The 72,089-nt window shown below is 35.1% G+C and overlaps 2 protein-coding genes across 2 annotated transcripts in view; one reads left to right on the forward strand and one right to left on the reverse strand.

The window, feature by feature from the left end:
- The first annotated feature begins 9,295 nt into the window (after positions 1–9,295).
- Positions 9,296–46,822, forward strand: LOC128986087 (uncharacterized). Its single transcript, XM_054406207.1, has 7 exons — positions 9,296–9,398; positions 41,779–42,068; positions 42,524–42,776; positions 43,130–43,494; positions 45,337–45,414; positions 45,788–45,839; positions 46,040–46,822. The coding sequence occupies exons 2-7, from the start codon at positions 41,844–41,846 to the stop codon at positions 46,744–46,746; spliced, it is 1,680 nt and encodes a 559-aa protein (XP_054262182.1). The 5' UTR covers positions 9,296–9,398; positions 41,779–41,843; the 3' UTR covers positions 46,747–46,822.
- Positions 46,823–57,475: 10,653 nt separating this feature from the next.
- LOC128986641 (sterol regulatory element-binding protein 1) overlaps positions 57,476–72,089 on the reverse strand; it is a 26,032-nt gene continuing 11,418 nt past the window's right edge. The window contains exons 9-15 of the mRNA XM_054407110.1: positions 71,402–71,641; positions 70,662–70,842; positions 69,878–70,031; positions 68,426–68,703; positions 66,063–66,230; positions 59,775–59,910; positions 57,476–59,337 (exon numbers count right to left, since the gene is read on the reverse strand). Coding sequence (XP_054263085.1) covers positions 59,120–59,337; positions 59,775–59,910; positions 66,063–66,230; positions 68,426–68,703; positions 69,878–70,031; positions 70,662–70,842; positions 71,402–71,641 — 1,375 coding nt within the window. The 3' untranslated portion in view covers positions 57,476–59,119. The remainder of the gene's footprint in view (positions 59,338–59,774; positions 59,911–66,062; positions 66,231–68,425; positions 68,704–69,877; positions 70,032–70,661; positions 70,843–71,401; positions 71,642–72,089) is intronic.

Consider the following 72,089-nt stretch of genomic DNA (forward strand, 5'->3'; position numbering starts at 1 on the left):
TAGTGTCTAATATTCTATTTACACCTTAGGTTGATGGGTTACCAGTTGCTCACCATAAGTGATTCCATAAGTTTGACTTGGTAAAAATGTTTGTGACAGTCAGTGCAATCTGTTGGGGGCTCACATCAACTACGATTTTGATAAAAATCTGGGTACAAATTTAACGTGGGGATGGAATGTACACTACTTCATTACAGAATGCGAACCCTCCACCGCGAAATTACAAAAACAAATCAATCTTCAACACATTCCCACCGTACAAACAAACCGTTTACCGACCGCCTGCAACCAAAAATGTTTTGTCTATTACCGATCAGCTGTTCGCACAGTTTGCTCAAAGATACTGCAAACATTTCCATCATTATCGTCTATGATCTCGGGGTGTACGTGCGGTATGCGAAGTGACTGTACCCTCTCCTTCTCTTCCTTTCAACTATTTCTCTCTCTCTCACTCTCTAGCGAAGGGTTGTTCATTCAGGGTCGTGTCGGTCCTTAGGTCATGGGTACATTGCATAACCAGCCGACCAGTACTTCTGAGCCGGGTGAGTAAGATAAAAGATAAGGGTGGCCTTGGGGTAGTAATAAGTAAAATGTTGTGTAATAATTTGGCAGGGCATTTTTTTATGAGTGTTTCTATTCTTGACCAGATTTCCCGTATAGGGATTAAGATATTGCCTATGGTACGATCATGGAAACATAAATGGTAAGAAGACCCGGGACCGATTTACTGTTTCATTTTGATGTCACTAAGGGCCAATTTATGTTATCCGATTGCTAAGGGCATTTTATAATTCTAAACGACTTCCTAAACGTAATTCACTAAGACTTAGACCGTACATTTTGCGAGTCTTTGCCTATAGATGTAGTTTAACGAACCATTGACACCAGATCGAGTAGCTTCTGTAAACTGCTTTAAGTAAAGTACGAATCTTCTTTTTATTTAGATTTAGCACTCAATAAGTTTGCTGATATTGAATGAATATTTGATCTCATTGGATTTTGCAATTTGCACTTAATCGGTGTCTATAATACTAAAGGGCAAATTCGTTCACAACTAACGTTTTAATGCTCAAAATAGTTTAGTGGGTTGACAAGAAACTAAACATATGGAACAGCTTATAAAACCAGACAGTGTAAAAAAATTGCTTTCTGCTAGTCAAAAAGGATTATATAAATGAGTAACAATTTGGCTTACTTAACACATAAACACCATTCACTTTTAGGACCACCTAATGTCCACTAAACTATGACGATATAACCTCAAGTATTATAGCGGTGCAAACACGAACTTACTGGCGAGACACAAGTAGTGATATTATTCCTACATTGTTACATTGCTCATGATGAGCCAACAAAATGTTTTATTAACAGCCAAATGTTCGCGTGAAAGACCTCCAGCTGTGCTTCGAGGTGGTCGAAGTGGCAATGACATCATTATTTCATTTCATTACAGTATTGGCACGTGCCTACCATTGACTTTAGATGCAAATAGACGTGTTGTACTAAAGATGGGTAACTGGTTTGATTGAAGTGTGTGACTATTAGGTTAGCGATTTGATTTTTAAAAGTCAGTAGGCTTTGCAAACCGTAATCAGCTGTTTTAACTCCATTATACTCTCTTCTTCCACACATGTTCAGGTTAAAACATGCAGTTTGTCTGCCTCAAAAGTAACAATAAAATAGTTGATTGTGACCAAATTTTCACAAGAGTTTTTTTGCGAGTGATGTCGTTTTATATAATAACTTAACCCAATTAATAACCGTATCTAAAGTAAGCCGAAGCAACCATATATAACATAACACAACCTAACATAAATTTTGCTCTAAGAGGGGTTATACAGTATACCTTGTGTAGTTTTGTTACTTACTAAGATTTTTTGTTACTTAGCAAAGCCTTTTTTTAAATAAATACCAACTATCAAGGACAGGTAGGCAATGTTTAGAACCAAATATTATAACTTAAAACATGATTAAACCGGCGTCCCTTAATTGCTTAACCTATTCAGACATCCAGATTTTCCAATAATTTTTAGATTTAATCCTAAACTATTCAGTGAATTTTGATTTTAGAGACTGTGCTCAGCTGTCCATGATCATAGGAATTTTCAATAAACGAGTTTAGCTCAAACAGTAAATTTTAGTCAATAACAAAACTACTTCTTCCAATCCATTGAAATCATCATCTTACACTTATGCCAAGCATAGAATACGTGATGTAAACCTCTTGAAGTGATAAAAAAGTAATGTAAAAGTAGTGATAACGATAGGTCGATAGCGTTTAAAATAGTGTTCCAAATTACACCAAAATTAATATTTTTTTCATTGTTTATCGCAAAAACAAAACAAACATTAAGTAAAAACTTTCACGTAGGAAGTCATGCAAATTCAGATACCCTAATGGATTTTGATAGGTATAAGAGGAATGAACTAGCTGATTGGAAAGACTAAATTAATATTTTAGATTCGGATTTTGATTAATCACCTGTTATTCTATGGATTAAGGTTCGCTCCAAGTTTGTTATTTTGGTCACTCTATTAATCAAACATTCGCCAAATGGCGGACTAATAAGTGATTTGTAAGTTTTTGGAGTGTACCTGGAAACAACCTTCTAACTGCTTTATCTTGATGTAAAAACATTTTGTGTATTATTTATAATACAAGAATATATATTACCTCTCCCAAGGACAATCCACATCAAAAGCAAAGAAATTAAATAGCTCGTTTTAAGAAATAATAATTGGCACATCAGTTAGTACTGAAAGGAAAGTTTTCCTTGGTTTTCGTTGGAAGGTTTAAATTAAGTTGTTATTTAAGGCTATTCAACTAAGCTTAATATTTTATTTTTAGTCTGTTTTGTTTATTTTAAAAGTAAAATAATTTTGTATATCATTTGAAAATAAAATTTTTGTATATCTTAAAAAAAGACATTTTTATTATTTTCTCGATTTAAAAACGAAAAACATATGAACATCATTAATTTATAAGCCGTGAAAATTTAAATACCGGACTGAACAGTAGATCCTACGGTAGAAATAAGTCTTTTGATGATTGTTCTGGTACTTAAAATCACTCTAATAGTAATTTTAAGTGCACAAGAGTACCACAACATTTATTAAAATACTTATTTCTTGATAATTATATGTTGTCTCTATTATGCAAGGTGTCATAATTTTGTATGTGATTTAAAACATTTGTTTCCCCTGATATATATATTCATTCTAGATTCGCGTTCCCCCCATTTTATAACTCCTAGATTTAAAGTAACTAATTTCTGTTTACCCTTCCTAATTTTCAAACTAACTAAGTTAACCAAAATAGTTAAATTTTCTGTTGTGGAATTTTTAGAACAGACTTTTTCTTCAAAGCATCTTGCTTTTTATAAACACTTACTGAAACTCATGATTGTTCTTATAATTTTACCATGCATATCACCCCTCCTCCTTTATTTCCACCCCTCACAACCTCTCCCCCCCCCAATGCAATGTTTGTATAACGAAGGTAAACTAGACAAAGGACATTTCGCACGTGACGTGGGGGAGAAACAGCTGTTTGCATTGTTACTCGACCCCTTCTTTTTATTCATGTTTAGAGTTTGTGAATCAGCTGATCTACATTGACAAGACTTAACAAAATTACCATTATTGCATGAATATGAAACTTTGTATTTGTATATTTGCAGAAATTAAACATATTCCCTTTTAGTCACACAGAAAATTAGTAGTTTCATAGACTATACACAGAATATACTTCCGATCAAATGTAAAAATTTGAAACCAAGAAAATAGATGAAGTTAAGGACCATCTCACCAGAGGGTACTAGTGTATTGGGTTAAATAATAATTAAAATCAATGCAGTATCTTAGCAAACAGCTGATTGATTTATCACTTAACACAGAATATTGTCATTAGTTGGTAGACCACGTAGACCATCTCCACATATTGCACTAAGTTTTTGCCTGAAATTTATTTTATTACCATGGAAGTCTATGGTAGTATTTACTTTATCTGATTTTCTTCAACATCCCTAAAGGAACAGTCTTTCCCGCGTGTGACCATACTTTGAAGCAAATCACGTGCAAAGCTAATAGTATTACATAATTAGTTTATGTTTAGTGTAGTTTAAGTTTATTTTATAGTATACTGCTTGCTGTTTTTTTGTAAATTATAGATGTCACTTAAAGGGTCACTTAAGTTGCTTGAATATGAGAGGGGTTTCCTTAAAAAAATTATCAGTCTGTAGCTCACCTAAGAATCAAAAAGTTGCCGGAACGATCCTCTGAAAAGTCAGTAGATTTTTGATGGTACGAAACTGGACCCAGCTGTCCCTGGTTGTTGGGCTTTAAATAAATTATCCTGGTTAATGAAACAGATAATCAGTAACATAGCTACAAAGATCATCTCACTCCAATCTACATAGACCGTCAGCTGTGCTGCGGTTACCATGGTTACCATAGGTTCTGGCGCACACCACTGGGAGCGCCATGTAGTTACGGCGTACGTGCTGCGTAACACACGGCACTCCCAACGGTGTGCGCCAGAACCTATGGTAACCGCAGCACGGCTGACAGTCTATATTTAATTATTTTTGTCTATGATTCTACACTCATCCTTCAATCATTCTTGGGTTAAAATATGCACCTAGGTGGCGTCCCTGATAATGATAATAACTCCCGAAACATAGTAAAATATTATGAACATAGTGATATAGACCATTTTACTTTAAAATTAGAATACATACTGCTGGTTAACAATTAGTCAACTTTATATCGTATAGTTTATGGTGTTTTTTCGTGGTCTCATGGTGCGTCTATGGCTAAGGCGTGGTTGGTGTTTGCGTTATGACTCGCGACCCTCACTCTCTCCCCATCAATTAATTCCACCCCTCTTTACCTTGGCACGTGTTTGCCTTGCTCTCGCGTATTTTGTGAACTAAAGATCGGTAATAACGAAAATGTGTGAAATTTTTATCAGGATTAGAGAGTTGTTGGTCTAGTTGTTAAGAGTGTAAAACCATAGATAAATCATACTCCCTTAGTATATTTCTCATCCTTATGGAACAGCTGAAGACAATTTTATTGTTAGTTCATGTACGGTTTATGTAGAGGTCGGGTTTAGATTTCTCATCCTTATGGAACAGCTGAAGACAATTTTATTGTTAGTTCATGTACGGTTTATGTAGAGGTCGTGTTTTGTTTACAATTTGTTTCCCGTTATTACAGCCATTTAAAACCTCGTTTAACCAAATAATACGATCTAATCATAAACAATAACTTGTCCCCTAGTTATATAACCAAACAGTAAAGCACAAATCAAGAAATTAACCCCAAAATATTGGAAACAAAGTTTCATCAACACTAGCGCCTTTGTGTCACGTACATGAACTAGACACAAAAAACGTGCTTCAAAATTTACAATGGGATGAGAAGTCTACTTGTGTTGGTTAGTCTATGGTAAAACCTTTTGAGGTGTGGGTTCAACTCAAATCAATCACTATTTTTAGGGTTTGCCATGTGATAATACCTGTACAAACTTTAATTAAAACAATTAAACAACTAACATTGTATTTGCTTCCTCAAACGATTTTTAACCGTCAAAAATCACCTGACTTTCCCACATTCCACAAAAGGGAGGCTTCACTTTATAAGGGTTACTTTGGAATCGAGTAAGAAAGGTTTCTCTTGTTTTTCACCAATATTGTATATCGGACTACAAGAGCCTAGGGCATAAAAACAGTTGCAATACTTTCCACAACAATCCAGCAATATTTTCTGATGTAATTTAAATTTTTTTTTAAATATATATATGTTTAGTTGTAGATAGAACAAGTTTAATGAAAATAGCTGTTCTGAAAAACTTATATATATGTGAGAGAATCGCTGGGTAGTAAAGACATTGTTTTATTCATTCATCCCTCAAAATTAATCTTTGATTTGTGTTTATAAAGTGTTAAAGGTATAGATGCAAACATTAGTACTTTTTTGCATGAATGAATTATTGCTATAGATGAAAAATGAATACTTAACACCCACTGCTCCCTTTTAAATTTTCACAAATATTAAAAATCCTTCACAGCCATTTTCCATACGCTGCTCCTAACCTACAAATCCGACCACCGAATTTCACAAACACTAGTGCCTTGTTGCACGTAGGCAGTAATACTAGGCCGAAATAGGCAATAGGTACGTGTTGCCTAGGCACTAGGCAGGTCCCGGGTGAAATGTAGTCATTATGATTGTTGAACAGACGTTTCACATCTGACTTAGCCGCACCTAGGAACCGCCCTGGCGCGTGGAATAGAGGAAGAGGTACACGGGAGGTGGCGAAATGAAGACGTAGATAGAGAAATCTAATCAAGATGTGTCGAAAGTGAAAAAGATTTTTTTACACCCTCAAGACACTTAGAGATCCATTTTTTGGGTTGTGAACAACAAAATGAGCATTGCAGGGATATTAAATTAATCCTTAACGTTAAAACAGAACAAAAATATACCCGAAAATTTTCTTTAGTTGGTCCAGAAGGATGTTTAATCTGTAGAAGTGTATGTTTAAGCAATGGTAAAATTAACAACTGCATGTTCTGACCAATGGAAGGTTGATTCTGATTTTTTCAAAATGAAATTTTCCGGAAACGTGTAAGATCTCTCATATTTCCTTTTTTAGTATCATTGTGGACTTAACACTGAGCCAGAATTATTTTGATGAGGATAGAAATATCTACAGAACAAACATTTAATCCTTTTCTCATTTTGACATTTGAATGCTTAGCTACAACTTAGTATGTAGGCGTATTCAATTGTAATCTCCCAGTAGATAATCAAACTACCCTTAGAAGGTCGTAAAATACTCCCCCAAATACATTTTATCATTAAATTTTGCTTTGGACTATAATAATTCTTATCTTCTCTCCACAACTCTCTGGAGGTGCACCCGCAGCAATCAACTTCCCAACTTGTATACACTTCACCGCATCAACGCGAAGAAATTCAAAGAGTAGTGGTCCTAAAACACAACCTTGTGGAACGCCACAACAAATGACCCCAGCAAGGGTGGACAGTAGTGATAAGGCTTATCAGTGCGGACCGTGGTGTGCGGGGAACTGATATCTTATCACTGTCATTCCCGCCTTCCGCCCTGACACAATCTTCCCTCCATAACACCACCCTAATGATGTGAAGTGTTGCCTATAGTGTTCAGTCCATTCAACAGCTTTTGTTTTGGGGGTTTATTCTTCTTTCCAATTTGGTAAGTTGTATTTTCCCCTCGTCTTCCGCACTAGCTCAAAACTTTTCCGAAACATCGCCCTTGCCTAATCATGTGAGGTGTTTTCTGGAGTGTTCAGTTTATACAGTTTTTATTTAGGAATTTCTTCTGTGTTCTACTATTTTTGTGAGTAGCAGTATTGCAACTAGTGTTTCTCTAGTTTTACCAAACCCCAAGATACTTAATTATGTAAAAAATAAATGTTAATAAATTGAGGCATGTGTGAAAATAATCTTTACTTGCTAATTAGTGCATTTTTTAGTTATATTATACTTTCTTTGATTCTGTAATAATATCTTTACATCGTTACTGTTAATTTCACCAGTTAATATATAAAGCCTAATAGCATACGGTATGGAGAATCTTTATGTACTTGCAAAAGTAATGCCAACTTTACCTACTGGTTTTTATTGGACATATTATGCCAATTTTCAAAACCAATAAATTTTATTTATGTCTCAAGTTTCTGAAAACGTCTCATAAACATGAACTATTTAAATATGAACACTTCATAAGAGCGTAAGCTACCTTTGATACTTAATATATTCATGTTAAGAAATGCATCTTAAACAATACTTTTGAGAAAAGGTTTTTACATATAATCTTTATAAATTATGCGTTACCAATTAAAAATTTTACCTTTCCTAATTTCCAATATCCCAGAAGAATATAGGTCAAACTGTATCGAAGCTACTCTAGGTGCATTATGATCAATTTGCATACAAAAGAACCATCCATATTTGAAGCCAGCTTTGAGGATCGCCAAAATTACAGGGAATATTTTATTCACTGATCATTTCCGTCCGCGATATGACTAGGGACGGATATTTCCATTGTTGCAAGTTTCTTTTTACACGCAACACCAACTGCAGTTTGGAAATTGTTAAAAATTGACAGTTCTTCGCAAGCTTCACATAGACTGTTCTAGTTTCAACTCAAGTCCTTTGGGCTTCGTTTTGGGAATATTGTTGAGATCTGTTAAGGTGAGTACTTTAGGCTTTGATAAGGTTGAATTTGACAGAATCCCTTGCAAGCTTACGTTGGTGTAGACTTGCTCTATGCTTTGACAATTTTTCTGAGGTTTTTTTTATTTTGAAAAGATTTGATTTCAATTCAGCAAGTACAGTAAATTTTGGTGAGGTTTTTGTAGCTGACACATCTTCTTTCCAACCATTTTTGTCTCCAATCAATGTCATCCGAGTAGTATGGCAAGCTAAAAGAAGAAATTGCCCTTCGCTGTAGCACAAAAATAATTGGGAGCTCTGTGTCTTTTTATTATTTGGGAACTCAGGACAGTTAATCTTTGTTTGAAATTCATTGTTGGTGAGTTATTGATGTTCAAAGGTTTATTGCGGATATTTCCATTACGATGGTAAAAAACAATACACAAAGTTTCGGGATTAAAAACTTAACTAACACATTATTATTAGTGTATTGTTAGTTGTAATGTGTTAGTTAAGTTTTTTTCACCTGAGGACAGGATCAGATTCCAGATCCCGAAACGTTGTGTATTGTTTTTTTACCATCGTGATGGAAAATGTCCGCAATAAACTTTTGAACATCACAGTTAGTTTATTGGGATGTCTATTTGAGAATCCTTATTCTATGCCATAAGCCCAGCAGATCAACACTAAAATACTCCGCCGCAGCAACCCGAATTTTTACTTACGTTTTGGATGTTAACTTAAGAATCAAGAGTAAATTAAACAACACTCCTTTGTACCGTTAATCAACTACTGTTAACTGTTAAATGTTAACCAACTTCCTAATCAATAATTTCAATCATGGTATGAAGAAAACGTACACAATCAACTTAATTACGCCAATAATTTCAGCTACAACCACCACACAAAATTCACGAGTCGGAATAATTCAACGAACTAATTACCAAAATTTCTTTTTCAATAAATAACTCCACAATTCGTCACGCAAGTCGTTACAACACTTAACGAGTTTCTAATAGATAATTGAACATCAGTGTTTTAGCGAATCGATTTGGTTTAGTCTGCAGTTGTGGCAAGTCTACGGTTTGGTGCGTTTCGGTGAAAAATATTAGGGGAGCCTCGCCATCTTGGTCGCTGCACGCGATGTAGATGTGATTTACCTTTTTTACCTCCCCTTGCAGTACTCCCTGGAGGTAGGTGGAGTAGTTTAAAAATTTGTAATAGACAATAAAAAAAATCTGGGTGGATTTAAACCTCCTTGGTAAATAGAATACTTTTAAATTACATCGTGTACTCTTCTAAACTGACCACATCAGGTTGTTTTCTGTTATTTCCATCAAGTTAGGTTAGGTTAGGTCATTTGTACTCGTGTGTTACAGACGAATTTTCATTTAAAATGTTTGGTTACCTAACCTAACCTAACCTGGTCTTTATCGTCTAGGTGTACTTACCTTTTGAGCAAATATCAAGGCATCCCTCTATTTACATAGGGTTTCGCATTGATTTGACGATGAAATAAGAATATTATTACTGAACCGAGTGAAACGTGAGTTGAAACTAGTTTCCATACCGTAACGCAGCAGATCACATAGATGCAGGTATTTCACAATTTATATAAATTACATTTGCTATTGTGATGGATTCGATTTAGCAAAAACTTCGATTAGTACTTATTTGGTCAAGATGTATATCCTTGAGCAACCTGCTATAGAGGTATTGTTTTATATACAGTGATTTATAAAATTAATAGAAATTGAAATAACAATCTTTGGGGGTGGCGTAGGACGCTTAAGCATGTATTTCGTTGTTGGGATTGAATTTCTAGTACTGTCAATTAGGGTAATGAATTTCACCTTTTCAATTTACTTTAGAATACCATGATAAAAGTCCTACAAATTTAAACAAACCCCATTCGATGTTCTGATAATAATAGCTGTATATTGGCCTAAGCCATTTCACATAACACATTTATATAATTTGACTGTGTCTCATGCATTTATATAATGTCTATAGACGAATAAATATCATTTAATCGTTTCATTTCAAGACCAAGAGCAGATGAGTTCACCTAGCTAATGAATTTTCTCAGGATCGAACCGGTGATCTTCTGGCTATCAGGCTAGCACGATAGGATAATTACGACACCCTGTACATCGCGGACCTCGCGTGATGTAGGTGCGAAGGCAAGGTGTCGGAGTGACAGCCAGGAGGGCGAGGCCCTGACCGAGCCAGCCGGCGAGCGCCCCACGGGTCTGTAATCTGTACTGGGTGAAGGGTGAAGTTTAATTGGTGGGAAGTTGAATACGCAAGGTTTGCTGCGAACAGGTGTTACATGAGGCTTAAGTAGTGAATTTGTTGATTATTATGTACTTTATTCGCTGTTTGTTTGTACAAAAAAATATTTGTACAGTATTAACTTTGCTCAAATTTTTATCTCTGTGAAATACAAACAATATATGAAAATATTTCAAACATTTTCTCTTATTTAGTTTCTTAAACATGGGGATTTATACCACAATATTTGGGTTACAAACTAGATTAGTGGTTAGCAAGATTTGAACCTGGGACATCAACACCAAGTGGTTTTCATAAAAAAAAACTTTAATATAAAAAATATAAACTTGTGCATTTTTTGAATTTTTTCGTACGGAGGTAATTATATTTTTGAAATGACAAATGAATGAATGACAAAAAGTTTGTACGTGCACAATTAAACGTAACGTCAAAGATTGGAGAGTTAAACTGCAATTTTATATGCACAGTTTAGGAGTTATGTTTAAAAACTTGAAAGAATCAGCCTTGAGAATCGCGTAATGCTTTTCTGTGTAAACTAGACGTTGAAATGGTCAGGCGTTATCACCAGACAATTGTATATAGTAGTAGTATACATCCACGTGACAGTTTACCACTAATGTCGTAGCGGTGCATCAAAAGAAGCTTTCAGATGTAGTTGCAGCCATTTTTGATTGATTCGCCCACAATGGCGGCCGTGGGCGGATTTGACCTTGCCACGTGCAGAATGTCTTCCAAGGTCGTCTTGTGCAGTTCCCCGGGACGGCCACAGACACGAATCTGAGAAGACGTTGCATCATCAGACTGTGGTTCATCCTGAGGAGTTAGACTTGTGTCCTAGAGGACTGTGTACATGAGGAGTTGAACTTGGGAACGGTGTACATGAGGAGTTAGAACTTGGGAACTGTTTACATGAGGAGTTGGACTTGGGAACTGTGTACACGAGGAGTTAGTCTTGGGAACTGTGTACAAAAGGAGATGGACTTGGGAACTGTGTACATGAGGAGTTAAACTTGGGAATTGTGTACATGAGGAGTTGGGCTTGGGAACTGTGTACACGAGGAGTTGGGCTTGGGAACGGTGTACACGAGGAGTTTGTCTTGCGAACTGAGTACATGAGGAGTTGGGCTTGGGAACTAAGTACACGAGGAGTTAGACTTGGGAACTGTGTACATGAGAAGTTGAACTTGGGAACTGAGTACACGAGGAGTTGGCCTTGGGAACTGTGTACACGAGGAGTTGGGCTTGGGAACTGAGTACATGAGGAGTTGAACTTGGGAACTGTGTACATTAGGAGTTGGACTTGGGAACTGTGTACACGAGGAATTAGTCTTGGGAACTGAGTACACAAGGAGTTGGTTTTGGGAACTGTGTACATGAGGAGTTGCGCTTGGGAACTGATTACATGAGGAGTTGGACTTAAGAACTGAGTACATGAGGAGTTGAACTTGGGAACTGTGTACATGAGGAGTTGCGCTTGGGAACTGTGCACATGAAGAGTTGCGCTTGGGAACTGATTACATGAGGAGTTGGACTTAAGAACTGAGTACATGAGGAGTTGAACTTGGGAACTGTGTACATGAGGAGTTGCGCTTGGGAACTGATTACATGAGGAGTTGGCCTTGGGAACTGTGTACATGAGGAGTTGGGCTTGGGAACAGTGTACATGAGGAGTTGGTCTTGGGAACTGTGCACATGAGGAGTTGCGCTTGGGAACTGATTACATGAGGAGTTGGACTTAAGAACTGAGTACATGAGGAGTTGAACTTGGGAACTGTGTACATGAGGAGTTGCGCTTGGGAACTGATTACATGAGGAGTTGGCCTTGGGAACTGTGTACATGAGGAGTTGGGCTTGGGAACAGTGTACATGAGGAGTTGGTCTTGGGAACTTTGTACATGAGGAATTGGGCTTGGGAACTGTGTACATGAGGAGATGGCCTTGGGAACTGTGTACATGAAGAGTTAGTCTTGGGAACTGTGTACTTGAGGAGTTGGCCTTGGGAACTGTGTGCATGAGGAGTTGGCCTTGGGAACTGTGTACATGAACTATGAAGAGTTAGTCTTGGGAACTGTGTACATGAGGAGTTGACCTTGGGAACTGTTTACTTGAGGAGTTACTCTTGGAAACCGTGTACACGAGGAGTTAGTCTTGGGAACTGTGTACTTGAGGAGTTGGCCTTGGGAACTGTGTGCATGAGGAGTTGGCCTTGGGAACTGTGTACATGAACTATGAAGAGTTAGTCTTGGGAACTGTGTACATGAGGAGTTGGCCTTGGGAACTGTGTACTTGAGGAGTTACTCTTGGAAACTGTGTACACGAGGAGTTAGTCTTGTGAACTTTGTACATGAGGAGTTGGCGTTGGGAACTGTGTACATGAGGAGTTATACGTGGGAACCTTGTACATGAGGAATTAAACTTTAGGACCCCTTAAATATAAAAGAGACTCGGACGGAAATATTTTCTTTGCCAAACGTTTTTGCTAAACTTAATAAGTTAGATCACCGACCCTCCGAGATACTTTTGGCAGAAATCATCATTCTTTAATGTCAACCTACAAAGTCGGAACGAAGTTATCAACCAATTTTCTAAGGGAAGATCAAAACACTTTTGATATTGACAAAATCTGAAAATTTACAATCTAAATTAATTTCTGTTGTGCCTCTGAAGCTTTTAGTTAGAAGCAAAGTACGATGAGGATCTCCAACGGTTTAAGACCGCTGTCAAGTAATCCATTTAAAATTTAAATGTCCGAAGATTCCAAGAATCAAGGCTGCGCAGGGGAAAGTCCTACAGGATTTTGTGTCTTGTATCCTTGGATTCTTCTGCGTCAGCGGTGTCTAAACCCGTGGACGGGTGGCTTTCACCCATCGGGGATTGCTGACAAGTCCGTGACTTCAAGGTCACTCGGGAATCTCACGGGTGTAGGCCTCAGGCCGGAGGGGCGAAGCCCTAAACATAGGCGTGGACGGGAATTCGTAATGGTGGAGAAAATATGCATTATAAATTAAGCTATTTAAATTGCTCGTGTAAAGAAGAAAGACTGAATTTGTTAAGGGTTAAAAATATTTTTTGTTTTTTCGTTGGTTGGCCATGGATGCCACTTCAAGAGTTTTACATAGTATAATTAAGGAGTTTAAATTTCAACTTTTTTTCAAACTTCAGTCATTCTTGAGCTTTTGTCAATACATTGAATTTGAATAATTAAATCATTCCATAGCATCTATAAGGACTAGCTGAAGTGAATTCTTATAAAAATTCTCACTCATTCTCACTCATTGTACACATTAATGGTCTCAGCATAGTATGTTTCGATTACAAAATTTCAAACTGTGTAGATAAACTGTTTTTTGTTAGCGGAGTTTAACCATTTAAAGAGATTGTGTAGACCTAAAAGAAACGAAACTATTTTATAACAAAAATCTGTTGGTGGCCAATTAGTACTAAATAATTTATCTCTAAAAGTAGCTACAACTTACGCATATTTAGTAAACGTTTAAATTTTCAGACGAGTTGAAAATACTAGCTATCTACTGCTACGATTTACACAGTGTTCCATTTGGGATATTTTTATCCCACATCAGGGATTTTTTTTCGGAACTTGAGGGATAAAGTAGGATATTTATCAAGTTCAAGTTTATAAATAGTTTAGAGAACAAATCAAACACTTTTTAACATTTACCTTAATAAATAGGCTACCACAAAAGTATTTTTCCTTAGTAATCAATTTATATCAAACTTTTCTTTTACATTGCGAATGACTTTTGTAAGGGATCTTACAGGATAAAAAGGGATTTATCCCAAAAAATGGTGGGATAAAAGGGATTTTTACTGCAATACGGGATCTATCTTCTGAAGAGGAAACTCTGGCTAGTAAATGCGTTAATTATGAATCAGTTAGCCTCATGCTAACCAAGTAGATAGTGGAACCAGCTGTTAAAAATGGTGGCTGCACCTCCAAGCTGCGAAACTGTCGAAACGGGCTGCCAACCTTCCGGAAAGAAATATTTTTACAAGCATTTATGGCTTATTTAGATTAAAATAGGCTTTATTAAACTCAAAAAGACGTTTCTAATTTGTAAGGCTTTTGTGTATTTTTCGCTTACATGTATACGTAGTGTTTAAATTTTGGTTTTAAACAATAATTCTGCGAGCTGGTCTAGTAGAGCACATGACCTCTGACCCCGAGGTCCCGGGTTCGAATACGACCAATCACCAATGTATTTTATCTAAGTGATACTGCCGCAACCTCAAGGCCTTATCTGAAGTTAATCGACAAACAATCTCGAGCTAGAGGTTTGTTCATAAAAGTGTACCTATATTTATTTAGTAAAAACATGAAACCAGTTTTTATGAGTAGTCCATGTTTATAGGAACAATATCGAGGCATTCTTCCGTTACATCATGGCAAATCTTTGGTTATATTGTAATTAAAATAACAAGCATTAAATTATAACAAGAACATAGTACAACCAAAAGCCTATCCTACATCGGACATAAACCAAGTTAAAATTATCGTAAACTTATCCATAATAATGATAAATCAAAAGGAGAGGATATTCAATCAATGGAAGCAATATTATTGTATTTAATATTGTTGGAAAACAGCTGTTTAAATCGTTAAAACACACACAAATGTATTAATATTGATTTTTAACTGTACTTCGTTATGCACAATCTTTGAGCGTTGTTTGGTAAAAACCCATTAGTTAAACCTGGACATAGCATTATTGTTTTAATACCTAAGGTGTTTTTACAATTAACTATTATCAACAATTAATTATTAATAATGCAAAAATGTAAGTCGTTAACATGCATCGTCAACCAGTCTATTTTTAAATTTACCTATACATTTTGAAAATTGAATATGCAATGTTAATTAGTTTTCTAACACAACTATTTTTTTCCAGACACTAAACTGTGTTTGTTTTTTAAGTGCAGTATAGGTTTCTAAATAGATCGATTGTTAAGCTACTTAGACAGTTTTTAAAAATTCGCACTGCACCGTTTAGCAGTAATTGACAATAATTATACACTTTTACAAATATGTAACTTTTTTCCAAACGCTCAAACTGCTATTTTAAGAATTATTCAATTTGAAACTCTTAAAACTTAATTTTAAAATTTGTACTACACTTTTTTGCAATAACCCAACCTCGAACTAGGTAATACAAATAATACAAACTGAACAAAATACATGAAACAACTCTTAAAAAACAAACTCTCGCGAAAACGACGTTATTTCAACAGCATAGCAAGGCAAGCCTGTGTGTTGCGGTAGGCCAGTTAGCAAGCACCTAGATTGCGTTTCGCGAATTGAAGGCGTTTTGCACATGTTTTCAACACACTGTTAAATTCGCACGCCGCTGCAAATGCATTGTTGCAGTTTATAACGATTATTGCACTTATGCACATTTGTTTATGCATAAAATAAATTTTATCAGTTAAATATAAATGGTCTACGTCTAATAAAACGTTATACCTCAATATGTAAGTAAAAGAAATTTATTTTAGGAAAAAAACGCAATTTTTTCAACATTTTTACGATTGTTATCAATGAAAGTGCGTTTATATTTTTAGGTTGGTAGCCCTGCCACGTTTCGTGGCATAGTTGGCACTATTGTGAGTGAACGAGCTCGCCTCTACACCGATGCGTTTGTGCGTTTGAATACTGCGTAAGTTACATGTTTGTATGGGTAAAAACCCTAGAAAACTCTCAGTTTTTCACTTTTTCCCTGGGTTTTCACGGGAAATTTCGGACTTGCGGAAACGCTAGTACTTAATATATCCTAGTGTATAGACTTTATTAAATTAAAAGTGTTTTGAAGTTTTTTTTAGAGTGTTTGTAATTAAAAATATTAATGGCTGCAGTTGAGACGGTTTTAAGTGCGCCTACTGAGCCGCCTAATATTACAGGTAAATATTTTTTGCAAAATTTATTTTACGGGGTTTTGCTTAATTTTTAACCATAGTCTACCTTATAAGAACTTTTACACACATTATTTTATGTATTTACCACTGTATTTAGTATACAAAATGTACTTTGTAACCATGGTATGTAACAGGTATTTTAATTTCACCACACCTATAACTGTTTGCGCGGGTTGCCTTCAGTAAACGGCAGGATTTGGCACGTGCCAAAGCATTAAGTTTCGCAAGAGTTCGTTGCCACGACCTACTTGCTGTTTTAGTAAACAATTCTTTACTTTAACCTGTTTTGCCAAATTAATCTTCACAGCTGTTGTTAAAACAGCTGTTCATCCAACACATATGATTCTAGAGTTTATCCTTTACATTGAAGTTATTTTGTATATTCACTTATATAATTTTGGAGTATTTTAGTCACAGTAACAAATTGAAAACCAAAAATAGTTTATTTTTGGCTAAAAATAGGTTGTTATACTCAAAGGGGGTCAAGGATTTCGTAAGTTCGCGAATCAAAATGGCGGTGGTGAAAGTATTTTGTTTTTCTAGGTTTAGGTCGTACGATAACCTAATTGAGATGCAAGTGTTTTAACCTAGATAAGTAGTATTAAGTGGTGTTTTAATGTTAAGTAAAGTCAAGTACAATTAACGCATTTTTGCTAAAGTAAAACGTATCGTTGTGCAGAGCAATTGCAAAAATGTTGAGTAACCTTTTATTTCCATTGCTAGTAATAAGAAAACATTATTTGACAACAATATACCTATAATAATCTACCCTGATATTTAATTTACTTACTAAACAAGTTTGAATAATTTTAGGTAGATATTAATTCTGCAATTTCCTAAATGAAGAGAAACCTGTTACTTAATCCACGTGAGAAATATGTCAATTAATATTTTACGACTTTTGGTAAGAATGTCTTAATTAATTTAATTTTACTTCGTAAAAAAATGCACATCACTATTTCACAAACAGAAGGTTATTTTTATAAATTATGCAAATATATTCTAAACTTTCGTGAAGGAAATATGCACTCTGTAATAGCTTAAAACTTGTTACAGTGATAGTAAAATCTTACATAGTTTTATAAAGATTTGATTTATGTTTATAAATTAACTATTTATTTTTGTACTGATATAATATATACATTCTTTTTTTGCAATAGAAAATCGCAAAAGGTGAACCAACTTATTTGCATTATTTTGTTTATTTAGTCTTCCTAGTTTTTAAATGTGCACCTCTGCTTAAAACATTCCTACAGTTAAATAAATACACAATCGAAATTAATAAATACAGAAGTAAAACTATTTTCAATCATGGAAAAGTTTTGTATCACTTTTATGATAAGAAGACGCAGATAAGTGAAATTTTCTCTACACCCAAAATATGTAAGATGCTCGGATATTAGAACAGAAACTGTATGGATCATAATCATAAACAAATGACGTCACCGGGTCGAAAGTAAAGATGTTTATATTGTTATTTAAATGCAACTGACAAAAGCGTACAAACCAGCTGTTACGGTTATTAGTACAAGATTCAGGGTAGTGACGTCATATGTTCATATTTATGATCCAGGTGGTTTCTGTTCTAATATTCATGGTAAAATGAGTGAAATAACTGTGTAGCTTTGTTACTGACTTGGATCAGCTGTTTCCTTGGTCAGGATCTCATTTTGAAATATCAAAAAGCGACTAATTTTTCTGAGAGCCTAACCAGTGTCTTTACTAATAACGTGGCGTCCACAATTTCATTTCATAGTGATCAGAAAATGTTTACTTTATTTCTGCAGTAAAATAGATTTCTATTCAAGGTATGAGATGCGATTTATTCTTAGACAATGCAGTTTCTACCCCTAAGTATGTCACCAAAGATTGTTTAAAAGGGTTGGATCTACTTCCTGATGAACCCTACACCTGCTCCCTACGGTACTGCCTAGAGTAAGGGTGGATTTAGGGAGAAGACTCAAACAATACAATTTTAAAATTATTTGACATACAGCGTGATTTAGTTTAATATCAATGATATTTTTTTGGATGGTACCTACCACACTCAGCTGATGGTAATTTTAAGATTTTCAAGCTGAGTCCTATCTACTATCCGTAGAGGATATTTTGTTGTTTACAATTTATTTTTTAATCTCTAACCAATTTTAATTGAATACAAAGATGTATTAGTAAATATACTGTCTGTCATCTAGTGGATAAAATTTAAAAAAGATTTCGTCTACATTATTGCACTTAACCGTCACTAGCACGAAACACATGAAACAAGTTTCTGATTTTACAGTATGAGGCTGTCTACTTGCAGTATTCAAAGTAAATGATAAAACTCATGTTATATTTACATTTTAACCTTATCTCTATGGGCTATATCTATACTTGAGATTAAAAGGGGAATTTGACTGGAACTCTTGATATTTTCAGCCTGTTTGACGTGGTTACTTATGTTATCTTAGCTATGTGTGACTTCAATATGTACAACAATATGTGGCATGTGCAAATTAAAGAAACAGTGAAAAAACAACGCACCAAAGAAAGCACCCTGAGCGTACCTCAAAATTTTATTTAGCTGATCCTTAAAATGAATAAGTTTTATCGGGTGCTAAGTTGTAATAAAGCGTCATTTCTCATAACTGAAGCTATTCATGCAATCTCAAGGATTATAAATATGAACATTTTTTTGGCAATAGACTTATACCCGAATTCGAGCAGTTTATTCAGCATTTTTTAACAACAAATCAAACGTTCTTCCAGTTGATTTGAACGAAATCCATCTCATAAACTTGCCACTGCATTCGAAAGAACACCGGTTTCACTGTAGCAATTCCAAAGTCAAATTTCCTCCTTTTCCCCAACGATCATTGCGGTACGAGCATCGTTTGATCGTTTGATACTAGAGAGTTTTGTCTAGGCAACTTGAGCCTTGGCCTACTTGGCCTAGGAACTGAGGGACGCACACACGCAAACGTGTACGCACACACCAACACAGGTACACGCACACATACGCACGTACACACGCACATGCGTAAGGCCTAATTAGACTCCCTTCTACCCATGTGCAGAGGACTGTGATAAGATGGCTATGATAACGCAGAGTTCCATGTGAAACTGGTTAAAAAACTAAATGAACTACCATATTACACTATGCCCTAAAACAACGTATGTGCAAGTCAGCTGCACGTGTACTTTGGGTGATAGGTAATTAGTTTGAAGAATAGTTTAAATCTAAAACTAGGAGATCATGTTTTACAATTTCTTCCGAGGTTTCCAGGTTATGTCGTAAATAAATTTCTTAGTTTTATGTCATAATTGTACAGTCGTTTGTGGCTTTTTATAGTCTTTTTGTACAGCTTTAGTAAAGTTGTAGGATGCATAGGAGGAATTAAGTAAAAAATGGAAGAAGAATGAGGAAAAGAAGTGATATAACTGAAAGAATTTAGGTTGGAAATAAGAAGGTAAAGAAGGTAATAAACGATAATTGCTTGAGAAAATCAGCTGATAAAAGGAAAATCGCTTGGGATATAATATCTAGTCAGTGGATGAGCTAGGAGAAATGGATGGGAAGATGATTTTCAGTGAATAAAGAGAGTAGGAGCTATGGAGAAGATTAGAAGATTAGTCAGCTGATAAAGACGGAAATCTATGGAAAAGGAGATACAGTAGTCAGTTGATAAGGAATAAATAGCAACTGATAAAAAGGAACTTCTACTTCTGAGGAAAGAAGACGGCAATTGTCCAAGGGATAACAGCTGACGACAATAGACGATAATTTCAGGAGAAGAGTGAAATCAGCTGATAATGAGCGAAGAAAAATAAAAAAAGAAGGAGAAGGATAAGAAGCAGGTAGTCAGCTGATAAAGAGGATAGAAGACTAAGCAGAATAATCACCTGATAACTCCTTACAATCAGCTGTAAACCACATGACTTAACAACATGTGTAGACGAATGTTTGTCCTTCAGGAGACGTTAACCTTATCCTCTTTCCTAGACAACAGCTGATTCGGAAGATAATGTGTTAGTAAGGTCAGGTGTTGGTCGTTCTGTGAATCGACTTTTTACGACATTTGCTTATTGAACATCTGATTTAGATAAGTTAATGGCTCGAGGCAAATATTTACAGCTGTTCCTAGTTAGTTGATGATGTTGCCGACATATGCTTGTTTCAAACTTTATTGACTTAACCCTTTCGTACAAACCTGGCTTAAAGGCAAATTTTAACTTAACGATTGTAACTGTTATTTCAACATGCAATCTATAATTGGGTGTTTTCCATACCTCGGATTCGCCTCGGTTGTTAGATATAATTTCGTGTAGAAAATAGCATTTTTAAGTCCAAAAAAATTAAATTAACGTATGGCATTTTGTAAAGAGTGAGATGTAAAAATCGAGACAATTCTTTTTACCTGCCGTGTGACAAAATGTACATAGAATCAAAGTAATCTTAAGGAACTCAAAGCTACTCAAAGTTTATTCTAGTTCTTCAAAGCTTCAAAGTTCTTCTAACTAGAAAATTGCAAAAACAAAGATACAAAGAGATATTATTAATACATTGGACTTTTTCTGTTAATTCACTACCACTAGTGCTATTAGGTTAGGTTAGGTTTTTCTAACTCTATACTAACCTAACTAAAGTTTAATTCACTACCACTATTGGAATTTGGTTGGGTTGGGTTAGGTTAGGTTCTATTGGTTCTAACCTAACCTGGTGGGGTTCTATTGGTTAGGTCAATTCTTTAACAACCTAACCAAAGTTTAATTCACTACCACTTCTATTGCTCTAAAAACTAGTGGTAGTGATTCAACGGAAAATGCCCAAAACATTTGTTACGAATATAAAACAACACTTTCCTCTACCAAAGCTCGGTCAGCCAAGTTATACAACCTGTGAATACCTTTCCATGCATTTCCAGATGGATTCATGCATTTCAACCACACGGAAGTTTGTTATACAACAATGTAAACAAGATGGCAGACGTGCAGGACTACACGTATGACGCGACCTATCTGTATAAATAAACATCAGCTGTTAAATACGCAGCGTTCTGCAATCTTACAACTGTAGTGCGCTCAATATCTGAACTATTGTTTAGCGAATTGATATTTAGTTTTTAATAGAAGCTTTGTTGTTGGTTTTTGGAAATATATTATGACTGTTGGTTTTGATGTTTACAGTCGTCTTCAGGTGAAAATGTTTAAAAAATTGGGAAATAGTAAAATAGTTTTTGGGATTTTTTGAATTTTTAACTTTTAAATGTATTTCCTGTTTAGGTGTGGTATTAATAATACTTGAAATTATATAGCCAGACAACTGAGTGGTTATAGTAATCTGGTGGACGCTGGTTCGAACCTGAGAAGTCAGTAGCTGTTATATGGTTATAAAACTGGTAGTTTAACTATTAAATTACTCAGTTTTGATACCTATTAATTAATCAAAATGCATTTACTTTGATATTTTTTAGATAAGTAGGTACAAATGGATTCCAAGTACGATATAGCACAAGTTTTAACAGATGTAAAAATACTGCACTTGTCAGAAACTTGGACCATTATCCTCAGATCTAAGTCTCTTAGCTGTTTTTGGGGGAGGTGGGGATTTAAATAAAACCAACAGGTCCATTGCACAGTGTTAAACCATAGGTCTTAAACCCCAGCAATGATTTAATTTCTATGTAAAACATAAACTTTGTAGGGATTGATAGTGTATCCCTAGTTAAAACATTATTAAACCCCGTTAGTTTAAGGGTGAAAACTCTGGTATTGAAATATTGCATAAAAACCACGACTGTAGGTTAAATGTAATTTAAAAGTAGTCAAAGTTAAACACTCTTCGTGTTTTAGAAATATATTTTAAAAAAGGATATTCAGTGTCAAATGCTTTAGGGTCGTTGACATTACAATCTTTTAAGTCTTTTAACTCCGAATTGATGATGGCCAGACCACATTTCGACTCGAGGGGGTCAGTGTAACCCCCCCCCTCCCACACACACACACACCAACAAGCACACTATGTAATATTGATCATTATTTATTGTCAAATACTGCCACTTACATTGTCCAGACTCCGATAGGCTATCTTAATGGTTCACTTGTAGCCTCAACATTAACTTCAATTTCACCACAGTATCTTCAAATGACTCACACCACTAAAACGTACACCTTTTAGTGTGAATAGTTCGACTTTTAACGAAGTCTTCATTTTTGGTGGAAACTATTAGGACTGATGATGATTATACTTTATACTTTAATTTGAAATGGCGACCATACATAGTACGTATTTTAAGCCAAGTATGAATGGAGATGAGTGTAGGATGAGTGACGCGATCTTGTAGTCTTGTTAGTGACTAAGGTCGACATTCCTTAGACACAGATGTTCATTAATGGCCCATACAGTTAATGGCAACTAAGGGACCTACAGTTTACAGTGGAATCCAAACCACATTTTTGCCTTGGTATTAACGAATTGTCTAATTATTGCGGATAGTCGTAGTTCTCACTAGTGTGGACGTTAATCCACACCAGGAAGTATCGCATCCACAGGGAATGCCTATAAATATCCACAATTCGTTACCCCCTAGTAGCTGGATTGGAGTGTTCAATCGAAATCGATCACCACTTACCATCTTTTATATGTATTTACCGTATTGTAAACCTACAGTATAAGTGTAAAAATGGGACAAGTGTATTTGACGTAATTTATGTACCTTCATTAAATAGGTGTCTAAAAAAATATGCAAAGCATAAACTGTTATACAATAGTGCATCCTCTGAGTGGCTCAAAGTGTCATTTTTAAACAAAAAATACACTTAAGTTAGTCCATTTAGATTAACTAGTGTACATGTTGCTCGAAATCGAGCAATTGCAAAGAAGTACAGGAGTTATCTATAAACAAATGACTTGTTTAAAAACTAATAAGAGTCATAATTTTCGATTATTTTAAAAGAGTCGACTAAAATATTATTAACTAATTGAAATACTCACAATTTACATAACAGTCCCATTCCATTTTAAAGGGTTAATTTTTAACCATCAAATTGCCCATGGACGGGAAATGGTAAGCTTACAATTTAAGTCAACGTAAAAAGGCTGTCAGCTTTTAAAATGTACCGAACCTAAGTTATTTAGCCAATTTGTAGACAATTTTTTTTTTTGTCCTAGGACGCTAGGCACGAGCCTGGGATTGTTTTTCACATTACTTCAGGCTAGACCTAGGGGTTGCGGCATTATCACTTAGATAAATCCATTGGTGACTTGGTGGGGATCGAACCCGGGACCTCAGGGACTGAAGTCCCGCGCTCTAACCACTACGCCAGCTCGCTCCCAATTTGTAGACAATAAGGTGTAGGCTACTTTAAACTCTACAGAACAGAGTTAGGCAAAAACTGGCAGAACTCTGAAATGAACATACAAAACTATACCCATTTTTAATACAACATTAGATAATTTGCACATTGACTGTTTACAATTAACACATATTCTTCTTCTCACTTTTAATTTTTGGTTCGCAACGGCAAAAATCGGTTTCATAATCATTGAAATAGATTTATCTATACTATTATATAAAAATATAATGGTGTCTGTATGTGTATTACTAATAGGTGCAAAAACTACTGAACCAACTGGGCTTAAATTTTACAAAAATATAGCTACTATACCAAGGACCATTATAGGACTATTCACATTTCGATACTGACCGTAGGCTTTGCCCCTTTGGCTTTAAAAGTTCTGAGATGAACATTTTAAAAGTAAATATTGATTGGTCTCCATGGCTGTAATGAGAACACTAACAATGTTTGTTTACATTTACTTTGACATATAAACAAGAAGAACTGCTAAACTGCATATTTCACAATTTCAGACAGCTGATACAAAGAAATTAAATATAATATTTTCCATAAATATGAGGTAGGTTTATTTTAATCTAACCTTTTATCATGGATTATTTATTCTAAAACTATGACAATGATTATAGAAAAAAAAGATTTTATAACCGTTTTTGGATTTTTTAAAGCGTCTTAAGTTAATAATCTTAAGTGAAAATAATGTTATTGATATGTTTTCATGGAAACAGTATGAAAATTACAATGTATAGATGTTTTGTATGCATTTGGAAGCTACTTTAAATAAATTCTAACTGCTTCACATGTGTTAAATTAACTTAACATAGCTTTCACATCACATTGTTTTTTATATGTATATTTAGGTAAATTAAGTTATTGTGTTTTAAATTAAACTAAAGAATATCATCAATAACTAAATTGTCGTTGATTTTTGTTTTCTAAAATCTGTTATATATGTGTAACTATATTTAATTATCAAATGGTAATACAAAATACTCCTATTTTATCCTAACAAAGCTTTCAGTTCACATTTACTTTATTTGATACATTTATTATTTGTGTTTTGCCACACCACTGATTAAATTAAACCAAGGAAAATATCATAAAACTAAGCAGTACACAGTGTTCTTTTGTTTCTAAAATCAATGAAATATCTGTTACTATGTTTTCTTAATGGTAAGTGTGAAAATGTAAAAGCAATGGATGATGGAACTGATTAAAAGAACTGGTTTGTATATTAAGTTGTTTGTTGATATTTTTGTTTAGTAGAATCAGAGATGCAATGAAACATATACTGTATTTGCTATTACATTTTTTAGTCCTTGATAATCATATTAGTTTTGTCTGCTGTATTATTGCTACATTATTTGTTTGAAATTTTTAAGTACCTATAGATATAGTTTCTTTAATATTTCAAAAGACTGTATGTATTGGTAAGGCACAGCAATATTTCTAAAGTTTATAACAGCTGACTTAGTTTTGCTATTGATTTATTGTGAGTGAAAAACTGAAGATGAAAGGATTTGTGATTTAATATAAAGAAGAGTTTAATATAAAGATATTTAAATTTAATAATTAGTATTTTTGCAACTTCAAAATTGAAATTGAAAATGTCAATAATAAATTAAAACATGTGTAATTAAGGGAGATGAAGGTAAATCTGGTAAATCATGTATGTCAAGGTTTTACTCGAAGATTTGGTCAGTTTTTCTCATATCAGCCTACACAAGATTTAAAATTAATCAAAATCAAAATGGGGGTATCCACTACTTACCAGATTTAAAGGTCATAACTAAAACGTTTCTATTAAGGCCATAAAAGTTGAATTTTGTTTCTAAAAGCGTTGGCGGATGTGTAACTATTGTATGCAAGAGATAAAGATTAAAATGTTTCTATTTTGTGTCCTCTCCCCGTTGCAAAGCACGGGTACAACAGCTAGTAATAAATAATCCATCATAAAGTTTAAGATTAAATAAACCTACTACATAGTTGTTTTATTTTTTTGGGATCAGCTGTTATGTCTGAAATTGTGAAATAGGCATTTGACAGTTCTGGTTGTTTACATTTAAATTTCAAAGCAAATGTAAACATTGTGAATTTTCTTATGCTTCCATGGAGACCGATTTTTAATATTTAATTTCTGACAACAGCTGAAGTTTCAAAACAATGTTTGTTTCCCATGTTAATCTTATGGAGAAATACAAAACTTTAAAGGGCCCCAGGGCCTCACTCTCTAATTATTTCCCTAAAAAGAAAGTTTCCTGCACAACTTCAGGTTACGCTCTTTCCAATGACACCAAAAACATGTCAATCGGTTCAGTAGTTTCAGAGGAGTAATTGTCACAAAAATCCTGCTTGCGTATTAAATAAGTACTAGTGATCGTCCAGTGGTCGAAACTCGACCAAAAATATGTAATGTACTCACTTCTCTATTTTCACCCCACACTGTAAATAAAACATGTGATTGGAGTTTCTTCCATTTGTTTTGATTTCCTGTTTATATTTCGTTGTTATTTCGTCACCAGCATGGCAACGCATAAGATCCATGTTAATTTTTTTCAAATCTTTAAACTCATTTTTTGTGCTTATCTTTGAGCCTATTTAAATTTATAAATGGATTCTGCACACCTACACGAAAATAGCTTTCTAACGGTATACGTAGATTTTCCCTACGATGCACACGAGCTGAGAAAAAAGGTTTTAAAGAAACATGCTTGCCTATTAATATATAGATATATAGATGTCTACTTCAGTACCCGCAGGCAATCCTGTAACATTCAGAAAATGCTTATTTAATACTACATAACCTCGCATGTATTATCGGCTTTTCCTTGTTGACTCATGTATTATCATCTGAGTTAACAATTCAATGTATGAATCAGAATTTTACCAATGATACGAGTAAATAACGTGTATTTGTGGTTGTGCAATATTGATTGTGAAGTTGAGTAACTCATTATACAAGATTTATCATGTTTTATCGCACTGAAATCACATACATATGTTGGATAGTTATTATCGTAGAAACTAAGTGCAGTAAAGTTGGTACGAGAAATGATTTTAAAGTCAATCAAATAATTGCAAAAAGTAAGAAAAGAAATTCCATGCTAATTTAGTAAGAAATCACTTGTACATGTATCTGGATCTGATTTAGTTAGCTATTTATAAATTAATCATGAAAGTGTATTTACGTAACAATAATAATACAAATCATGATATTTAAAAGTAATGGGGTGCTAACAGATATATACTAAAGGTTTGTCTAAACGACGAAATTTGTAGAAAACAAATATTCTTCCGTTCTTAACTATTTCCTACTAACACAGTTAATCATTGAAACTCCTACTATTAATAAATAATCAATGACTAACGTTTAACATGAAGTTTAACGGAACCTATTAAACTCTTAAAATTATATTTAACTCTATATTAATATTAAATGTAGTGAACAATAAGTAAATCAGTAAATGCTATGAACAACAACAAAAGTAACGTTTGGGCATTAAAATAGCAAGGCGAAATAAAGTATCCAAAGTTCAAAAACAAAGAGCTGATATCTTGTACTAATTCAAATAGTTTACAACGCCAACAAGACATTTTTAAAACATGTTTCGTCAGCGTAAACGTTTGTGCGCGCAAGCAAGCGGCAAGCGCGATTCGCAGTGCGCCTTCCGTAGGCAATTCGCACTCAGTTCCGCGCGCAGAAAGTAGTGCGAAGTTGAAGGCAGAGGGTTGTTTTTACAATTCGTCTTAACTAGCTTCGTTTTACTTCTAATAAAATCGAGTTTTTTTACAAATATTTTACTGAATATCGTATATAAATAGAATTAACCATCTTTAAATTTTAAAATAAATTAAAATTCGTTCAAAAATAATTGTGTTTAAAATGTATATTAATTAATTGTTTTATTTAGCTTACCTTAAAAACCCAGATGTACAAACCCATTAATTTATATCACTAATAATTAACAAATTGCATATTAAATAATATAAAATATGTATATGAAGCCAACAACTTTGTAATAATTTAAACCACTTTTCGTAAAGTTTACAGTTTTTTTTAGCAAAATGTGTTTTTACGTATCTTACAATTTTTGTAACAATTGGTACAAAACTGTTTTATGTTGTGAAAATATTGGTTTAGTACCTAATATCATAGATGATGTAATATAAATTGGTGTTTATTTATTCTATGCTAATATCATTATTTTATTGTTTCTTGTCACTTGGGTATTATACGGGGTTGAAAAACTATTATTCGAGCGAGAACCAACTACTAGAAAAAACCAAACTTTATTACTTTCTAATAAAATTTACACCACCGTTTACAGTGTTCCAAACCCAAACACACACACACAAACCAACCCCAAAAACTACCCCCCGAATATATTTTTTACCAAATATTCCCGACACAGGTCACAGACCTTGTGGCCCTGAAACGGACCAATTAAGCGACAAACATATGAATAATGAATGGTTTCGTGTAGCTCCGCAAGACCGTCGTAGTTGGGGAAGTGCAAGGTGGGGGAAACGCACTAGTAAAAAACTATGCGTGGACAAAAAACCAGTGTTGGTGGTAGGCAAGATGGCGGACTGGGGGGTGGGAGGGGAGAGACCTAGGCTGCACTCAGTGCGCTAGAAGCGGCCGGTGGTGATGCTAGTTTCTAGGATACACCCTTAGCAAGGTAAGGGTTGTGGCATAGCACTCCTATGAGTAAAAATTAATTTTCTATAATATTTTTGTGTAAATTTATATTATTGTTTACGTTTTGCTGGATTAGTATTTTGGAGGATAACTTTGTGGTAGGCGCGTAGTGAAAATGGTGCAATACACCCCTTTCTGTAAAAAAGAATTTTTGCAATTTTTACTGTAATATTTTTCAATTTTTTTTCTTTTTAATAATTTTTTGGAGGGTGAATTTTGGGGGTGTGTTCTTTAATTGCATATAGAAAACCTATGTGGAACCACCTTATCAAAAGTACTACTGTATTGTGTAAACTTTTACTTAAATTTGCATTGTTAGTTTTGCATCCCATATTAATAGTTAGTCGTCTTCTGTTGGTTTAAAGTTTAAAACTGATAACTTAGTGGTAACGTAATCGTTCCGAAACCATTTTTCCCAAACCCAATAGTACGATTTTAGTCTTTTGATGATACGATAGTTTTTTATGCATATTTAGAATATTTTTTATTTGTTATAGTTCTCTGTTTTATTTCTTGTACTGTAAGATACAGTTTGTTTTATAGTAACAACAGTTAAGCGTAAGTAGTTGCAGATTCGAGCTAAAAGTAGTTATAGTACTTATTTAATAGTGCTAAAATTGATTTACATAGCTTTAGTAATAAGTGTTTAGGTGTATCAAATTGTCAAACTGAATTATTACGTATTTTTCCATTCGATTGTCCGTGGTCATGGTTTAAATATCTACTGCGCACAACGTTTTTACGAGTAAGAAGAAATGTGACTTTTATTGATAAAAATGGGATTCTAAAACATTTGTTTCTATAAAAATTCTTTGTTTGTTTTGGTTATCTATACCAAAACGCACACAAATTAAAATTCAAAACATTATTTATCAAATAAACACTAGCACCATAGGATCACTTGCCAAAACTAATGTTTATGACGCAAATCTATCAAAAGTTATCCGAAAAACTAACGAATACACTTTAGTAAATCGAAAAAATATGGATCATGTACTGTAAAAATATTTTTAGCTACATTTAATTCCTTAAATTAAATACAAATATTGGCAAACGTTATTTTGGAGGCCTGATGTATGCAATTTTATTTTTTATTGCAGAAACGAAAGGGTTGCGAATTCTGCAATGCAAGCGCGATGTAAACTTGCATCCTTGCGAATGTAGGCGCTTATTTGCATTGCAGAATCCGCAACATTTATAACGTGCCGTTACTTGATAATTGCATAATATTATAACATTATTTTTTACTACATTGAATTTAAACTAATACAATTTTAAAACTGTTTATTTTTTAATTGTATTTTCACTTCGCACCTTCTATATAAACGTGTGTACGCAGTTAATAGTTAAAATCCCATTGCATGTTTTCTTTTATAAATGACCTGATCATATATCAATTACAATAAGTTATGATTTTGCTAAAATGAATAAGACAATTTACTTATTTTTTCGTAGATAAATTACATACGTATAATGAGAATACGTTATTGTATGTATATTAAAATCATTCTAAATAACAACGAAATGTGTTGTTTTATTGTTTTTGTTTTTAGAACTATTAGTTTTAAATTGGTAATGCGTGATTATTTTACAAAATTCAAATTTTATTTATATACATTTGCAGTTTTATAAATTTTAATAATTTATGTGGTTCAATTTTCGTGCGTTTTGTGTAGTAAAAAAACTATACAATTCAATATAAATTGAGTAACCATGACTTATTGTATATGCGTAAATTGCAATAAGTGAAGTAACCATTTTGTAATTTTTAAAATTAATTTTAAGATTCTCTTCAAACTTTTTCCTATATATTGCAGCTACAATTGCGATTTCATAAAATAATACGTTATTCAGACCAATGACTGTTTGAAAGTAAATACTATATATAAATTATTTAACGGACTAATCAAAATAAAACTATCAAAGCAAATATAACATTGACACATTCAAAATATATTGTTTGTTTGAAAGCAGGCAGTGCAAAGGACATAATACATTTTCACTATAAAATTATAGAGATGTTGCAATTTTTTTATTCGCAAATTGTACCTATTAATACTTGAATCAATACACAAAACCCCAAATAAGTAATGCTTTTGAATGACAATCTTCACAACTTATCGAAGAAATGTACATTTACTTAATTAACTGTGCTAAAATTATTTTTTTTCTCAAGCTTGTTTCCTAAAATTAGTTTGTGCTTTATCTATATACAGTAAAAATTGTAAGTATTGCCACATTGAATGAATAATTATAGTATAGTCATTATTGGGGGGAGACCAATTTTAAACAGCTCTCGTCCAAAAGACTACAGCTAGATGAATAGATAATCTAATTTATATGTGAATCTAAAGATCGAGGTAGTCTTTAAAACACCAATCACTGTTTCAGCATTATTATATTGCTAAAATATATTGATGATTGTTGAAATTTAGTCCTAAGACTTCAAGTTCCACGCTATAACCACTGGAGTTGTAAAAAGTAAATAAATGCATTAGTTAGGAAATAAATCTATGTAACAGTTATTTAAATAGGAAGACATAGGGTTAAACGGATTCCCAAAACACTGCGATATTTTCATTTTGGACAGCATAAAATTCGTCTTCGTCCCTTAAACGCTCAGACTTTTTGTCCCATCTTCTCATACTATGACACTAGGTTCCACAACTGTTCTTACAAATTACTTCAAGCTAGTCCTAGAGGGGGGGGGGGGGGCATTATAGGAAAAAAGTCCATTGGTGATTGGCGGGATTTGAACCCAGTACCTTGTGTTCCGAAGCGCTCCAGCACTAGACCAACTCCCCAAACGCCCAGACATCAACCCACAATAACTTTTACTTCTGCTAAAGACCGCCGGTACAAGTAGATTCCGAACCACCAGGCCACGGAGTGAATGGAGAGGGTTGGGGATGGTCAGTAGGGGACGTTAGGCGTCCCGGAGAAGAAAACACGTTTGAAGGGTTCACATGCAAAACGCACAACCGGGGGTCGTATGCAAATCTGGGGCGTTGCGAAAGCGGCCCGTGTGGGAAAACTAGTTGCAACCCTTCCGGTCTGTGAGGATAGATCTGACAGACGTTTGTCAAGATAATGTGAGGTATGTCCATAAATAAAGCGCAGGCTTAGTGACAAAATGGAATAAAAGCCAAACGCAACAATAACTAAAAGTTCCAATAAACGAAAAACGTACAAAAATGGCCAAGATAGCTAAGATAAAAAATATACCCAACTAAAACAATTAAACAAATTTAACACAAACTAAAACTAATAAACGAAAATTCTAAAAAACTAACAAAAACGAGCTATTTAATAATAAAATAAAATCATGAACAAATAAAACCCCATCAACACGAAAACAAACTAAATCCAGCTTAACAGGACAATACACCAAATTATAGATAAAAAATAACCATTCAAAAATTCTACTTAATAAATCCAACAAACATAAACAAATTCAAACAAAAATAACCATCAATAAATAAAACAGCACCAAACCCAACGAAAACGGACAAACATAGGTTTACATCAAGCTAATTTTCAGCAAAGTGATTGTACGATATTTTCCTAAAACCCCAAAAAATACAAACCAATGTACAAACATGAACATAAACAAACCCAATTGAGTGAAATCAAATGTACGCCAAATGACAACAATAACACACAATATAAATTAAGATAAACAAACTTTCACATAACATAAAAGAATAAACGCGAAAAGAGAACAAATCTAAAAAACGAACAAACGTGAAACAAAAACATATACCATCAAATACATTTTAGTTTTTAGGTTATGTAAACAGCTTTCTTAAACAAATTTGACAATCATTTGCCTATGTGATTCAAACTGTTAATGGACTTTTAAGAATCAGCTGATTCCAGTCAATCAAGTAGTCATATCCATTCTTACTCACTCCATTATCTTCACACCCATTCAACATGTGAATTCCCTAATAATTTAGGAAAACAACAATTATGCATGTGAACTTGAAAATAGGCAGAGCTGACTAAAATGCCAAACAAATGCCTACAAGATAACGTGTGTAAACCATTGGCTTCAAGATAACGCAACTGCTTAGGATTTGACTTCGAAATAATTAAACGTTTGCATTTTGAGAATAAAATCAAAATCATCAAGTTTATTTGAGTTTGAATATCATTATAGTGTTTTAATGCATTTTTGTAAAGCCATAAATTTTGATTCACATATTTAGCATAATTTTGTTATAAGTGAAAACAATTTTATTGAATCATATGATATGAGTGTTACAGCATTTAAACATGTATTTCATGATTACTCAAAAATGTTTGTCATAGTATACTTTAGGATTGATAATTTAGGTTAATAACATCAAACTAGCTCTTACATGTATCATTCTTACGTTAAAATTAGTTTGTAGCGTTTAATTTTCATTGTTTTTTGTTAACCAGTTTGAGAACTAATTATACTCAATGTACAACAAATATTTGTAAGCAATTCCTCTTCCTCCGACATTAAAAGACATTACAAAAGAATTGAGAGCAAATCGGTATAATGTACAGGTACTTCGTAAAGATCTACAGATACTTTGATGTTATACCGAACACACCTAAATTGGTTACCATTAGGTTAGGTTAGGTTATGCTAAACTAACCTAATTGTGGTAATCTAACCCAATTTAGGGGTGGTCGGTATAGTAACAAAGTACCGATCTGCACTTGCACTAGAAAAGTGACAAATTTCATCAAAATCAGCGAACTCAAATGTCACAAACATCAAAATAAAAACAAACCAAAGATTTTATATACGTAAAGTCTACTATCACAATTTAAAGTCGACGCTATTGTTGACAGCACTCAGAAGAAAAGAAAACACTCAATTTCGTCAATTTATACGTCCGTTCAGGCTAATCGAATAAAGTAAACATTTTGAAATCTTTACCCCTGCTCCCGGGGGCGAAGCAGGTTGTCACGGATATTTTGCAGGCCCAAAATAAACACCCTTCTGCCCAATTTTGGAGATTTACTAGTCGGGGGATTGGCACTTGGAGCGCCGAATACGATATTTTGGGCCGTGAAACCAAAAACGCGGCCGAGGGTGTTCGGGCCACTGACTCGATTATAGCCCCCCCCCCCCCACGGAAAGGGTGACAAGGGAATTTGGGATTCCTAAACCCTATCAAATAGTCCCCGATTTTACAAGTGCATAATAGTTTTTCTCCAATGTTTTAGAGGGCAAGTTTTTATGGTTGGGTTTCCCTTACGATTCTACTAATTAGGATCGTAAGTTACATAATGGTGTTTATGGTGTGTTTGAAATTTCATTTATACTTTGTATAAAGGGTCACTTTTAACTTCAGTTTCAAGTTGTACCTTGAGATTACTTTAGATTGAATTGTTCATTAAGATACAGTACATTTCACTTCTGTTATGATTTCGTTATCTGACAAATATGTGCATTACATTTTTACGATTGTAAAATATTAGGTAGTTTAAAACCGTTTCAAATTAGTATTTAGTTCACAACACGTAAGTACGTATCACTGGATTTTCGAAAGTAAAATCTAGAAATAAAGTGAATGCAAATGTGCGAAACACTAAAGTAAATTACCTTTTCGCTGCCATTCGTCCCTTCTCAAGGTTATAAGCTTTAAAAGGACACAGCAATCGTAAAAATCGGTTAAGTAGAGCAGCTGAAAAAGGGGGTCTTACTATAAGTATACAGATAGACTTTTGAAAAATCTTTTAAAAGTAAGTAAAGAAGCAAGAAATAAAATATATCGTTTTATTTGAAGAAACGTCCCTTTTTTCTATTCGCCAACTTTACATTTAAAATATATTAATTCATATTTTCAAAAATTACAATAACATTTTCCATGGAATTGCACATTCACACAACACAAGGCATTCTTCAAGAGTTGGTATCACTACATTGCAACCCAGCAGACGCACAGGCAGAGTTCGTCTATGTCTGCTGATTCCACAAGACCAATTAATTATAACTAGCTACAAAATTATAAGTTTATTATGTTCGTTTTGATAGTTTTTGTATAACTAAACATTAAGTTCACAACTTTGTTGATTTTTTTCTGTTCTTTATTATTTTATGTTGTAAACTTAATATTATAGTAAAGAGTGTAAACTTTGTACTATGTAGCAAATTTAACTGAATAAATCATTCATTCATTCATATAGGGCCCACAGGACTTAAAAATACCTTACAAATAAAATTACCTTAAAACCTTTGGGTTAATTAATGTATACGGGAGTGCCTTTAATCAGGGACATTTACAAAATTGTCATAATCCATATTTTTTTTATAAATTACGATTGAAAATCCTCTAGAATCATCAAAACCAACTATATTCCTAATACTTCTAATAGAAACCAATAACTTTTTTAACTAGTTAACAAACTCAAACGTAAATACAGCAAAGTATTCAAAGTTGATTTCTTTCCATCAGTACTTATAGTATTGTTTGTTCTAAAAACTCTCCTTACCCCCATTGCGTGCATTTCCACCCCAACCGCACACTGCATGGGACAATCTATGGCATGAAGCCTTACCTGGCCTTCCGTATTGATCCGCGACGTCCCCTTAGATCAACAATCTGTTAGTCAGTGTTAGGCACTCGAAATCGATCAAATGAAGGCGTCACAAAACTGCAGTTATGTTTCCTTATGTCCAACCATTGGGGTGAAGTAAAATCTAAAGTGTAACTAATCAAATTATAGTATTCGAAGTTTCGAGTTTTTCCGTAAGAACATCATTTTAGGATCATGGAGCCTTATCTGGGACTTACCCTTGACTAAAACCATTGGCCAGAACCCAGACGATCAGGAATCAGGAGACAGGTTCCATCATACAGACTATATTCCCCAAGCATGAATTGGACAATCTTTTTGTCAGGGTAGAGATGATACTTTTACTTTAATACTTTTAATACTTTTCAATGAAATGGCAACCATACAAAGTAGGTATTTATAGCCAAGTATGAATGAAGATGATTGTAGGATGAGTGACGCGATCTTGTAGTCTTGTTAGTGACTAAGGCCGGCATATTCCTTAGACACAGCTGTAATTAATAACCCATACAGCTAATGGCAACTAAGAGACCTACAGTTTATAGTGGAATCCGAACCACATGTTTGCCTTGGTATTAACGAATTAGTCTTACTATCAGGATAGTACTGCGGATAGTCGTAGTACTCACTAGTACGGACGTTAATCCACACCAGGGAGTATCACATCCACAGTGCATGCCTATAAATATTCCATCATACAGGTTCCATCATACAGACTAAATTCCCCAAGCATGAATGGACAATCTTTTTGCCAAGTAGATTATATGATGAAAGGATTTAAGACCACAAAAACCCAAAACGGACTACTTTCTTAAATCTAACTGAAAGCTAAACTAAACACTCGTTTTTAACCCGAAAATTGTCCAGATCGTGTCCAGCTCTTCATCCTCCAAAATATTGTCAGATACATACTTAGAGGTTAGTAAGATTAGGTAAACTTGTAATAATACGAAGTATCTTTAATATATGATTTTAAAACTCCTGGTCGAAGAATGGCGGAAACCATGATAAAATAATCAAACATCTTGGATGCTAAACATTTTAAATCCCCAATGAACAGACTTAACAGTACGCTTCGATTCAATAATCGATATTTGTGTTTTGCTAACACGGCATTTTCCTATTATGAAAGGTCGTCATGGGCTGTTCCACTCAAATTTGGCGGCAAGGGGAGAGATCACAGTCCGTGGAGACCCTACAGTATCAGCCGCGCCCTTCCCATCACAATAGACATAGAGAACACCTACACAGAGTATAAAAGACCGTATAACACGTGCTATAAGAAGCATATAGTATAAAAGGGGATGCGTCAGTCTTTAACGCCTTGGTATTAGGAGGTGTAGATTATTAAAAGGGTTAGATATGATTTGACGCTTTGTATTTTGGTTCATAGAGTATGAAATAGTTACATACGTGCTAGAGTGTGCGTTGCCATTGAAATGTGCGTATATAAAACAAAATCCCCGATCATATAAGAAGTATATGCGTCTAATATGTTTTTTGAAAAAGTTCCAGTTTTACAGTTTCACCGCACCAAGTTTACTAAAGGCGATTAAAGCTGGCATATGTGAAAAAATACATTCAATGAAAAACTTGCATGTTTTTAAGAGCTTAAATCTTTTTCAAGGCTCAAAAAGAGGATGGAAAATTCAGAGACATATCTTTTTCCACTTCATTGCATATCTTGATCATCATGCATGTGTTTTTAAATTTACGGAAAGTAAATAAAAATACGTCTACTAACACGTGACACAATATTTACACTTATATTGTTTTTTTTTTTATTTTTTTTTTTATTTATTTATTTACTTTACAATCTGTTCTATTACCTATATATTGAACAATAAGTAAATACTATATACTATGTAATACGAAAAATTGACTTTGGAACATTAAAAATAGCTGTTAAGCACTCTCAACAACAAATTTTTCAATAAAAACACTTTACAAAAATCTGTAGGGCAGGTCGAGAATTGATGGCCTCTTAAGTCTGTAAATTGTATCCACGTTGTTTAATAAGTTAAGAGCTAAATGATTTTGATGAGATTCCAATTTCGTAATATATCGTTCACTTATGGTCATGATTTCGTCCTTAACTGTAGGCATCTTAAGGTCTTGATGTAGTGTCCTATTGCTGACATACCATGGTGCATTTGTTATCTTCCTCAGCATTGTCGATTGGTATCTTTCGAGAATTTCTATATTAGAAGTACTCGCTGAGCCCCATAGTTGCACTCCATATGTCCAGATTGGTTTCAATATAGTTTTATATAGTAATCATTTATTTTCTAGACTAAGTTTTGATTTTCTTCCGATGAGCCAATTTAACTGATTAGATTTTAAATTTAGTTGTTGCCGTTTTCTCCAAATGTGTGTTTTCCAAGTTAACTTCCTATCTAAATGGATACCTAAGTATTTAACCTCAGTTACTTCGGGAAGTTGGGTGTTGTTTATTGTGACAGGAGGACAAGAATTTTGATTTAGAGTAAAAGTAATGTGGACAGATTTAGTTTCATTAATTTTGAACCTCCATGTCTTAAACCAATCAGTAATTATGTTCAGATTTTGCTGTAAATTTAGAGAAGCTTGAAATGGACTTATATTGTTGACTCACAAGTCGGTAAATACATATAAAAGATTGTAAATGGTGATTGATTTCGATTGGACATTTCAATCATCATCAACGTATGGGCAAATTGGGTCTGATGATTGGGGTGTCCAATCGAAATCGATCACCACCTATCTTTTATATGTATTTACCATCTTGTAAGTCTACAGTAAGTGTAAATATTGTTTCAAGGGTCAGTAGACGTATTCTTATTTACTTTCCGTAATTTCATGGCGTAACATCGACCACAATTTCACCATGGACCTACTAACACTTTAAGATGGTATGTTTTATCCATGCTTCCTGGTATGTTTTATCCATGCTTCCACTCGACTACTGTTAATCATCGTATAGGCACTCTTCGTACAGCCTCTGTAAACGATATTTTACGTTTAATCGGTTGAGTTTATCGATTATCGCGACTACTCAGAGTCGATAGTCGATCTTGACCTGGGGTTAAGGTTTTAGGTTAGACACTAAATTTTAATGAAGGGTGGATTTATAGGGGTGCTGTGGATGCTGAAGTGTTTCTACCCCACAAAAACACGCCCGCTCTTTTATTTGGTGATAAAAATTCTACATCGCAGAGTTGAGCGACCTATTTTTCTATAGAAACTAAACTCGTTTAGTAGTTTCTTTGCCTTTCTTCTGCGAAACATCTGCGGTTAGGTCTAAGGTCCAAAAGAAGAGGTTGGGAACATTTTTATATCTGCAAGATAAGTTAATCATTGTTTAGACCGTCTTAGGAACCCGAAAAGATGTGTAAAACTATGCTACAACTGTACTTTGCTCATTGTATTTTGTTATGCTGAGTCTACTTTTATTACAATTATGTGTAGTATGAAGCACGTTTGAATTATTGGTTTTTAAGCTTTGAACAAGTCAGTTCCTCTATGAACTTCGAAAAAAAGGGTAACGCGCTGTCGACTGAATTCACCCAATACTAGAATCGCATTGAACAAAACGGTTTATTTGAAAAACTTCTAAGATCAAAAATAAACAATGCGTTTGTTGAATTCGCTCCAATACTCAAAACTTCAGGCAAGTAGTTAGAAGAAAAGTTCCCATACAAAACATGTCTAAAAAATCACAATGCAATAATATTCAAATTTGTATTCAATCTTCAAACCCATATATATATATATATTACTTTTTCAATTTGAACAATAAACTAATACAAAAGCGCATTAAACCAGCATCAAAACTTGTTTCAATCCCACATTATCCCAAAATCGGATCAACTATTTCCAAATTTTTATGAAATTCGCCGAACGGGACATAGTGCATGGTGGAGGGTGAGCGTAGTATTTTTAGTCGTCTACACGCAGTGCTACCAACGCAACGCGGCGCGGCGGATGTAAAAAAGTAGTGCCGCGTGGAATGCAAATAGGGTCGCGCCCGCGGGGGGAGGGGGAGGGGGGTTGCTAACTGGCTAGGGTTAATGTCCCGTCTAGGGATAGGGAATCTAGCATCTAACATCTAACATAACCTAGCGTCAGCCCGTCCCGCCGCTACGGGCGATGCACTACTTTTTGTCCTTTAACACCTGTTCGAAAAAAATCTGATATATGGAAATTACACCACTTTTTTATTTGTAGAAAATTGTACGTAAACTGAGATGGTATGCAAATTAAATTAATTTAACGTGCCCGTACCACTTGAACAATGAACACTTGGTTCACTTATGTAGAACCTCGATAACAAGACTCTAGTGGGGATAATAAATGACGTATCAAGGTTGACTCCTTATCGAGGTTCGCGGTAACATGTGATAAGGGGTAATACATTCAAAGGATTTGAAAACGACTCTTGTAATCAAGGGTGACTTGTTACCGAGGGTCTTGTTATTGAGGTTCCACTAGTAATTTTGTCGAACTGTTTTTGAAAGTAAAAGGATTTTTGGAATCCTTATGATTAAATCGTAGTTATTAATTTGTGTACTTCACCAATGGAGGTTTGTCTGGCGTGTCAAAAAATATATTGGATTGCTGTAACATTTTGAGAGGATTAACGTCCTAAGCGAGGACGCTGACTTTGACAATCCTTGCACGACTGTTGATGATTTTACACATTCAAACTCCGAAAACTCAAATTATTTTACAGGGTGAATTTTAATTTCTCACGCTATCTCTTTACCCAAACAGCATTTTTCAAACACTCCGTAGTCACCAGACAACTCTACATCATGACATTCACTGAACAAAATAATTCTACCCGTGAGAAAATCCTTATCGGTTTCCGGAGTCGGAATTAGCGGTCAGGTGTTATCGTATCGCAACCTGCGGAGAGACTTGGCAACGTCGCATGGCCGGGGGTGGGTGGGGGCCGTGGGGGGTTGTCTGAGAGCCGTCTACCCCACACAGTGGTGACCTTCAAAATAGGCGTGCCTTGCCTCCCCGCGCGGTTACGTCACCAGACCGATTGATCCTGGGTTTTTGTTGTACTCAACTGAGGTCACCCACCCTCTGTTGTCAATTAATTTATAGTCAATCATCCTCGAAAGTCCCACGAACGAAAGTGGGAATTCACATAGTGGGCGGGAGGGTTTTAGTAAGTGGTCAGCTTTTTTGGTCCTTCGAGACTTTTGGTTTCAATGTTGGTTGTTGGGTAAAGTTTTAGTGCTTTGACAGTGGTCACCCACTGCTACACCCTTAAGTGGTCAATTAATGTATAATCTTTGATTAACAAAATATACCCACAAAGCAGTGAAAGAAACCGTTAGTCTAAATTGTTAGTCATAGTAAGGCAAAAACACTTTTTATAGTATGTAGTAATAATTCATGTTTCAATGTTGGCTGAACTGGTGAAGAAACAAAATATTGAAGTCAAATGTTGACTTGGTTGTTGACACTTTGTATAGTATACTGCAAAGAATCTTGTAGTTGTTTTAATGTTGGTAACAATGGTGTTGAACAGGAAAATCTAAATGATAAACAAAAGCCTACTGTCAACTGTCACCTCTCACCATCCTACTCAATTACACAATAAATAGGTTAGGTAATCAACACTTTTCCTCTCCCATAGAATTTACTACTGAAGAACCTGATCAAGAGTCTATAATCATTTCGTGAAGAATCAAAATATTGTAGGTCAGGAAATATTAAATGGACCATTCATGTAAACAAAGTTGGCTGTTGGAAACAAGAAGCACAACTTTATGGGTTCTATAGGCATAACATAATTCAGTTTCTATGCTACAATTATGAATTATGGCTATTAAAGGTTCAATCCATTGTGTCTTTAACATTCCACTTTTGCAAATTGGGTTGTGCATTTCAAAAATCTAAACCTGTCTACTCTACAGTGAATAACTAGGGCTTATTATTTTGTGTAGACAAACAGTCAGCATCTTCAACCAACGAACCAACAATCTCTCAATCAAAGAATACCGTACAGTATACAATTTTCCTTATAGTGTTCATATAAGGACCAAGGCATGTGCAAGTCATCCATATGTATCACCATATGCATATGCATGTCCTTAATGAGTTGGCATGAGTAAGAAGACCCACTTAGCAACCCTGCTGATGGCATACCAAGTCCTTGGTCCTTTGCTCATGGGTCCTGCCTGTTTTGTGTAGTAGGAAGATGAACACTGTAGATTAAAAACCAATGTTGTAATTAAATTGAATAATAACAGTGAAAATATGTCAGTTTGGTCCAAACTGATTGAAAAAATGGATGGGATTAGGTATTTCGCAAGATAAATATTTTCATGTGCGCATTGCTTTCCAATGACACAAAAGAAAAATGACAATTACCCAATGAGTTAATTTTGCAGGTATAAAATGAACTACCGGTAATTAAACTGTCAGGGTTAGACATTTTTCCAAGCTTCCTATTTTAAAAGAGAAGCTTGCCTAGTATAAGTCATATCATGGTCTTCGGCAGATGACTGCATTTATGCATAGGCAAACCGTTAAGCACTGTTTTCGATGTGTTAGATCTTTGGGGGCAAGCTAACAATTAAGCTAACCTCGAATGTTGCTTGCCCAAAGATTGCTGTGATGCATCCAAAATATCAAGTTCAACAACACAGCCATCATGACAAACCATTTTCCTAAAGGAGCATAAAATGATTGATCTTAGCGATTTAAGAGTATTCTATTTAATGTATTCAAATCAAAACATTTTGTTTCAGACCGTGGAGGGCACTACGAGGGAAACATAAGACTGACTAGTAAAGTAGAAAACACAACGATACAAATGGCGACGCCCCAACAATACTGTCTGCGGTGGAACAACCACCGCAGCAACTTGCTTAATGTGTTCGATCAGCTGCTGCAGAACGAGGCGTTCACGGACGTCACGCTGGCGTGCGAGGGAGGCACTTCTGTCAAATGCCACAAGATGGTGCTCGCTGCGTGCTCAAGTTACTTTCAAGGGTTGTTCACGGATCTGCCGTGCCGTCATCCGGTGGTTATCCTGAAGGTATGGATTTTCACGTTGATCGTTTTGTCTGTTGTCCTTATGTAATTTGAGGCCTTCTTCCTCCTTAACATCTTTTATCCCTGATTCCTCTGTAATTCCTATTTATCCATTTAATATTTGTATGGATTCTTTTAAAACGTCTTCTTCCTCTTGATTTTTAATCAGCTTCTTCATTCTTTAATTAAAATCCTTAAATGCCCAATTGCTCTTATTTTCTATTACATTTCTCTGTTGTCTATAGTAGTAACTCTCCCGGTCTCTCTTAACGCTGCCTAATTTTGCTTTCCCATTTATATTCCGTCTTTTAACTTTTTCTGCATGCTAAACTGTTACCTCAACCTTTTCTAAGATTAAAGTCTGTTGAAAAACACAGCTGACTGTCATATTCAAAATGACACATTGAACCTGTCACAAAATCATTTGAAATCCTTCCTGATCCAAATCTTTGACTCCAGGACGTGAAGTACTCGGAGATCAAGGCTATCCTGGAGTACATGTACCGAGGGGAGGTGAACGTCGGGCAGGATCAGTTGGCACCCCTGCTCAAGGTGGCGGAAGCGCTGAAAGTGAAAGGGTTGGTGGAGGAGAACGGAGCCAAACCGCCAGTAGAAGAAGATCCCAACATGATCACCACATCTTCCCCCACGGCTCCTCCGCCGATGCCACATAGTAGCAGCGTGAACGACTCTTCCCCACCTCACTCTACAGGTGAGTCGAGCTACATCAATTTGAATTTATATTTGAGATTAATATTGTAACATAACAAGGACCTACGGTTTAAGGATTTTTGTAAGGATAGCAGGCATTGAATGCGAAAGAGTCTTCTCTGAGAGGAACGCTAAAATAATTTATTGTAGACAAAAGAAAATTTCACACCATACTCTTCACTTCTGATGATGTGTATCGTGACACTTAAATGGACTCTAGTAGCCTGAAACTATGGTAGTGTGCTACTAACATTGGAACACTTGACGGAGCAAGGTTTTTAAAACCATTCAGCTTAAACTCACTGATCTGGGGCTTTATCACATTAAAAATTTAAATGTCTTTCTTCTTGACAGGTATTCACAACCAAGGATTCCCCAAGTACCCGTACCTCTACGGCAAGTCACCAGCTGTCGAGCGAGGTGGAGGCGGTGGTCGAATCTCTCTTCCTCCAATGTGGGGAATGCCGGGGATGCCGATCCCTGCCCCGCCACCCACTCACCATCTGAACAGCTGTTACGAGGCAGCCATGGCAGGGACGGACTTGCCACCGTTGCGTCGTAAGAAGCTCTCCTCCCTGCTGATGAACCGAGGCGACACTCCGATTCTGAGGACTGTATTGGGACAAGGACAAGCGGACTCGAGCCAACCGATGCCATTGGTGTGTCACCCGGATAGCCACGAACGCAACACTAACGGATCTCCTCGCGACTCGGACAAGGTTCGTTAAGTCATTTGATTCAGATGATAATGTCTGGGTTAAAAAAACGGATCCATCCTAGATTATTGAGGTTTTTGTGAATATGAACAAATAATCATCAGATTTTCATCACTAAGGGGTAATTTCGAATCTGTATTTCCAACATGTAATTTCGAGGGTTGAAGACACAAATAAAAGTAAAGTGTTTTGCATTTAGTATTAAAAATAAAGTGATAGTGCAATTTATTGGAATTTTTTTAGTGTACTTTTACACCATTGGAATTTTTTAAAGTGTTTTGTAAAGGAACCACCCAAAGTCAACTTTTAAAAAGGTAGCATGATTGGAATAGGACAAGCAAACCTTCAGAAAATGAATCCATCTATCTTGAAGAAAAATTTGTTTGTACGATTATTAAAAAATTAAAAACTACCAATACGAATGATTTTACTGACAAAATTATTCTCAATCACCTTCCACAAAATTATCATCCAGTTGATCGAGTTAATTTCTTTCACCATCAGTTAATCTGTCGTAAACACCGTTGTTATTCTACAGTCTTTGATGCAATCATTCCCAGTTTTTGATTTCTTTATAGTCGCAGTGAAAGTTGTTTTCTACGCTCGCTATCTCGGCCAAACGACAGCAAATATTGCCACGGAAGTACGCAATGCACAAATATGCACGCTATCACGTATTGACCCACCAGTGAAATTTGACCCTATTCATAATTCCACCAAGTTTTATCAATGTTTGTTCTTGTGAAAACAAACATAACTGACGGCGGGAAATTTTCTTTCTGATTTCCTAGAAGAGATTAAGCAAATTTACAATTGAGAATTATTTTATCACCTTATTGTGTAGAGGAAAAAGCAATCTGAAGATGATTATAGGGATATTTTTTCTAATGTGTTGAAGACAGAATTATTTTTTTTCATCAAAATACTTGAAATCCTATTTTTTACCAACAGTAAATAACATATTATTTGTCTTTCATATGATCTTGAATCTATCTTTTCCTTAATCATATGCCTCTGACATGCCTTTACAGTAAAAAAATATATACAAACAATAGCGTCTAAAAAAGTGTACCTCTTTTAACAAGAATCTTTCAATAATTTAACAATTTGCAATTTCCCTTATCAAGTGTATTTCAGTTTCTAAATAGCAATATATAGTACAGTACTTGAATACGAGTCTTGTATTAGTACAATAATTATTGATATTTTCAACACTGGGTTCAAGCATCAACAATCAATCTGATTAAAACCCACAGTCAAATTCTTTTTAAACTGATTTATTTTATCAAAATAATAGATTGTTCAGTTTATCTTTTCTAAAATCATACCTAAATTTTGTGCCCCAATTTTTACTGATGGAACTCTCCAGAGCCATTCAAATGAACTAATAAGTTACTGAAAATAATTTGGCTGGGCTTCCTCTAACTTGCAAAATTCGTTCAGTTTTATCTAGGCAAATATTCTAATCTGGAAAAACAAATTGTCCTAGCACACGCTCCTTTAATCACTCCTCCTTTTAAAGCTTCTTATCTCTTATACCAACTCATCTTGCCATGTTGAATCATTGATAAACTCAATAACAAATCTATTAAAGTGTCCTTTGATAGTGTTAATCTACATATCTGGAAGGCTTAAGGTTTTGTTTGTGTCTACGACTTTGAACGTTAACGTTTGTGAGTCATCGAGCAAATGTGTGGTTCCAGGAATGGGTTTTGACTACTCTTGAAATAAAATTTTAGCTCTCTAGCATGATATTACTGTATTTGGCAACTATGTCCATAATTTTTTGCCTAGTGCTTCCTAGAAGTTATTTTTTAGCATATAATGATTTATGAAATGTTTTAGAGCATGAAAACGGAACCATCTGAAGACGCACCATCTCCCTACACGGACATTTCATTTATGGAAGACGACCCTGAACGAGTAAGTTAGATTTAGTATGCTTTGATATAAGGATTTTATCATAGACAAATATAATTAAATATAGATCGACAGCAGTGCTGCGGTTAGCATATGTTCTGGCGTCCACAGCTGAGAGTGCCGTGTAGTTAAGGCGCATGCGCTAAGCAACTACTTAGCACTTCTAGCGGTGGACGCTACAAATCTGCATTACGTTTTTGCTTGCAAAATGAGTAATCTTTACATGAAATAAACTATAGCGAAGACCCTGATAGTATTGTAGTTAAAGATCTTATAATCTGGTTTATTTTATTCGTAATGTAAACTTGTTTAATTAAGTCACATTGTAAGTTTGTTAGATATTATTACCCTGGTTTACAAGTGATTGATTTTTCAGGCAAACAAGATGCCCTATTCATCGCCACAATCTGGATATGGAGAAAGCAAAGGTAATATATCATTATCACCTTATCACCATAAAAACTTAGATTCTTTTTACATAACTATACAATTAGCAAGTCTTTAAAAATCACAATATAAAAACCAGCTTCAGAAAAATTTTCTTCTTAGACTCCTTGAAAATAGAATAGAGTTAAAGTGTGCTTTATATTTTTAAATTGTAGTGATCCTTACAAACTTATTTTTCCAGGAGTAGGAGGAGTCTCATCCGCCCTTGTTACTTACGTGCCGACCCAAAAGCCAGAATGGAAGCGATACAAGCAGTACACCCGGAACGATATTATGTCAGCGATCGAAGCCGTCCGTTCAGGAATGAGCGCTCTTCAAGCGGCCAGGAAATACGGAGTGCCTTCTAGAACTCTATACGACAAGGTAAAGAAACTCGGAATCACGACAGGCAGACCCTTCAGAAGAAGTTCCATCGGCAACGGCGGACCCGGCTTTCCCTACGGACTCGGCAGCAGCGGAATGATGTTTGGCGGAGGAGAAGAGGAAAACAGCACAGGAAATAACGGCAGCAACTACGGCAACATGGAACATAGCTTTCTGCATCACGCGCTCGAACCCAAATACGAAAGACCGAACGAACCGGACAGAGAGGCAACGGCAACGATGAATACGCAGAGTAACGTAAGTAATCATTCGTCAAGCCCGGGGAACAACGGTAGGTCTCCTAGTCCTACATTGATACGTTACGCTCATCGGAACAGTATGACTCCTTCCCCTCCCCCTCCGCCAGCGCCACCGGCAGAGCAAGACGAGGACCGAGTAGAAGACCTGTCGATGGGTCGGAAACCTGAACCGCCTTCTAGAGTCATCATGCCCCCTATGAGCCAAGCCACCGCCACCGCGATGCTCACAACTGGCTCCGACTCTCACTCGGACGCTAGAGACTAAGTGTTCACATTCAACAAGTGTTGAAAGTTTGGTGCGGAAAAAATATTTTTAAACTTAAATTTTATTTTTAACTATTCACAGTGCATTCTTACCACACAATCCAAGGGTTTTGTTGCTTCCCAAACCGTAAAAAGGTTTAGGATTCATCAGTGTGTTCAAAATTATTTGAAATCAATCATATTTTGATAAACATATAAGACACACATACTTTTGGATTGCAAGGAAAGAAAGTTGCACTTATAAAGAAAATGATCATACTATCAAAAATTAGCGAACTATTCATACGGTGTTTCGGCATAAAAATTGTCAGTTCAAATTACAGCTTTTTTTTTCACAGCGCCAACTTTCAACACTCATTGATCTATTTAAAGGAACAAGATTATTAGTTGTAGTATTTGTAATTACCCTTGTGGTGTAATAGCTCAATGCCTTATTGTCGGTATTGTGCAATTGTCGATCGTCGAAGCGGACATTTTCAAAACATTTTGTTTCCTTGTAAACTTTCCATTGACGCAAGCTTTAAAGTCGGAAAAGCTTTAATTTTACTAAATTGTGTTGTTTTGAATGAATTCATACTTTTGTTATTTAATTGTATTGTTGTTTTGTTTTTTAATTAAAATTAAAACTGGTAAATAAGAATTAAAATTTTCATTTCTAGGTTGTTTTTAAATTACTATGTTTTAGCATGATTTTTAATGAATTGTTTTTGCCAAACGAGCCAAAGTGTATACTTCTAGTAAACAGAAAGTAAATTTTTTCCCTCCATTTTCAACTCAACTCTCTTTCTAATACAGTACTACACAAACTGTTAACACTTTTCTCCACTATTATGCAAAGTCAAATTCTTTCGACTCGTTACGTGAAAAATGAACAGCATTTATTTGTATTTTGCATGCTGAAGATATTTTTGAAAGAAATATTAAGTTATCTAAATTATCTTTATTTCCATACAAACAAGTCTTAAACCTATTGTCCTTTTTCATCCTCTGATGTTTTGGAAATGCGCTTCGCCAAAATTGTACCGACAAGAACGCCGCATCTCAACATAAGACTGCCTATCTAATTAAGACTGCAAGATTGCAATTGTGTTAGTTTTTGAAGATTTTTATCAAATGATATATTTGTTACAGTTTTTATACAGTTTTGTTGATTTTATTTTTTGTTATACGCCATGCCTCATGCTCCGTTTGCATATCAGTTTGATTTTCAGGGTATTGTTTTGAATTTGTGTTTTACAATATTTTTTTCTCATTCAGTATTAAAAACAATAATTTTATAAAGTTGAAAAAAACATATCTGAAACGTTAATACAATGTTCCTGGAAGTTTTACACATTTAGACACTCATATATATTCAATACGTATTTTATATATTCAATACATTGCCCTTGAAACATGTGACTTAATGTACAAAGAGTATTTCATTGTTGTTACACCCGTTGGTTGTTTTGTTGTTTTATACCACAATCAAAACTCAGACTGCAGAAGATGTTACCATAGATTTCAATGTACATACTCAAACTTCAGCTATCTACCTCAAAATGTGATACAAAGTTAGGAGAACTAGAGTTTTACGTTATCACATTTCGTGTTCATATAGTTTTGTTAAAGCCTGGCTGTACATATTGTTTTACTGAAAATTTAAAAATTGCAATACTTATACTAAAGGGGCGTGCTCGTTTTGTGTAGGAAATAGGTCCTCTCAGTAGATAAGGAAACTTAAGTGGGTTTTAACATTTTCAGACTTAAAAAGTAAAGATTCAAGTTCTCAGTTCAGCAAGGGTATTTGATGATTTTGCTCTCCAAATAAGTCTACAAAGACGAAATATCTGGGTTACGTTAAAGAACCATTTTCATGCCATTTTAAAACCTCTGGACTTTTTAGTGATCTCCCTAAACTCTATCCCTTTATAAGCAAATTTCATAATATAATTCGCCACAGATTTACTTAAATAAATGAGAATATTTATTTCATGTCCATTAGCGAATATTAATTTTGCATGAAAAAGACTAATATGTTTTACTAAACCGAGCAATTGTTTACAGTACAAATTAACTTGTCAGCCAGGCTTACTTTTAGTTTTAATTTCAGTGTGCCTAAAATACATATGTAAGGGACCATAGTACATAATTTTAACTCAACTGACATGTATTTAGCCAACTATAAGACTGAATATTGTAGTTTAGGCTTAGGCACCTCTAAGCGTTGAGGTACATAGACTGATCCTTGTACTTGGTGTTCTTTTTTCAATCAATATCTTGTTTCTATTGATTATTTGATTGTGAATTGGGGTTTTTCATTATTGTGGTCAACAAGCCATCAAAGAGTTTTCTCTTTAATTTCTTCAATGATAATTCTTTCTTTTATATAATTTTCTTTACTTTCTACCGTTGTTCAGTAAATCCATCCCTTTGGCGTTGACGCAATAATGAAACCCAAGCGAGTGGCAAACTTTGCCGACGGGCCGATGCAATCTGCGTAAATCGCATTTTAAATCGTTTATGCCGATAAAAATGTTTAGTTTTGAATCTTAAAAAGATGTAAATAGGGTCATAGACCAGATTCGGTCGCTTTATGTAATTTTGTAAAGTTTGTTTCCAGTTGTGATCGATGAAATCTTTGTTGTTGTAATTTTGTTTTATTTTATTATCAATGTTTTTGCTTACATTTTATCACGTAGGGGTTGGGAGATTAGTTTAGTATTGTTGTATAGACGTTTCTCCTAGCTTTTCCGTGGCCTTGCACGATGTATGTTGTTGCACTGTAAATATATCTCACTGTTATTCGTGCTATTCTCGCCCTTTCGCCCGTTTTTCGGTCCGTTGGTTCCAGGTGGAGGGTTGAGTTAGTGGATTTTTACGTTGCGAGGCAGTGTTTTGGTTTCATCTCACAACTGGTTTTAAGTATCAAAAATCAGTAGGGAATGATAAAGAGTTTTCTTTCAATCAAGGGCTATTTTGCAGATACCTTCCCTTTATTCCGCACAAAATAGTCTGGAAAAAATAATTATGACAAGGTTTTGTCGAATAAATTTTATACAGTAGGCCTTCCAGGTGTTCAATATTTGATTGCTGTGAATACCTTCGATCAAGAGAGCTGTTACATTTCTAAGATATGCACATGGTTTTAGTTACAGTTTTTTTTTTTTTTTTTAACGGAAAAATCTCTAAAATAGAGAGTTGAAAAAATTTAAATTTTTTGCAATCTGAGTTCTATTTCCTTTGAAAATATCCAAAAAACCGAAACACTGCCAACATTACAAGACTGATCTAATGTAAGGGATTTGTTTATTCTGGTGTATGATTTATCGAATAGCTTTTTTAGTTTTAAGTTAGATAAGATCCTATGAAATGTCTTTAACACGTTAAAATGCCTGTTTAGGTTTTGATAAGTTTATTAATTTTAAGTTTACGATTCAAATATTAAGATTGTAAATATTTACTCTCCCAACGAATGTTTCCGCCAGAGAAACGAGGAGTAAAAAGAAAATTTGTCTGTGATTTTTGGTTAAACTCAGTGCCCGGATTCGATGAAAATTTTAAATGCTTTAAGCCACCGATAATGTTAAATGCTTTAACGGAACTTGTGAATGTGAAAAATCAACGTAAGTGGAGTTGTATTTTGTGCTTTTTATGTCTGTATTATCTAATTGTCATTTATAAATCAAAATATGAAAATTTAAACTGTTAAATTTAGCCCTGTTACTTGTAATGTGCCTTTGAAATTGTTTTGGGCTCCTGATTCGTTGAGAAGTTTTTCTTATAAAGAACATATACGTCGGACGTTAACGCCTTTATCTTTGGTTTAGTTTAGTAAAAATGTATTTGAACTATGATAAGCTATAATGTACGAATAGCTAATAGACCAAACTAACAATTTACTTAAGCTTTAGCGATTAGGATTCAAAGTTTTAACCTGTTAAAAATAGACATACAAAAATGATAGATTAGGTGAAGGTATAAGAGTCCATAATATTGTATTTAACTTTCTTGTAGCCTTGTTATTTCTCATAAATAATTTGTACAGTTGTAAACGTTTAGTAGAACCTTGCTTATGTATTCTGAACCGCATATCTCACAGTTTAATATTGAAGTGAAGGGAACGATTTGTTCATGTAAATTACACAACTCATTTTGTGATATTTGTTATGAAAACAATTGAATAATGTATTCTTTCAATATTTCACCTACAAAATGGTTTTTTTTTGTTGAACTATTTTTTTGTTATAATTGAAATACAGTAGATATTTCAGCCAGTGAAATGTTATGACTTATATAATACACATTTCACCATCATTAACTAGCTAATGATTATAAGCTCAGTTGTTGCTAAAACTTTGAACATCTATTCTATTCTCGAGAGAGTCTGAATTCTGCCGATCACACTGATGGCTCGTAGCTAAGTGATAATATTACCTGGTATACTAAAACGCCTAATAATTGGTGTTAATACCTGCTTCTTAGTAATCCAAATTGTTGCAATGACGCAACTAGTTACGACTTCACTAAGTCATCATCAATCGTCCAGGGGATGTCAAAATCACTTCATCAGAAGGTCATCGGTAGGCCTACATATATTGTACATTTATACACGGACACGAACATGGATTTGATAAAAAGGTACATTTATTTACAATGAGTGAAAGACTATAAAAATGGTAACAACGGTATAGGGATGATGCGTCACGACCGGATCGATGTATCATCTATACCGGCAGTTTAGACGATTCATCGATCCAGTCGTGACGCATAAGCCCTATACAATTATTACCATTTTTATAGTCTTTCACTCGTATATAAATGTACCTTTTTATCGTAAATTTGTTCGTGACCATGTTTGTGTATAAATGTACAATATATGTATTAACCGCCTTCTGATGAAGTGATTTTGACATCCCTTGGACGCCTGATGATGTATTTGTGAATTCGAAACTAGTTGCGTCATTGCAACAATTTGGATTACCAAGAAACAGGTATTTACACCAATATATTCAACCAATATATATTCAACGTAATCCAGAGGCTAACATAAAAAATGAAATTAAGAGCATAACTTAAGATATACCTCTACATATCTACAAAACAAAAAATAATAATTCCCTTAGGTAAAAACTTTCTATTGGTAAATTTTCTTTTCTAAACCACATAAAAAAACAATTACTGGACTAAAAAAAATCTTAAACGAAATTTGTGTAAATTTCTAACCCCAAACTTCTGATTGCTCAATAATTCCCGTTTCTCTCTCGTTTGTCGTTGTTACATCGAAGCAAGGTTCTACTTTATCACTGTCACCTAGGATACGCAGTTTTGTTTCGACTGTTTTGTTAGAGCTTAGTGTTTTGCATGCCTTTCACCGTGCCTACGCAGTTTTATCACTTTGTTGTAATGCCATTTCATATGATGATGAGACTGATCGCAATGAATATATTATATATATCACTAGACTTTTATGTTGTACATAGTAAATTCATAAGTTTGTTACGTTATTTTATAACAGTTTTGTCGTATATAATCAATAAATTTTATTTATGGCGACTATAAAATGTGAGAAATCTTTTACCTTTTACCCTTTATTTGAATAACGCTTTTGTAAACTGAAGAAGACATCCCATCTATATTAACCAGCTGTCACTGATTCTTTAAGAAACAACGTAGTTGCGTGAGCCAGTCACGGATTGTGCTAGTATGTAAAATTCAGTTTCTACATTATATTTTGTTACTGAGATAAATTACGTGACATTAACGATGCTAGAGCTTATAATAAGTCATCCTACTATTTGACTTGGTTAAAAATTAATTCTGCATATTCCACAGAAATCATTCATTTACATCAGCACAATCTTTTGGTGGCTCACTTCAACTACGTCCATTTTGATTTGAAAACTAGCGACAACTTTAACATTGGGATGAAATGTCTAGTTGTATCAATAGTCAAAGATACTTCTTTTAACTTTGAGTGTTCAATAAAACCTTGATTTATAAGAATTTGATTTTTTTGTGTTCAAAAGCCTAGGAAAGTTTGAAATTAATGGTTAAATCAACAAATAATTCATGGTGATTAAAGTATCTTGCTGCTTCACATAGAAGTAAGGTACAGAGGAAACATTCAATGGTACATTTAAGTGGTGTCTAGCACTAGTGCTGGTGTGTAGGGTAAATTCCAACACCGTCCCTCTTCCCTAATGTACTGGAATGCTATCGGTGAAGGAAGACAATGTGCAATAGGAATTTCCGCTCAGGCTCTTCCATCCTACTGTCGGGGAAAAAAGTTTAGACACTCGAGTTTGGAGCTCTACAGAAAAGTAACCTACTAACTTAGAAAAACACGTAGTATATATAAATTTTCGTTGTTTAATTCTACGTATTCCTGTGAAAACAAAAAATTTTTAGCTCGTTTAGGAAATTTTTTATGACAGTCGGAAGGCAAAAACTCCCTGTTTTTAGAGTAACAAAAACGATCTTATGACTTTGAAAATTCGCACAATGTAAACTAAAAGTCAGAACTTTATCAAACTTTAATACAAGTACCTGGGGACCGAGCTTTGCTCGGGGAAAATCATTAGTTCACTCTGAAAGCACCTTAGTATTGGAGATGCATAAATCCATTCCCAAACTCCACACGGCTCGCCTTCACCACCATTTCCTACGTCATGGACCTGTTTCCCTCCATTCCCATTGCATTTAAAGATTGCAAATACCTTAATCTAATCGTCATAAACAGTTCCCACACTCCGGACTACTCGCCTTGACTACTTCCTTCACCACTTCCTACGTCGCGGACCTGTTTCCCTCCCTTTCCATAGCATTTTAGGATTGCAAATACTTTAATCTAATCATCATAAACAATTCCCACACTCCGGACTACTCGCCTTGACTACTTCCTTCACCACTTCCTACGTCGCGGACCTGTTTCCCTCCCTTCCCATTGCATTTTAGGATTGCAAATACCTTAATCTAATCGCCATAAACAGTTCTCACACTCCGGACAGCTCGCCTTGACTACTTCCTTCACCACTTCCTACGTCACGGACCTGTTTCCCTCCCTTCCCATAACATTTTAGGATTGCCCATACCCTTATCTAATCGTCATAAACAGTTCCCACACCCAGGACAGCTCGCCTTGACTACTTCCTTCACCACTTCCTACGTCGCGGACCTGTTTCCCTCCCTTCCCATAACATTTTAGGATTGCCCATACCCTTATCTAATCGTCATAAACAGTTCCCACACCCAGGACAGCTCGCCTTGACTACTTCCTTCACCACTTCCTACGTCGCGGACCTGTTTCCCTCCCTTCCCATAACATTTTAGGATTGCCCATACCCTTATCTAATCGTCATAAACAGTTTCCACACCCAGGACAGCTCGCCTTGACTACTTCCTTCACCACTTCCTACGTCGCGGACCTGTTTCCCTCCCTTCCCATAACATTTTAGGATTGCCCATACCCTTATCTAATCGTCATAAACAGTTCCCACACCCAGGACAGCTCGCCTTGACTACTTCCTTCACCACTTCCTACGTCGCGGACCTGTTTCCCTCCCTTCCCATAACATTTTAGGATTGCCCATACCCATATCTAATCGTCATAAACAGTTCCCACACCCAGGACAGCTCGCCTTGACTACTGCCTTCACCACTTCCTATGTCGCGGACCTGTTTTCCTTCCTTTCCATAGCATTTTAAGATTGCGGACACCTTAATCTAATCGTCATAAAAAGTTCCCACACTACGGACTACTCGCCTTGACTACTTCCTTCACCACTTCCTACGTCGCGGACCTGTTTTCCTTCCTTCCCATAGCATTTTAGGATTGCAGACACCCTAATCTTATCGTCATAAACATTCCCCACACTCCGGACTGATCGCCTTCACTACTTCCTTCATCACTCCCTACGTCACGGACCTGTTTCCCTCTATTCCCATAGCATTTTATGATTGCCTTTGTTACTTCCTTCACCACTTCCTACGTCGCGGATCTGTTTCCCTCCCTTCCCATAGCATTTTAGGATTGCCCATACCCTTATCTATTCGTCATAAACAGTTCCCACACTCCGGACAGCTCGCCTTGACTACTTCCTTCACCACTTCCTACGTCGCGGACCTGTTTCCCTCCCTTCCCATAGCATTTTAGGATTGCCCATATCCTTATTTAATCGTCATAAACAGTTCCCACATTCCGGACAGCTCGCCTTGACTACTTCCTTCACCACTTCCTACGTCGCGGACCTGTTTCCCTCCCTTCCCGTAGCATTTTAGGATTGCCCATACCCTTATCTAATCGTCATAAACAGTTCCCACACTCCGGACAGCTCGCCTTGACTACTTCCTTCACCACTTCCTATGTCGCGGACCTGTTTTCCTTCCTTTCCATAGCATTTTAAGATTGCGGACACCTTAATCTAATCGTCATAAACAGTTCCCACAATCCGGACTACTCGCCTTGACTACTTCCTTCACCACTTCCTACGTCGCGGACCTGTTTTCCTTCCTTCCCATAGCATTTTAGGATTGCAGATACCCTAAATCTTATCGTCATAAACATTCCCCACACTCCGGACTGCTCGCCTTCACTACTTCCTTCATCACTCCCTACGTCACGGACCTGTTTCCCTCTATTCCCATAGCATTTTATGATTGCCTTTATTACTTCCTTCACCACTTCCTATGTCGCGGACCTGTTTCCTTCCCTTCCCATAGCATTTTAGGATTGCAGATACCTTAATCTAATCTAATCGTCATAAACAGATCCCAGACTTCGCACTGCTGCCCTTGACTACAATCATAGATAAAACCATATACTATAAAACATACTCCCTACAATGTATCGAGTAATCTTCAGTATAATCTTTGCTAAATATTATGCTAATTATTAAGTGATGTTTTCCTTTTGTACTGTATTTGTAATTTGCTAGTATACTGTGGGTAGTTGGCTTACTATGAACACATGCTACAACTTCAAGTCTTTTGTTTACTTTATCCTTGTTATTTAATTCATCCAACATGGTTACCTAGCAACCCATAAGACTAATGTTAAAAAAATGTGATTTTCAGTTTCATTTTTCTACGTAATTAGATTTTTGTTGGCAGTTCTAACTGCATGAAACTCGTTTTTAGGCCAAAAATAAACTATTTACAAGATTTGAAGAAAATCGTCGGAGCTGTTTTCGAGATCTTTCTGCAAGCAAGCAAGCAAGCAAGCAAGCATACAAGCAAACATTGCTCGTATTAGAGTATAGGATATAGACACATATATAATGAATTAATTTGTGAAGTTTCAGAATTTTTACTTTACCCAAAAAGTTTTTGTTGTAACTTTTGTAAATTAACTTTTTCTCAGAAACGGTAAACGCTAGAAAAAAAATGAAAAGCTTGTTTTGAAGGTGGTTGGTTTTGTATTTGAAATATTAATACTGTTCAACCAAATTGTTACACATGTTATTAATATAAATTAACAAAAAACTGGATGATCTCGCGCCTGCAAGGAGTGCAGACGCCATCGCCCGCGCAGGAATCCAGTGCAGTGTTGCCACGATGGACCTTGACCGAGCGTAAGGTGATTCACGCAGTGTGTCACCGAGTGATGACTGACTCACAGGAAATATCGTGTTTTGCATTCTTCCAAAGGGTCCAAAGTCCAAATATGTCATCAGTAATCCACCTCAGGCTGTCCTCAATTTTAGATATTGTCACATCGCTAAAAATGGGTGCTACATCTAAATTGTCGGATTCTGAATATGCAATGATTGTCAGTGCGATATGTTTTTTTAGAAGTGAGGGAGAAATGTTAGGGGATAAGCGATATCCAGCATATCAAAATCAGATCCAAAGCCCTCATTAGAAAAGGTGATGGGAAATGGTTAATAATATATTCTGTTCAGTTTTGACTCAACAGTTCGCAGCCCATCGCTGCTCAGTGTCCTGGTGTTCAATTTGGCAACACTGTACAGGGTATGCGCCCAGCCAGAGCCGGCGGCGGTCTGGAAGTGCCGTATTCGGCCGCTGCATTATCCAAATTAAATGTTAACTTATATAAATAATATGCGTAACAATGTGGTTGAGCAGTATCAATATTTCAAATACAAAACCAATGACCATCATAACAAGCTTTTCATTTTTTTTCTAGCGTTTGCCGTTTTTGAGAAAAAGTTAATTTACAAAAGTTACAACAAAAACTTTTTGGGTAAAGTAAAAATTCTGAAACTTCACAAATTAATTCATTATATATGTGTCTATATTGTATTAAAGTTTGATAAAGTTCTGACTTTTAGTTCACATTGTGCGAATTTTCAAAGTCATAAGATCGTTTTTGTTACTCTAAAAACAGGGAGTTTTTGCCTTCCGACTGTCATAAAAAATTTCCTAAACGAGCTAAAAAATTTTTGTTTTCACAGGAATACGTAGAATTAAACAACGAAAATTTATATATACTACGTGTTTTTCTAAGTTAGTAGGTTACTTTTCTGTAGAGTTCCAAACTCGAGTGTCTAAACTTTTTTCCCCGACGGTAGTCACAAGTACGGGTATATTTCCCACACAACTTACTAGAGCTGAAAGCGCACGGTCGTCCCATAAATTTCCGCTGTACCTTACTTCCCTGTGGCCGATCTAAGAGATTAATACTAAATTTATAATTTAACTGACCAATTACAATTATTTTGATGGACTGGTAAAAGCCTACTGTGACAGAGATTTCTACAAAAAAAGCTCAAACCATATATTATCAACACTTTTATTATAAAATTGTATGTAAAATTGTTTTTAAGCGTACAAATTAAGTAACAACTAGTCACACAAATCGAACTAAAATTATACCTAAAATTATATAATAGGAACACTTAATGTAAAACTGAGAGTTAAAAGAACTAACAATAAAATCACAAATTGTTCAAGATTTATTAGTAATCAAAAATAATTTGTCTTCTTAACCCTAATGTAAATAAATATTTCTAGTAAATATGTATATTGCTAATTCCTTTTATGATGCTTTCAGTCAACCACTTCTCCATGTAGTTTTTATATTCAATTAAATGCAAGTTAAATTATATTATTTTTTATTGTTGGTATTTAGTATTTACAAACAATATTTTAGAGATTAAACCCTACTTTTTGATAAAGCAAATACAGTATACAAATTAATCAATAACTAAGATATGTAAGTTATTTGTACTAGAAACATAATTATTGCAGTTTTGTTTTCTTAAATGCAGAATATTACTTTCTTTTAAAGATTTTTAAACTTTCTATAGCTTCAATAACATGAAACATACATTTTCTGGTAGTCTTTAACTCTTAACCGAAACATCATTGTTATATTTTGTGTTTCCTCTTCAAAATATTCCTTAGCCAATTGGCTTTTTCTTAAAATACTATTTATTTAAGTGTTGTAAGGAAAAAACTCCAAGAGAAATTAACATACGCAAATAAAATATTTCTTTGAAACATATTTTACAATTAATTACAGATAAAATCTATTACTTATCCTAAAATAAACTATCAGCTAAAACTACAAAGCAAAATAACTTAAAGCTGCAAGTATTTGTCATATTTCTTAGGTACTTAGTTACCTAAGTTAGTCAATAAGTCCTTTGGTAGCTTTGCCTTTTTGGTAAAGTTAAGTAAACACTTAAGAGATTTTAAGAGATTTAAAAAACTGGATAACTTCCTTGGAATTGCATTAAGCAGTTAAACAGGTGACTTTAACATTGTAATTTTTAAGGGAAAATTCTTTTTGTATCTTTTAAAGCCGTTGGCCTTTTTTAAGTGTTTTTACCAGTTCCAATACTGATCTTGTTGGTTATTACCATCTAGACCATTCGTTATGTAGCATCATTATTTAATAGCCCAATGATCAGTAAACAGAATTGACCCACATCGAACCGAAAATCCTCAGATTTTAAGCCGACTGATTTTGCAGTACAGCAACAATTAAATTTTATTTCTTCAAATTTTAGTTAGGATAAATATTTGAGCCATTAGGAGACCGATTATCCTAAAAGAAAATTTATCTTTGAAGTTTTGCTTCTCTGACCAATTTGATAGTACTGCTACCTGGTTGGGCCCAGTTATCAACACCAGTTTCAACTATGGATGCTGTTATTTATAACAGGTAGTGTAGATTGCGTCAATCAGAATGGCGATTAGGATGTGCATATACACGAGAGCCCTTCCCTTGTTTACTTTTGTAGTTTTGTAAAGCAACCTTAACGATTAATTGCCGTTGTATTAATTTAATACCAGAGTAGTGACTCGCGTTTTTCACAACCTTCCCTCATCCCTGTCTACACGACATTCTCATTGACGCTATCATCAAAATACACTTCATATTCAATATGGCAGCAATGCTTGCGAGTCATCGTGTTGGTAGCACTGTTCTAATTAGTGCCCACTGAGGTACCTAGCGATTGCATCAGTTGGTAACACTGCTGTAGTCTCTTCTTGTCTCCGATCTTCTCCAGTGTTTTAGCAGCGTCCAGTAACATTCCGGCTCGTTCGCCCGGAGACGCAAGCAGCGGTGTAGGAAGATGTCTACAAGCCAGGTACAGCGCAGCTGCATGTTCTCGCTCTCCGCCTGTCTCTGCTGGTGACTTTTCTGGGAAAGATTATTATTTGAAGGAAAACGCATTGTTTATAGAACAGAAAATTCTGGTCAACTACACTGATAATGTACTGCCTTTTTTAACCTAGCTTAACTAGAAATATGAGCAATAATCAAAAAGTCTTTAGTCTACAGTTTCAAATTTCTTTAGTCTAAAAAGTGGCATTTTGTTCACGTGAATTTGTTAGCAAAACAGCCAATTTAAGCCAAACAGCCATTGAACCCATTCTAAGGAAGAAGAACCTCCTTCCAAAAGGAGATATTTTCCAGGCCTTTAAAGCTTCCTCCAAATGAGTACAACATTTTTATTTTATTACAATTTTTTTTACTTAAGGGATCTAAGGAAAGGATCTAAATGAATTTAAGGGATCTCAATTTGAAAGAAATTTAGAAGAAAACTCAATGCATTTTTGTTATTTTTGATAACTTACCTTTGCCGCAGATTATGTTGGTCCGAGTAGACCGATGTCTAAGACTACGGTCTAACAGCTGTTGTGTTCGACCCGGCGCAGCGCCAGCCATCAACCTTACTGTTGCTTCATATAGGAACACTCTTGCCAACCCGATCTGTCAAAAATGTGTTTGTTGAGATACAAATAGACATTCTATTCCCATGTTAAAGTCATTGGCAGTTTAAAAATCAAAATGTATTTAGATAAATTAAGCCACTGACAGTGTGTTGATATAAATTACTGATTTCTACCGAATACGCCGACTTATTAACCAAGTCAAACTGATTCAACGATTTAATGTAAGCTATATCAATGTTCATCAACCTAATCTAGTTTTTTTTTTTACCAAACCTGACCTATTTTTAGAGTATAATAGTTTTGACAAAATCAATTACACAGTAATGAATTGAGGTTAAGGGTGTAGCATAGAGCACAAGGGCCTAGATTTTTTAGGATTTCTTGAGAGGATAGCAGGCTTACCTGAATGGGAAAGAGTCCAAACTGGCACAGGAAACACAAAACAAAACTTTACACTATATACACAAAACATTATAATATTTCACTGTCACTGACAGCATTTTCAACGGACGCGTTGCAGAAAGTCAACAGTCCCGGAAGGTCAAATAATTTATACCTGTGCCGCTAGGTCAAAAACTACAATGTTTGCAGTGTCTGTAGATCAAAAATCCCAGTAAGTCAAATAGTACAGTCCGGGCTAAAAACGTGGTCTATGTTAAAGCAATTGACTTATTGGGAATTTGACCTAATGCAACAGCAGTTTTAATATAACGAAATAAGATAAAATATAAGTTCAGTTTCGCTGAGTCAACAGTGCCGGAAGGTCAAAAGTATAATCTGTTAAAAACAACGATAGTCCTCTCGACGCATGACTTCAATAATTTCGCGTTTTGGTGTACTTAAAGTTGTGCTAAAATTTTGCAAATTGGCACAGAGCTTCTTGGTTAGTCCTACTCGATGACTATTTTGTTGGAACTTTAAACTATTTACCGATCTAATTAATAAAAATTAATATGTATGGTGAAATAGTTTTAAATCGTGATTTCTAACATGAAAAAGTTAGCATGCGAGAATTTTTTTTGTTTTTGGGTTAGAGAGGATTTGTCTGTGGCAAAGTTGTAGCCAAAAGTGTGATGCGTAAAATATATTTTTTTGAATTTTTTACAATCAGTGGTTCAATAAATAACTTGGGTTGAAGAGGACGGCAAATTTAGCATTTCGCAACGCATGGAAAGAACTACATCGTACGATGCGACTGCTAAGTGGACTTTTAATTTACAGTTCTAAGAACAAGAAAAAGATGAATATACAGATCACCAGTACATTCATATTATTTATAAAACATCTTTCTGTATTACCAGCTTACATTTTTCACTTATAAGAATAGACTACATCATAAACAGGGTGTTAAAAATAAGCGGGGAGATACTTTACCTAGTAATTCCTTGGGTCAAAATAAACAGAAAATCAAGGATAACATTTTTTCCGAAATCGTTTCGTTAACCAGATATCCACCATTTTGTATTTTTTACATACAAATATTTATCTTTGCACTTTTCCAACCGATGTTAATGAAACTTGGTATGTATGTTAAGGTAGGAGAGACCCATGTTATAAAAAAAGATTCATCTCGATTCACCCTAAAATTTCAAAATTTAACACTTAACTACAATATAATATACTTTACTACACCACAATATTTACGTATCACCATAAATCTTTAATAAAATAAAACGTTCAAATTTTTAAAATCCACAGTAAATCAATATAATCTTTCTTTTTTGAAAAATATAGTAAAAAAATAAGGCGATGTTAAAATAACGACAGGCGAGTTTCGATCTGGGTGTTTCAAGTTTGAACCTAGGAGGATTTAACATTAATGTTTAATCCTCCTAGGTTTGAACTGATTGAGAGGAATACATGAAATCGAAGGGGGGAGGTAGCAGCAAGTGCACTAGTACTTACTAGTGTCCAATTACAATTTTATGGATTTAACCAAAACCTTTTCTATTTCACTTATTTTCAGCTGTTAAATTTCAAACGATACGTTTTAGCTACATCATTTACATTATTATCATCATCATCGTTTGAGTTTGGGTTTGCGGCAATGTATTTTTATAAATAAAACCTTTAATTTGATACTAAACTTGACCTCTGCTAATATTAATTGACTGTATGGACTATTAATTAACAGCTGTGTCTAAGGATTATGTCGGCCTTCGTCACTAACAGGACAACAAGATCGCTCCACTCATCACACACTCATCTCCATTCATACTTGGCTTAAAATGCATACATTTTTATGGTCGGCATTTCAAAAACAGGTAAAATAGTATTAAAATTATATAAGAATTTTCTCTTAGTCTTTGTGGTCCATCCCCCTTAAGGGATAAAAAAGTGATAATAGCTTAAGACAATAGATATTTATGGCTATTATTGATATACCAAGTCTCACTACTTTATCTATATTGTTAAAAAAATATAGCCAATCCATGACTTTTCAACCATACTGTATAACGCCAACACGAAATGTTTCCGTTGAATTCCTCCGAATTTCTTAGGCGATTTTGACCAATCATGTCTCATTAGAAAGAGCGTGTCACGTACATTTGCAAACCAACCTTACATTTTTTAAATCCCTTGGGCTCAGCCCCAGTGGCTCTTAAAGAACCGATGTTATGCCTATGAAGAACATATTGATTTATTTATATTAGGATCAGCTCAATTAGTTGCTGTTATGCAATTCAAGGATATAATGTTGGCTACATTATTAACATGTTACTGATTTGTTTGAAATACTATATTTACTATTTCAATTTGGGTTTGCTGGATAATTTAATCCATTACAAAACATTACAAACATATAACAACATATAACATTACAAACAATAAAAATTAATGGACAAAGTACTGTATTTCATGAGCAATCATTGAAAGGGCCGATTGAAGTCCTCATCAACCAAAAGAATGCCTACTAAAGCAAATAAAATTGAGACGAACATGTAATGCACGAAATCAGGTGGTTCTTAAGTATGTGAAAAAGTGTATCGCTATTCAAAAACAGACGGAAAACTTTTAAACATATTCGTGATAATGGGTGTAACATGGCTACATCATCAATGACAAACGTGGACAACCTTAATACGAGTGTGAGTAAGTCCGAAAACAACTCTAAAAAACAATAAGCAATAAATTGCAAGAACCGCTGCTTATATCATTGGGTATACACTATCTACTGACGTGTATACTCAATGCTTATATGTATCGAACTGTTATATGTACACCGTGAGTATTTTTAGTTGTTCCATTTAGTTGTGTGTCCATTAGTATAATATTTAAGTTGACTCTTTTAAGTCAGCGGAAATTGTAACTGTTATTACCCTTGAAATAATGTTTGTGTAGTACTTTGCAATCCTACCAATGCTTATAGAATCATATGATTACAATTTTCTGGTTAGAATATGTCGCATAGAGTGGTGACTACTGTATCTAGTTTTCTGAAATTCAGCCGCCATTTTCCAAAATGGCGGCCAAATTTGAAATTTCTTATGGAACACCCTATATTTTATCATGTTTTTGGATAGAATAGGCAATTTAAAAACTTTTTACCCTTGACATTTTTTCGATAAACCCACTTGTTTAGGAGTTACAGCCTATGGAAAAATGACTTCCGGTATACATTACATCATGTAGCTCATAAACAAGTAAGTTTATAGCAAAAATGTGAAGAGTAAAAAAGTCTAACAATTGCATCCACATTCCAAAAAGACCATAAAACTCATTAAAAATATGAATTATATTATTTAAAAAATGGTGGCAAACTTGAAAAGTGGAAAACGTTTTATTTTATAGTCTTTAAGGAATGTAGATGCAATTCTAAGACTAATTTACTTTTTGCAATTTTGCTCTAAACTTACTCGTTTAGGAGCTACATGATGTAAAATGTACACCGCAAGTCATTTTTCCATTGGCTGTACTCCTAAACGAGTGGGTTTATCGAAAAAATGTCAAGGCTAAAAAAGTTTTTAAACTGCATATTCTATCCGAAAACATGATAAAAAAACTAAAATCATATTTTTAACTGCCACAAAAAATAAAGGAATGTCCCCCATTTAAAGTTTTCTCTAATTCTTACCGTTTCCGATTTCCCAATGGTGGCCTCCTTGAGTTGATCACCCTGTATATATGAATTTGAACGGATGTTGTTTTTGGCCTCTAGGGACTCAAAACGAAAAATTACATCGGTCCCGGGTCCAGGTGTTGCCATGAGTACTACGGTAATAGCTTATTCCCTATATGCGAAATTCGCTAAAAACCTAATAATTCTATAGAATAACTAACTGTACCCACTGGCTTTGCCCCGTTTAACTAATTCATTTTTAAGATGAGCTCGTTCGCATGGCTCAATCACGTCCTGGTTGAAGTTCGTTCGCTACGCTCACTCACCTTTAGGTTGAAGTTCGTTCGAAACGCTCACTCAGCTTTTGGTTGCAAATTAGCTGTTGTCATAAATTGTTTAATTGACACAGCTGTTAAGATTCATTAATTCCTTTTAAATATGAAAAATCATAAGGTTAACATGGGAAACTCCAGAGCCACTGGGGCGAAGCTCGAATGCCTTATCATAATAAAAATTACTTAGTTTTCCTATTTAATGCCCAAAGAATCGGTGTATCGAATTTCAGCCTCCTAGGTAAATGGGAAGTGGGAGAATTAGTGATGATGAGTGAGTGAGAGTGAGTGTGTCAGTGAGGGCTTTGCTTTTTATAAGTATACATAGCACATTCAACCAGCTGTTAGTTAAAACAAATTATATTGGACTAAAACAAATTGATGATTACAAAGAATACTTTAAAAAATAATTTGAACATCCTACTACTGTATTTTACTATGCATATTTAATTAATCTGCCATCCTCGTACCGAAGAATTAAATGTATCAATGTTCAGCATTACACATAGTATAAATTGGCCAACCATAAGTATGTACTGTATTTGAATTTTCTTCCAAATGCTGAATTTGTGTCACAAATGCTGAATGTTACAGCTGTTATGTTAAGCAAATTATATTGTACTAAAAGCTAGCTAGAAGCATTGACTTATTGGAGAAGGTTAGCATCGGCTGCTAGACGTTTTAAAAACTAAAACTTAATTTATAAAAAACTGGGACACTAATTTTAAATTATGGCTTTGAAATTCCCTAGTTCTCAAAATTGTCTTTCTTTCAACACAAAACTAATGAAAATCCATCGTCTGGTTGATTCAGAATCGTGAAAAAATCCCATTTACGTTTTAATAGTATATATGATAGTTTGGACAGGTTTCAACCCTTCCGAGGCATAATACATTTACACAGTTTATATGTAGACTACATTATAACTCATAAAATATTTCTACAATTCAATGGATCTCCTTTTACAAACGTATATAATAACCAGAAATTTTCAGATCGTCCTTGCGGGTATTTTATGCCACAAATTTTGACGAAAGGCTATACCTATTTACAGTGTTGACCAAACAGTTGGCAAGAAGCATTAATAGATAAGCTATGCTATGTACCAAATATGATAATTTTAGCTCTATTCTAATTATGACAAAACACGAAGTAACTAAAAGCGAGTTTTGTTGGTGTAGTAAGCGTTGCAGGAGGTCTACTTTACACTGAATCGACGTTCACTTTTATTGCTTTTGATCTTCCGGCACTGTTGACTCAGCGAAACTGAACTTGTATTTTACCATATTTCGTTATATTAAAACTGCTGTTGCATTAGGTCAAATTCCCAATAAGTCAATTGCTTTAACATAGACCACGTTTTTAGCTCGGACTGTATTATTTGACTTACTGGGACTTTTGATCTACAGACACTGCAAACATTGTAGTTTTTGACCTAGCGGCACAGGTATAAATTATTTGATCTTCCGGGACTGTTGATTTCCAGCAACATTCCCTTTTCAACTAAGGAAGAGAGTTGAAAATGCTGTCAGTGACAGTGAAATATTCTAATGTTTTGTGTATATAGTGTAAAGTTTTGTTTTGTGTTTCCTGTGCCAGTTTGGACTCTTTCCCATTCAGGTAAGCCTGCTATCCTCTCAAAAAACAATAATGAATTGTTTAAAGATGGAAAGAAATACTATTCATATTATTGAGTATGTATGTAAATTTATCAGGTAAGCAAGTTGAATCCCTTTAAAAACCTTAAAGTATGAACAACAACAAATCCCTCTACCATAGACACCATTAGACACTTACCGACAATTCTTGTGGCAATTCCTGAGTAATTCTACACAGAGAAGACAGATCTGCTTGGAAGCCTGACAGCTGATCAGCTGATACAGGACCTTGTGCACTGCCTCCTTGATCTTCCCAGAGTGCAGTGCGAGTCTCCAACAGCCAATCACAGACCAGCAGTTGTGCCAACTGTCAAACATGGAAATACTGAATGGAAATTCAAAATGGATTAAAAAACTGTCAATGATTAAACATAAAAGAACTGAAGACATTTACAACAAAAACCAATTTTAAACCATTATAACAACATGGATTATTCAGAATTTTAAATATTTATAAACTAGTTTTTTTTATAAAAACAGAGTAAGCGTCACAATAAATAACAAATACATGATGATAAATAACAAAATTTTACTCAAACAGAATCAATACAAAACATTATTTCTAAACTGAAGGAGTACATTACATCATAGTGTAGAGAGGTCAAAACACTGTTGCTGCACTGAAAGAGTATTGCATCGTAGTGTAGAGAGGTCAAAACACTATTGCTACACTGAAAGAGTTTAGTGAGTCGGTGGCTCAGTCGGTAGCGTCGCGGACTTCGGGCCCAAGGCAGCGATGTCGTGGGTTCGGATCCTGGTCACTGCCGATAACATTTTATCAGTACAGTTCACCTTTGTACTGTACCGGCTCACTCCTTGCTTTGCTGTTAACGATCCACGCACGGGCGCTTAGTCTATGTGGACGGGCAAATGCAAGGTTAAAAGAGGCCGCCAACCTCTTAAAAAAAAAAAAAAAAAAAAAAAGTATTGTATCGTACTGTAGAGAGGTCAAAACACTGTTGCTGCACTGAAGGAGTATTGCATCGTAGTGTAGAGAGGTCAAAACACTGTTGCTGCACTGAAGGAGTATTGCATCGTAGTGTAGAGAGGTCAAAACACTGTTGCTGCACTGAAGGAGTATTGCATCGAACTGTTGAGAGGTCAAAACACTGTTGCTGCACTGAAGGAGTATTGTATCGTAGTGTAGAGAGGTTAAAACACTGTTGCTGCACTGAAGGAGTATTGCATCGTAGTGTAGAGAGGTCAAAACACTGTTGTTGCACTGAAGGAGTATTGCATCGTAGTGTAGAGAGGTCAAAACACTGTTGCTGCACTGAAGGAGTGTTGCATCGTAGTGTAGAGAGGTCAAAACACTGTTGCTGCACTGAAGGAGTATAGCAATGTAGTGTAGAGAGGTCAAAACACTGTTGCTGCACTGAAGGAGTATTGCATCATAGTGTAGAGAGGTCAAGACACTGTTGCTGCACTGAAGGAGTATTGCACCTCATTAAAGAGCTGGTGCAATGCAACTACAATGCAACACAGTAAATTGACTTACACCGCAGAATTATTTCTTCTGACGTCTTGGTTCTTCCTTTCTACTCTCCATTACAAATTTCTTAAATATGATATATATGTATTAATATTATATTAAATATCCTGTTTGTGATAGCAATAAAGTAGGCTAATCATGTCATGACAAACAGTCTACCACACCGACTTACTGCCTAGTTTACATAAATTTTGAATTTTAAAACTAAATATGGTCTACTTACAATAAACAATTTGGAATACATTGGTGTGGTATAAGTTGAACAATTTCTCAACAAAAGAACTACATTGTGTTTTTATAGGGAATTATATTTTACAATGTTCAATAAATTGGCTTAAATTTTGATTTAACCACAATACTTGAAACAGATATTACAATTTGTAGTTTTAGATCTAAATTAGCAATCAAACTGAAAAAAGTTATTAATTTCTTTATTCCACGTATAATATTGCTACATAATAGATACGTACAAAAACCTATTAAGGTATAATACACAATTTAATGTATGCCTGAGTAACGACAACTTCACAACAATTTACTTTGAAACTTTGCAAAAAATGCAAACAAAACTATCCCATTGTCAAATAAAACTAGAGATCTGTAAGTCCCTGATATTTTAGGTCAGGTCAAGTCAACAGTTTGCCAGAGGAGTTGGTTCGGGCTGAAAATAATTTACAGGCCAGAACTCAGGTTGGTGCGTGTAGAGCGGACATTATATTTTTGCAATCATAGAAAGCAATACTGTGAAAAAGTGTGATCGAAATTTGGCTATTTCGCGTTTGATTTTCAAGGTTTTTCCACAATTATGAGAGATAATGAATGATGATGTTGCCGTGACCACGGAACATGATCATGATTTCACAGTGATATAGGGGAGATTGTGTAAAAATATCATATTTAAACTGATTTTAGTACTATGATCAATATATTTTTTAAATTGGTACATTCCAAAGACCAAACCTGTGTTTTCCCCTCTTTTTTTAGAAAAAAAAAACCCTCTGTCAACTCACCAAAACCTTAGTGTCTGGTTTGTGACAAGCGTCTACTGTGAGGCTTTCTTGCAGCAGCAGACTGGCTTTGTGACACAGTTCCAGCAATGCGGAGGGTGACGTGGTAGTGGTAGCAGCTCGTCGTACACGGTAGGCGGCCAACACAGTACGAATTAACAGCTCAGGCTGTGGTGGCGACTCTATACGGGGGTGTAAGGTTTCTACAGCAGAGTCTTCGGACTGAAGCCATCCTGCGGCAGCCTGGAGTAGAGCCACCCACCATGACGACCTTTCACAACCTACAACAGACATTTTCAATATATTAGCGAATTTCCCTATAGGGAAGTAGCTATTACCGTAGGTGGCACGGTAAGACCTAGACCCCGGACCGATTTACTTTTTCATTTTGATGTCCCCAGAGGCCAAAAACACCATTCGTCCAAAATTTTATATATGTATATATATATATATATATATATATATAGACCTATATATATATATACGTCCGTGAACGCGATAACTTGAGTAATTTTTGTCCGATTTTCATGAAATTTGGTTTAAAGGTGTAAAGCGGGATAAATATGAATGAGTTCGCAAACCAGCACGATCGGACCATGGGAATGGGGTTTTACGGGGGTTTTATGGGGTAAAAATTGGTTTTTTTTCACTTTTGACCCTCAAAACACAAAATTTCCCGATTTCTCTTTAGACCTTTTTAAAGAGCTTAAAAAAACAAATAATTTAGTATATAAAAGTATTTTTGTTCGATTATTAGTAACGAAGAAAATTTAAAAAATTGTAAATTAAAAATTCCTATGTTATTCTTATGGAGAATATTGTCAAATGTTGTAGTTTGCTTGTTTATGGATATATTTTGATCAAACTTGGCAAAAAACACACTTTATTAGTTTCCTTGTACCAGCAAACCTAGGTACTCGTTAAACCTAATGTTATTAAAATATATTTAACTGAAAATTAATTCAGACAAATGGAAATTCGCTTAGTCCGCAGGTTTGCTGCAGTGGGGGTATTTTTCTTTTTTGAGGAGAGGAGTGTGGGATAGCAGATAGCGGAAGAAGATGAACTGCGAAGAGATTAAGGGATATGAAAATGGAGTTTATAGACCTAAAAAAGGTGGGGAAATGAGGTGAAGAAGAAAACAGAGAGAAGTGAGATGGCAGATGAGGGAAGAACGTCTTCTTCCATCATCAGCTCATCAGCTGTAAAGGGATATTGGACTGAGTAGTAGTAGAGCGTCTCAAGTATGAAAAATAGTATTTACATGCAAATAAATAGTTTTGTTTTTACATTTCAAGGTTTAGGGATTCAAATAGGTTTTCATTTGGGATTAAATTTAAGTTTAAATTTCAAAATCCATCATTTCTGGTTTTGACCACCACTATATAAAAATTAAAATCCCATTTGTTAATATTAGGACCTTTATTATCGATTGGAAGTAAGAAAGTTACTTACAATGACAATCCTGCAAGAGTTTGAGGTAACAGAGAACTTCAGGAGTCGGGGAACGTTTGAGGGAACTCTCCTCAACCGAGGTGGGACCTTCCGTCGAGGTACTGGGTGCCACCAGCGCCTTCAATGCTTTCTCTATCAGATGTTCACGATACATCTATAACATCCAGCCAAATTATTTATTATGGGATAGATATAACAACTTTGAATTCTAATTGATAGGATATTGCATTCATATTTTATTAGTAGATATGAATAGGATACATTTATGTTCATACACTTTCATATAAAAAATAATATGAAGTGATTAATTCAAAATCCTTTTTATTCTTTTAAATAAATATATATAGGATGGAGAGGACACAGCTAACTCACCTGATGAAAGGTTGCAGACAAGTCAAAGAACACATAAAATCACACACATAATATACTTAATATTTCGCCTCTTTCAGAGGCTTCTTCAGAAGTCCCTTTCATCAGGTGAGTTAGCTGTGTCCTCTCCATCCTATATTTATTTAATCCAAGCTAAATGCTTTTTCCTAAAAACATAATTTTATTCTTTTAAAAATTTCTTTGTTTTAAGTTTATTTTTAGTGACAGTAAGTGTAGTCCTATGTTGGAGATTATTGTACACAATTTCCGTCTCAATTTGTAAAAACAAATGTTTACTTGCGTGCTTGGGTGGGTTTTGGTTGGGCCACCATCTAATACAGACTTGTCTAATAAAGAAAGGGAGAGTATATTTCATACAACCGATGAACATTTTAAATGAAATTTCTATACTTACTCTAGCTACAAAAGACTGTGGGTCTGTAGGGTCGGTGACAGATGTAAAGAGAGTCGGCCTTGGCAGACCGTAGCTCCAATGATGACTCAAGAAGAACTTATATCCGTAGGGAGTCATCAGCCACTGAAGATGATTGCATGGTTGTTTCTGGTAGGAGGACCTTCCACTGCTCAAATAATACCTGTAAACCAAATTGAAATTACTTTTATGTGCATGTTTCTCAACATCAGCATTTTTTACATCAAGGAATCCCTTTTTTTCTCAAATTCACATCCTAGATTGACAGGCTCTAATCTAGAACTCTTTTACACATTACTTCAATCTAATACTAGAGGGTCGCAGCATTATCACATAGATGAAACCCATTGGTGATTGGTGGGATTTGAATTCGAGACCTTAGGTTCCGAACCCCGCGCTCTACCACTAGCTATCTTCCCCTTCTTACAACATTAAAACCCCAGTAAACACATTTAGAAGACGATCAAATACGTAGAAGAAGTTGGATAGGTGAGATGTGAGTACAGTGAAGTGAGATAGGAAGATGAACGGTAAAGGACAAGGAGAGGATGTGAATGGAGTTGACAAGGGAAGAATATCAAGAGGAAGATCTACAAGAAGGTAGAAAGATGACATGAAGGATGTTGTAGGATAGAAGTGAAATGTCAGATTATGGAGTTTAACAATAGAAGGAATAACCATAACGGAATAAGATCTATGCACACAAGAAAAGCGTTACTAACCTTGCCAGGAACTGCAGTGGCGCAGGAAGCGTCTGTTTGAGTTGCAGCGCGAGCATGACATAGCAGTGAGCCAGCTGACTGGTAGAGGTGGAACCTGCAGCCTCAGCCAGGTTGACAGCCATCACAGCCAACATCGTTCCGGCCCCCCACCCTCCCCCCTCCACCATATGTAGCTGGTGCAGACGATGGTACACCAGGGACAAGTGCTTACACGTAGCCACTGCCTCACCCCTCACATACCTGCACACAATGTTAAATGTTTTATTTGAAAGAAATTAAGGAAAAAGTTGTATAAACCATTCAAATACATTTTTACAGTAGGTGCAATCTATTAAATTCAGGAAACATCTAACTTTCAATCATTAGAAATGTATGACTTATCCATGGTGAATAGACAATAACGTTCAATTTAAAATTTGAGACAGTTGTATACTTGTTTCAACAGCTCAAGGTTGAAAAGCTTTTAAGGAGCACAAAGTCAGAAAATCAAGTCGAGCCGAACTTTTATCTTCTCAATATGATCACGATCACGGAAATCTTCTGCTAAGATTGCACGATCATTCCGGGGCCGTAGAGAAATTGAGAATATCATTTGTGATTTCTATCTATATATAAAATGATGTATCACGATGTACAGATAATTTTGTAGATTTAGTTTACTGGTTTGGTTTGTATATACTGTAGTTTG

The sequence above is a fragment of the Macrosteles quadrilineatus genome, unplaced genomic scaffold, assembly GCF_028750875.1.
Source record: "Macrosteles quadrilineatus isolate MER2022 unplaced genomic scaffold, UCM_ALF_1.0 Scaffold_2__2_contigs__length_208266976, whole genome shotgun sequence".
In the NCBI taxonomy this organism is placed as follows: Eukaryota; Metazoa; Arthropoda; class Insecta; order Hemiptera; family Cicadellidae; genus Macrosteles; species Macrosteles quadrilineatus.

What these genes read in the sequence shown, in the direction of transcription:
- LOC128986087 (XM_054406207.1), top strand. Translation starts at nt 41,844, where the DNA reads ATGGCGACGCCCCAACAATACTGTCTGCGGTGGAACAACCACCGCAGC. An exon ending in TTCCCCACCTCACTCTACAG is followed by an intron (nt 42,777 to 43,129) that starts GTGAGTCGAGCT and finishes TCTTCTTGACAG; the next exon opens with GTATTCACAACCAAGGATTC. An exon ending in CTCCTCGCGACTCGGACAAG is followed by an intron (nt 43,495 to 45,336) that starts GTTCGTTAAGTC and finishes GAAATGTTTTAG; the next exon opens with AGCATGAAAACGGAACCATC.